Genomic DNA, 56385 nt, shown 5'->3' on the forward strand with positions numbered 1-56385 from the left:
CAGTCGCTATTGGCCTTCAGTTCCACTGGAGCCCTGGCACCCACCCCGCACTGATCACAACCCCAAACGGACCGGGCAACCAAACTCTAAGGAATACTTTTTTATTGTCCCCTAAATATAAAGCTAAGTTGAGATAGAAACCATTTAAAAGTATTTAAATGGGAATGGAGAGAGGACATTTCAGACTGAAGAAGGGTACCGACCTGAAACATCACCTATTCATTTCCTCCCCAGATGATGACTGACCCACTGAGATCCTTCAGAACTTTGTGTTTTGCTCTCCAGTCTCCAGCATCTCCAGTCTCTTGTGTTTTCAGGTTATACCAGGACATGATCTCACTGCCCAAACGAGCATATTATCTCAATTCAGTGCACTAACCCAAAGGCATCTGACACTACACCCTGCTACATGGTGAGTGTGGTATGGATATTTTATATCTTGCACTTGGGTAACTCACAACCTAATGGCATGAACATTGAATTCTCCAATTTTAGGTAATGATGTAACTCTCACCCTCTCCCTTCTTTCCACGATACGATATGATAGAACTTTATTTATCCCAGGAGGGAAATTGATCTGCCAAGCCATAAAAACACATGAAGCATATATCTCTCCCCCTTTTCCCCCACCCCTCCTCCCCTGTGCCCCACCTAGACTTGCACCTATTTCTCCCCATCTCCATCCCCTTCCCCATTTCTTCCTCTAGCTTCACAATGCGCAACTCTTCAACTTTTTTGTCTCATATGTTCGGTCTTTTCATGTCTACGTCCAACCATCTGCTTGTCAAAAAACCCTCCTCGCCTGTATCAACCTATTACCTGCCAGGTGTTTCCCTGAACCTCCACACTTCCTGCTTTCTTGTGCCACCCCCATCCCCCAACCACTCTGTAGAAGCCTCCTGACCCGATACACATCACCTATCCATGTTCTCCAGAGATGCTGCCTGACCCGCTGAGTTACTCCAGCACTTGGTGTTCTATGGTGCTCTTGCTGTATTTCTTTCAATACTGCATTTGTGACCAAATACTTCAAGGGTCAATGCATCAGGCTGGAAGTACTAGTGAGGTTGTGGAACTCGTTCCCAGGCGTGAGGTGAATCACATGTGGGAATCGTTTCAGCAGGCACCTTATGCTGTTTGCAAAGAAAGGAATGCCTGTCCGTCAGTGGGTTCACCACCCTATCTGTGGGACTTCTCTTACAAGACATACGAACAGAATGGGGCCATTCAGTCAATCGAGTCTACTCTGCCATTCGATCATGGATGATCTATTATATATCCCTCTCAACCCATTTTAGACTTGAGAGATACAGTGCGGAAACAGGCCTTTCGGCCCAGCAAATATCCATTGACCAGCGATCACCCTGTACACTAGCACCGTCCTACACACTAGGAACAATTTTACAATTCTTATAAAAGCAATTAACCAACACACATGTACATCTTTGGAGTGCGGGAGGAATCCAGAGCACCCGAAGAAATCCCACGCGGTCACAGGGAGAATGTGCAGACTCCGTACAGACTGCACCCGCAGTCAAGATCGAACCCGGCTATCTGGCACTGTAAGGCAGCAACTCTACCGCTATTCCATTGTGCTGCCCATTCTCCTGTCTTCTCCCCGTAACCTTTGACACCCTCACAAATCAAGAACCTATCAATCTCTACTTTTAAAATATCCAATGACTTGGCCTCCACCACCATCTGCGGTAATAAATTCCGCAGATTCACTGCCCTCTGGCTAATGGAATTCCTCCACACAATTCCTCCCCGGTTAGTGGTTTGCTGAGTGTCGAGCTGCCCTGATTTGGCTGGGGGATTAATGTCAGCGGTGAGCAGGTGTTACCAGTGAAAACAGGTGTTATCAACTCAATACCCACAAGGATTATTTTATAGTGATTGAATACTGTGCTTGATCTGCAGTGGCACTGGAATACCACACCAATATATTGTTCCCATTTGGAAGCTTTCAAGTGTCTAGGTTCTGATGCCTGTTTCATGCACACGTACTAAAAGCCTGGAGAAGGTCACAGCAATAAGGTCACAGCAAGAAGGAACTGCAGATGCTGGTTTAAACTGAAGATATACACAAGTGCTGGAGTAACTCAGTAGGTCAGACAGCATCTCTGGAGAAAACAAATAGTTGACGTTTCAGGGCAGTCTGAAGAAGGGTCTCGGCCCGAAAACGTCACCTATTTCTTTTTTCCAGAGATGCTGTCTGGCCCACTGAGTTACTCCAGCTTTATGTGTCTAATAAGGTGGGTTATGTGCCTTTGCAGGAATTGACTGTCAATTTCCTGCCCTGTATATTGCAAGCATAAGTACTTGCTTTGTGCTTGTCTTTATTCCTGCCAGATCAATGCAAGGAAGAATGGAAATACTTATGTTGAACAGTTGTACTTGAATAGTTAAGATTAATATTTTGAATAGTTAAGATTTTGCCGAAAGAAGCATTGTACTGTTCTTCCCATCAGTGTTATATATAAAATGTGTAAATATTCAAATCATCCACCAGTTATTTGTACTTCAGTTTTATGTCCCATTTCAGAGTGATTTTTATCGCCTTTAACATTCTCAGCTAATCTTTACCGTTCATTTGTATCTAAATTAAATAGTTGTCAATTTTCAACCATGGCATAGTTACGTTTTGGATAAATGTCCACTTTGAGCATTGAAACTTTCAACAATGAAGTTTCTGAACCTGTTGGATTTGAATAGAAAGTGGCATTCTAAACAGTGTTGGGCATTACTGGGGGTTTTAAATATTTTTTTTCTTCAAATCTGGCATCTTCAAGTTTGCAAATCTTTGCTTTGAATTCTGCCCAAGATGACAGGTGGATAGGCTTCTTTACTTGTGATAGCTGCGATCTCAGAAAATAACTTTACATTGATACGTCTCGAATACAACATTCATGGTTGGAGAGAACAGCGAATGCCCCGAGCAGTTGCTCTGCAATTAACTGATTAGTGATGCAGTTGGAAATGAAGAGCCTGCCATGATGAATACAGCAGATTTGAAGGTGTGCTGACCACATCTACTGCACCAGGTGCTCCTGACTGCTAGGGTCTTTTAGAATGTAACTCACACTGTAGGCCATGAAACCGTTACCTCGCAACCCGATGCATGACTTCAGAGCTGCGATCAGTTGTGCTCCAGTCCTCCCCAGGCATCCCTCAGTTCCTTCACTATGTTTATATTTGGTTTCCGTGAGGGAGGCGTCATTGCCGACAGCTGATTCTGGACAAGGTGTTTCTGCAGATTCCGCGGCCGTTGGCCCAGCCATGTCTTCTGGTTGAAGGCTTGGAGTCGGGTGTGAAGCAACTACATCTGGCAAAACAGCTGCTGGTTCTGCAGAGACAGCCACTTCGCAAAAAGCCTCCACTGAAGGTTTTGATAGGATGGTGGCTGGTGCTGAGGCTGATGATCGAACAGACGTATTTGGGAATCTACTAATTGGTTCAAAAATAACATTCTGTGCATTAAATGAAGACCATGCAGCGCCCATTGCAGTCTCTTTGGATGCAACATGTAAAGTGGATATTGTGTTGAGTACATCTTGTGCAGCAACTGATGATTGTTCTTCCATCTCAGTTTTCCCAGGTACTTTGGAAGGGACTAGATTTGACTGCATGGCTGATCTGTCTAATATGGGAGCTTTTTCAAATGCTGTTTCAGCAAACGCTGATGACAGAAACACAGCAGGTGCTGAAGGAGGCCTCTGAGCTTTGTTTTCTTTAGTTACCATGTGCAGTGCAAGTCTCGGGACAATTACATTTCTTCCGAGGTGGGTTTGGTTGGCTTGAATCCATCCACTGTTGGTTCTTGTAGATTGACTAATGTTGGCCTTACAAGGAACTGGAGCGTAATACTCAAGCATCTCATAGTTAAACCATTCATCACCCAAGGTAGCTTCAGAGCCTGAGCTGGGTGTATGTTGGCAGCTGGTGGAGACCGACTGATCATCAATGTCCTAACAGCAAAAAAATAAGTCAAGACACAAAATGTCAATTGAATATTTAGTTTGCGCAATTGACAAGTAACACAATTTAAAACCAAACACAGTGCTGGAGCAACACAACGGGTCAGGCAGCATCTCTGGAGAACATAGATAGGTGATGTTACAGGTTTAGTTTAGTTTAGAGATACAGCATGGACACAGGTATGTCGGTCCACTGAGTCTGCGGCAACCAGCGATCCGAGCACACTAACACTATCCTACTGTAAACTCCTATCTCACCAGGGACTAACTTTACTGTACCACTCTACTGCTTTTTTTTTTAATTGCTGTTTTTTTCCCTTTTTCCTTCTGCCCACAATATTTAATATGTAAAGGAATATGCGATTCTGTTCCATTCTGTTTGTATTTGTTTGGTTGTTTGTTTGTTTGTCTTTTCGCACTAAGTCCGCGAGCATTGCAACTTTTCATTTCACTGCACATCTCGTATGTGTATGTGACGAATAACCTTGACTTGACATGACTTGACGACACACTAGGGACAATTTACAATTTTACCAAGCCAAGTAGCCTACATCTTTGGAGTGTGGGAGGAAACTGGAGATCCTGGAGAACCCATGTAGGTCAGGGGGAGAATGTACAAACTCCATGCAGACAGGACCCTGAGTCAGGATCGAACTCATGTCTCTGGCGCTATAAGGCAGCAACGCTACCGCTGCGCCACCAGAAAAGAGTCACCGGAGAGCATGGATAAGTGATGTTTGAAGAAGGGTCCCAACACAAAACATCACCTTTCCATGTTCTCCAGAGATGCTACCTGACCCGTTGATTTGCTCCATTACTTTGTGTCTTTTCCTGTAAACATCTGCAGTTATTTGGATCTACAATTTAAAAGCAATTTGATGGGATAATAGCTTAAACACAAAAAAAAATACGTGGACTCAGTCTGTACCGAACCTTGTCCTGTGAAATGAGTCTCATCACTGTAAAATACAAATGCATTAAATTGGTTCAATTCTCAGAGGGTCGCCACTTTGTCGTGGTCAAGAGCCATGCGTGGGCCTGAGATCCTATGAGTTAAATTGTGTGCAGCTATGTTGTAACACATTCCAAGGAGCTCCATAAAGACGAGCGCTTTCAAATAAAATCTGACACCAAGCCAATTATGGAGATCAAAGGACATGTGAAAAGCATTAAGTCTTTAGGACTATTTTAAAAGGGGGGTGGGGGTGGCAAGGTTAAGAGGGGCAGGGAGGAAATTCAGAATTAGGCCATGTGTAGCTTAAAGCATAGTCATTAATGGTGGAATGATTAAAGTTAGGGAATCTGGAAATGGCAGGGGGGGGGGGGGGGGGGGGGGGGGGAAAGCAGAAATGTTGGAGAGTTTTGCGGCTGTAAGAAGTTACAGACATAGGATGGGGTGAGAAACTTGTAAAGGAGAAGAATTTTAAATTAAGGCTAAGTTTTACTGGAATCCAATAACATGGATGATGTTATTGGATCCTGGTAATTTGTAACACCTGGTGTGATTACGTTACCAGCTTCGGAGTCTTTGGATTCTCTTGCATTGGCTGGCTGGGAGAACATTAAAACAGTAATGTCTGGAAATAACGAGGAATTCAGCACTGGATGAGTTGAAGGAGGGGATGCTAAGGAATTGGACAGACAAAATGCTGGAGTATCTCAGTGGGTCAGGCTGCATCTCTGGAGAAAAGGGAATAGGTGACGTTTCGTGTCAGAAGATGGTCGGAAGAAGGGCCTTGTCACCTATTCCTTTTCCCCAGAGATGTTGCCTGTCCCGCTGAATTACTCCAGCATTTTGTGTCTATCTTCGGTGTAAACCAGCATCTAAGTGGATGCTGGATTCCGTGTTGAGTTTGTGTGGAAAAACAAAGATGCTGCCAGAATGATCAAGGCTACACATATTTTAAGTTGCCTGATCTTTTTTGTGCAGTAGATGGCATTGTGGTTGAAAGAAAAACCGCATTGGGTAACACACTGGTGTAAACAAGAGTAAAAGGCCTGTTCCACTTGGAGATTTTTTCGGCGATTGTCGGCATCATTGACTGACGTGTCAGGTCACCAAAAAAGTCACGGCGTGATGCGGCGCGACGCGGCGTGATGACCTATTGACGCGCGGTGTCATCTCAAGTGTCGCAACAATTCTTTTGTCGCTGATGGATTTTGAAATGTTCAAAACCTTTTGGCGACTCTGATACGTCAGACAATGACGCCGGCAGTCGCCGAAAAAATCGCCAAGAGGGACAGGCCCTTAAGGTACACTCCACTTACTCTGCTAGAGTAGACACAACCTTTGTCTGCACGCAATCTCCTGGGCTCCAGAACTTTAAAAAGGTTTGTTGCATTGTTTCCCATCCCGCCTGATTGAAACAAACAGAGCGTTAGAAAGAGGGCAGCTTCAAACATTTCACCAGTCATTCCCATTTTGCCCCAACTCTCTTAGACGAGGAAGAGGCAAATCCCAGTGCGCTGAATGGCTACTCCCCACTCTGCGGGACTGCGCTCATTTTATTCTCACTGGTTTTTTGAAGGATAAAGATGGCCAAGACCAGAAGGTGGGCAGCTGCGTGGAATAGGAACTGTTCTCCTTCCCACTTCACCCCCAATTGCCATTGCTTCTGTCTGTGGGAGCTAAACTGACCACTCATGAATGACCTCTCCCACTCTTAGCCATGACCCTTTCTTTGCTCTTTATTCCACTATCCCTCACACATCCTGATCCAGCTCTCTAGACTCATGTTGGCCACCAGACTCTCCCCTTACACTCAATCTAATCTCCTCCTCTTAGTCTCTTTTTGTGGACAATCTTTTTGTAACCCACATCTGAAAACTACAGGCCCCACCCCTACACTGTGGATGGCTCGATTCTAATCATATTTTGCCTTTCTGCTGACTGGTTAGCACGCAACAAAACCTTCTCACTGTACCTCGGTACACGTGACAATAAACTAAACCCAATTGGCCTGTCTTTCTACACATGCAAACACAATTTATATCCACATCCTTCCAAAACACTCCCTTCTTCCACCACTAACCCCCTGGACTTGCACCTATTTCTCCCCTCCCCCTCCCCTTCCACCTTCATTCCTTCCTCTAGCTTCATAATTTGCAACTCTGCAATCCTTTCATCTCACACCTTCTGTCTTTTCATCTGTGACCTTTGTCCACCATCTGCCTATCAATCCCCCCTTCACCTGTATTGTATCTACCTATTACCAGCCATGCTTTGGCATGCCCCTCCTATCTTGCAGCTTTCTTCCCCCCCCCCCCCCCCCCCCCCCCCCCCCCCCCCCCCCCCATTACAATCAGTCTGAAGGAGGCTCCCAACCCGAAATGTCACTCTTCCATGTTCTCCAGAGACTCTGCCTGACTTGCTGAGTTACTCCAGTACTTTGTATCTTCTTAAAAAAACTCTACATCACCTGGACAATGGCCTGTAATACTACGCTCTTCCTCGCTGCCCAGTCCCAACACCTCATCAGCCACTTGTACCCTGCACCAGCACCACAAACTGCTCAATTCCTACTTCCAACTCTTAGCTAGCACCTCATCTGCTCCATTCACTAATTCCTCACTGTTTCTTCAACATCATTGTCCCCAAGTCTCCACCTCTCACCATTTTAATGAATGAATGAATGATTGAATGGATGAATGAATGAATGTCTATTATCACATGTGACATGTCTCAATGGAATTCTTTGTTTTGTACACCATACACAAAGCATGCAAAGAGTCACCACATAAAGGGTGCTGAAAACGCTCCATCGTGTCAATGTAGTCCCCAATGGACCCTCTTTGTTCTTGGTGCCTCACCCTCCCATCCCACGTGGAGGTCCCTCTTTGTTCTTGGCACCTCCCCCTCTCGGGACCCTCCCCCCCCACGCCATATCCCCCTTTGTTCTCTCAGCAGCGCGTCCTCATCCGATCTCCGACAGCCATGTTCGACCATTTCTGCTTTTGGTTTACTTCCGGCTATTATAAGTGGCTCGTTCTCCCACATCAACCGATCCCAGCCTCGGGATCTGACCTGACCAAGGCCGAGCTCTCAATCCCAGCCCAAATATCTGTCTCCGACCCTGCCCTCTCTTACCAAGTGTTGCAGAGCCCTTGGCCAGAGGACTGCATTGCCACTTCAGCTCCATTGGAATGGTGCAGCCTAATGTTGGGGGAAATCTCAGCGCACACTGTTTGAGTGAAAGGGAACACTCAAAAATAGGAACCCCCAGACTTCTGAGCCATAAAGCCATGGGCTGGATGTTGACGTAAAGAATGCTCTTAATGCTCTTAATGATATCACAAAGACGGATGTTCAGTACATGTTGGACAATTGATTGTTAGAAATTGTCTAAGATTCTCAACTGACTACCCAGGACCAGGCTACGAAAGTAGGGAAAGGACACAAAGTGCAGGAGTAACTCATCGGGTCAGGCAGCATTTCGGGAGAAGTTGGATAGGTGATGTTTTGGGTCGGGACCCTTCTTCCCTTCCTCAGACTGTTTGCAAGCAGGCACCTGGAAGAGAGGAGGGGCAGGACAAAGCGTGCAGGTAATAGGTGGACATCTCCATATGTAGATAGGATAGGCAGGGAATTTTAGCCATATAATTCAGTTTGCAAGCAGCATCAACTGGGAATTAACAGCAAAAGTATGAAACACACATCAGAGAAAACCTAGAGAGGCGAGATAAATAACCTTTCTCTAATTATTTCTCTCATTGATGGTATTTCTACACTATTCATTGCATTGAGGATTTCCTCTGTTTCTAACAGTATATTAATCCTGCTCTCTACTCTCAAATGATGTCAACCTTTATAAGATGTGAAAACATAATTAAGATTACTGCAGGAGATAATAAATTCGTTGGATTAACTTCTTCCTGGTTGTAGGATTCAGCAGGGCACAACATGTTCAGTTTAGTTTAGAGATACAGTGTGGGAACAGGCCCTTTGGCCCACCGAGTTCACGCCGACCACCAATCCCTATACACTAGCACTATCCTACACACTGGGGATAATTTACAATTTTTACCGAAGCCAATTAACCTACACACCTGCATGTCTTTGCAGTGTGGGAGGAAACCTGAGCACCCAGGTAAAACACATGCAGTCGCGGTGAGAACATACAGATAGCACCCACAGTCAGGATCGAACCCGGGACTCTCATGCTGTAAGGCAGCAACTCTACCACCCATGCCGCCATGTTGCAAGAATAATTTACGGAACTGGGTAACAATGCTAACGTTAAATATAAAGCAGCAACAGTAAATCTACGGAATTGAAGAATTAAATGTGCTATCAATTAACATAATATGATTGTGCAATATGGCACAGCATATAGAAGTGGAATTGACCCTTTAATGTTAATACTACAGTCAGAGCGCTCCGCCCTGGCTATGCAAATTCTAATGATATTGTTTGTGAAAAATCCCAGCACGGTTATCGCAGCTGGCTGATTTAGATGAATAGTTTAGCTGATATTATTAAAGGTCGGAACTAGGCAGGGAATAGCATCATATTGGTTCTGTACAACAGAAAATTGATCAGCTGCATACTCCAAGAGAGACAGTTTGCAAATTTCCACACATTGTCCAGGCTGACCTTACTGAGCATTTCAATTTAATTTTCGCTCATAGGAAGGAAAAGGCTGCACGAATTTTAAACTCCTGAATATAAATTTAATCTCATTATATGGTTTTATATCATGACTGTCATCCATCTCTAACAACTCTCAAAACATCAGCTTTGCTTCCAAATTAGAAGAGCTTTAATGACAGTAGCAATTCACTGAGCCACAGGGAAGGGGACCATGCTTCTGATGCGAAGGTATTAATGATATGGCCTGGGATTAATGGAATAAATTAGATTATTCTACGATATCTTTGGTATTTCAGTCAAGACCTTCCAGAGATTATTTTTGCTTGACCTATTCTGCAATTCATCAAACATTTGTTTTCAAAGGAACTGTTAATGCCAGGTGTGTAAGAAAGAACTGCAGACGCTGGTTAAAATCGAAGACACAAAATGCTGGAGTAACTCAGCGGGTGAGGCAGCAACTCAGGAGAGAAGGAATGGGCAACGTTTCTGGTCAGACTGAAGAAGGGTCTCGACCAGAAACATCGCTAATTCCTTCTCTCCCGAGTTCTCTTCCTTCTCTCACGCCTCACCTGCTGTGTTAATGTCAGGTAATGACTTATCTCCTATTAATGCCACTGAAACATTTGTGAAAGATATTCGTGAGGGGACTTTAATTAATTTAAGACTTCTAGTGACCTTTACATTAGCTCGTAGAGATGAACCTCAAACCTTATAATTCAGGTGAGGATTTATCACAAAGTTATTTGTACACTTGACTTTGGTATTTGTGCTTTGTGTTAAAATTACATGTTCGAAATAGATAAATGTAATACATTTAGAATGAACATTGTTTTCCTGATGAATTCCTAACATTTGTTCAGAATGATGTGATATGTTTGTTCATAACGAAATTGGAAGAAAATTGTCCTTTGAGAGGATTAGGGATTCACAAAGGATTTTATCTAAAATATTGATATATTAATATACAGGCACTCATAATATATTGTACTCTTTCGAGATATGGAAAGCCACATTGTGGTAGGGTTTCCATTTGGATTAAGATTTGAATTCCATTCAGATTGTCAAGTGTTTATTTGTCATATGTACAGAAAACGGAACAATGGAATTCTTACTTCCGGCAGCTTCACAGGTCCTTAAATGTAATAATACACAGATAATATAGAATAATAAAATAGGATAAATTAATAACCATAATACTAGGTGTAACCATAACAGGACAAAGCCCATTCTGCGACCAAAGACAGTCCATAGAAGATCATAGTTGCTAAGATTGGTATTGTACAATGTTCAACAGTCTGATGGTTCTTGGACGAAACTGTTCTTGAACCTGGCGGTCATGGTTTTCAGACTCCTGACCCCCTTCCAGAACAATGGGTCACAGTTTAAGGATAAGAGTGAAGTCTTTTAGGACCGAGATGAGAAAATCATTTTTTAACACAGAGAGTGGTGAATCTGTGGAATTCTCTGCCACAGAAGGTAGCTGAGGCCAGTTCATTGGCTATATTTAAGAGGGAGTTAGATGTGGCCCTTGTGGCTAAAGGGATCAGGGGGTATGGAGAGAAGACAGGTATGGGATACTGAGTTGGATGATTAGCCATAATCGTATTGAATGGCCTAAGGGCCGAATGGCCTACTCCTGCACCTATGTTCCTATGTTTCTATGTTTCTTCCTGATAGTGGTAACAAAATGAAAGCAAGGCCACAGGGTAGTTTTGGTGTTTGATGATATTGGCTGCCTTTTTTAGACAGCGCCTCCTTTAGATCTCTTCAGTGATGGGGAGAGGTCAGTAGCTGGGATAGACCTGGCAGTGTTTACCACTCTATGCAGTCCCCTTTGTTCCTGGGCACTCGAGTTGTTGAACACGGCCATGATGAAAAAAAAGCATTTGATTTAAGGCAGAGAAGTTGGAACATTTTGATTAATATATCCGAAAATAGGTTTGTCACAAATAAAAACAGTTTTAATTAAAACATTCAACCCATTGTTAGTGAGTTATCCAACAGTGAATACTTTGAAACTGACACCCAAAAATATACATAGGCACAGTATCCCATACTATTGGGTCATTGGTAAATATTTAACAGCTTCCTTGAAGCTCCACAAACGAAAGCAAGCAGTGGAAAACATCAATAGATTTATCCAGCGTGAAAGATTTTGGATGCTGCGGCTGTATACTCAAGTGGGAAAGTCATTTATTTTTATTTTTTGCAAGTGGAAACGTCTATGCTATTCTGTATTTACTGTTTGACCTACAAGCTAGGACTTGTAACATCCATCAATCACCAGTTTCTGGCATGCGCTGGATATTGAAGGCAATAAAGATCTCCACAGACGGACAAGTCCAGGCACGGGAAAGTCTAGAAGATTTTTGTCACCAATGCTTTGTTCTTAACTTCTGGATTCATTGACATAAGGTCTTAGACATTTGAAGATAAGAGCCTGGATCGGATGTCTCATGGAGCTGTTCTACTCCTCTGTTAACTAGGTTCTCCCTTTGTCCACTCTCCTCCTCCTTCTCTTGGTCATGTGGAGAGCCCAGCGGATCATGACAAAAACATCCACATTTTGTGGCAGTGAAAGGCCACCAAGACCTCAGCACTCATTCAGACTCACTCCAACACTTTAAGCACCAACATTAAACCCTAGTGGATGGTGAATCAACCATGCACCACTCCTTGGTGTTAACGTATACATGGTTAGAAAAGAGTTTTACTTTCACTAGAGCAGTGCTAGTGAGGCAGCACACATTTTGCTTGGTTCATACTGAATGAAGTATGTCTCATACACAAAAAAACAAGTGACAGGAGGCTAGGCTACAAGGCCTAATGGACTACTACTGTGTCATAAACGTTCTCAACACGAGCACCAGTGGGTTAATTGGCATTGGTAAAACTGCAAATTGTCCCTAGTGTGTATAGGCCTTGTAGACTACAGTCGTCTGTCTTTTTTTATTTTTGTCTTGTTACATGTATGTCTTGAGTTAGTTTTTATTCTTTTTTTATAGTTGTGTATAGGTGGGGAGGCTGTGGGGGAAACCGTTTTAAATCTCTTCCCTGTGCGGGGACCCGACTATTCCCTGTCGGGTCTCGGATGTCATTGGGCCTAACATCATGGAGCCGGCGGCGACCTCCGGCCGGGACTAGCCTGAGGGCTCCAGTTGCAGAGCCTGCGGAACTGAGATCGCGGAGCTGGCCAACTTCGGAGCGCGAAGAGGTGTGGTGGCGTGCGGCTGCGACCCGACTTTGGAGTTCGGAGGCACCGACCGCAGACCCGGTGGACAGGAACATCGGGAGCTCGCAGGTCCCTGGTGGGAGACCGCTTTTCCGAGCTCCGCAACGGCGACTTCTCCCGCTGGAACCGCGGGTTTAAAGGACATGGAGCCGGGGCCTAACGGCCTCAGGACTTACCATCGCCCGCCGGGGGCTTTAACATCGGAGCCCCAGTTCGCCTCGACACTGCAGTTGGACTGCTGGACCATGGGAGAAGGAACAAAGGGAAGAGATAAAGACTTTGCCTTCCATCACAGTGAGGAGATGTTGGAGACTCACTGTGATGGATGTTTATGTAAACTGTGTTAAGTGGGTCTTGGATTGTTTTGTAATGTAAAAAACTGTAGAAATGATATTTCGTTCAAACCTAGGTTTGAATGACAATAAATGCATTCTATTCTATTCTATAGGATAATGTTAATGTGTGTGGATCGCTGGTCGGCGCGGACTCGGTGGGCTGTAGGACCTGTTTCTGCACTTTATATGATTTCTGCAAAATATATGATTTGTGATTGAATTTCTATTTTTTTTTTAAATGTCGGACTGTTATAATGTTCTCTTGTCTTTCAAAATAAGCCAGGTAACAAACGGGTCAGTGAGTAACAGCTAAAATTACTTTGTCAGATGTAATCAGAGGGTAAATTAATATACTGATTCAAGGCAAATACATTAGAATCAGCCTGCAAGGACCAAAAAACTCTTGGGATGTATTTTTCATGTTCATTTTAAATGATAAAGCTTTGGAGGTAACAATTAGCCTTGACTTCGACTTGACTTCCAAGATGCAACGTTAAGTTGTGCATCTCAGTTCACAGCATTGAGATTTTCTGACGGAACTAAATAGTAATTTTTCACGGTTCATTCAGTCTCGAGGCTTTTCAAATCAAAGCTTCCTCTCATCCGTGTTCGATGATACAGTAATAGAAATGACAGGATAGGATACTAATGAGTAGATCTGAGGGAGCTGATCTTGGTTGTGGGCAATTCAGACCAAAACCCCTGTAATCTGCAGATTAATGATCCTGTCTGCTTCTTGTTGACAACACTCCCTTGTTCATTATTGTGAGGACAGAAACAGTTTCAATCTTCACGCAGCCTATTTTAAACACAGCGTGGCAAAAAAATGTTTTTTCCTTTCAATTGCTTTATTTAACTATACCTCTTCTCTGCCAATTTTCCTGCTGTTTCTCTGGAATTCTCTCCCACCATAGTGATACTCTTAACTTTACAATAATTATTTAAAAAATACAGCCCTTTGACCTCCTTCCTTATCCTCATCCACACGACCTTTTGTTGTTGCTTAAATATCGGCAATGTTGTAAATAGCAAGGAAGGTTATTTAAACCTACAGCATGATATAGATGTGCTGGGACGTTAAACAGATTAAATGGAATTTAATCCCGATAAATGCAAGGTGATGTAGTTTGAAAAGACTGACAAGTGTAGGATGTACATAGTAAATGATAGACGCTTGATAGACCAAGAGACCTTGGGGTGCAAGTCCACACATCCCTGAATATGTGTAGGAAGGAACTGCACATGCTGGTTCTAACTGAAGATAGACACAAAATTCTGGAGTAACTCAGCGGGACAGGCAGCATCTCTGGAGAGGAATGGGTGACGTTTCAGGTCGAGACCCTTCATTAGACGGATGAGTCTCGACCCAAAACGTCACCCATTCCTTCTCTCCTGAGATGCTGACTGTCCCGCTATGTTACTCCAGCATTTTGTGTCTGTCCCTGAAGATGGCAGCGCAGGTGGATAAGGTGGTGAAGAAGATGACTCTATGACTATGCACTCTAGTTCATTGTGAACGGAATCATTTTGATAATTGAAATAGCTGATGTGTTGATAACTGTTAAATCAACTGGTTTCAGGAATTATTCCCTGGAGCGCAGAAGGCTGAGTGATGATCGTATTGAATGGCGGTGCAGGCTCGAAGGGCCGAATGGCCTACTCCTGCACCTATTTTCTATGTTTCTATGATTCTTTAGAAGTCACCAAAAATCACGAGGGGAATCGATAGGGTGATTGTACAGAGTCTTATACCCAGACTAAGGACCAGAGGTCATGGGTTTAAGGTCAGAGGAACCCGAGGGGCAACATTTTCACACAGTGCGTGCAGGCTTTCGGGAACGAGCTGCCAGAGGAAGTGGTTGAGACAAGTACTATAACAACATTTAAAAGACATTTGGGCAGGTATATGGGTAGGAAAGATTTAGTGAGATATAGGCCAAATGTGGGCTAATGGAACTAGCATAGATGGGGCATCTTGGTTGGCTTGGACAGGTTGGGCTGAAGAGCCTATTTCCATACTGTATAATTCTACGATTATTTTATGGTTAATATGGTCGATAGATGGCAAGATATTAATGATAAAATTATCTTGTTAATTCAGTCAGAATTTGATGAAAGTTAACAGTGCCCTGAGGTATTGCTCCTGCTTATGACCAAGTGCCAATTATCCGTGGTACTTGTTAATGTCTATATAACTAAAAGTCTCATCTTGACCACTTCCTGTCTGCGCTGTATATTGATTTTAGAAAAAACGCTACCATATATCGCTATGATATTTGATAATTTTACTCACAGTCCTCCTCCGCTGAAACAGCCCCAAGGAATTTTCCGATTGATGAAAATAAAAAAGTTATGACTGTTTAAAATTTAGTGAGATTAGCTGATTGGTCCTCTCGCCTGCCAATCACCACTCTGCTTGAAATGCTGTGAAATTGAGTTTGGTGGCCTGCACTCTGCTTGAAATGCTGTGAAATTGAGTCTTGTGTCCTGCACTCTGCTTGAAATGGAATTTCAAGGAATAGCCTTGAGTGAACTACCAGCCCACCAGCCCTGAGTGTCTGAGCGGCCAGCCCACCAACCCTGAGTGACTGATGTGCCAGCCCACCAGCCCTTAGTGACTGAGCTGCCAGCCCACCAGCCTTGAGTGACTGAGCTGCAAGCCCAACATCCCTGAGTGACTGAGCTACCAGCCCACCAGGCCTGAGTGATTGAGCTGCCTGCCCACCAGGCTTGAGTGACTGAGCTGCCAGCCGAAGAATCCATTTGGCTCACAATGTCCATACTAGCCCTCTGAGAACCAGTCCCTTCAGCCCACAACACCCATGCTAGCGCTCCAGAAAGCCCCCCCCCCCCACTGGCCACCAATATTGGAATTGGGGTAGAGGTGGAATATTGCGTTGGGGGACCTGCCCTCCCGTGTGAATATGGAACCTAACGGGTCCCACTTAGTCTAGTTATCTTTATATTTTACAAACTGGATATATTGATTGCAGACTGTTACTGTATTCCTGCCAGTTCTTTCTTTAGTTTATTTTAGTTTAGTGATAAAACATGGAAACAGGCCCTTCGGCCCACCGATTCTGTGCCGACCAGCGATACCCACACATTAGCACTATCCTACACACACTGGGGACAATTTACAATTTTACCGAAGCCAATTAATCTACAATCCTGTACATCTTTGGAGTGTGGGAAGAAACCGGAGCACCTGGAGAAAGCCCACCCACGCACAAGAAAAGCCACCTGCAAGAACGCACAAACTCCGTACAGACAGCACCCGTAATCAGGATTGAATCCGGGACTCTGGCGCTGTAAGGCAGCAACTCTACTGCTGCACCAGCTTCAATTTTTTTCAATTCCTGGCATAAAACTAAACATAACCCTACTATCCTTAGTATCTGCTACCATAGAGCTGGAACACTTCCATCAGTTCACTACCCGCTTCATTCTGATAGGGTGTAGAACCCCAGGAGAATGAGGGTAGAGAGATGATTGAGGTCTCGCTATCTACTGTTCTGGCTGAAGGCGAATGGTGACTGAAACAACCTACAATGAATAAAACATCAGACAATCTAGACTGGATTGTTATACAGCAGTCCCTGCTTGATTCACAATATCAGAAAGAAATTTGACAGATTTCTCTTCCTGAAATCTTGGCTTGGATCCGTTAAAATCTCAAGAGATTAAATAAACCAGGGCAAATACATCTACATTGCACTAGATTCGTTTTAGTTTAGTTTAGAGATACAATGCGGAAACAGGCCCTTCGCCCACCGAATCCCTTTGGCCAGCGATCCCCGCATATTAACACTGTCCTACACTAGGGACATTTTTTTTACATTTATACCACCCAACTAACCTACAAACCTGTACGTCTTTGGAGCATTGAAGAAACTAAAGTTCTCAGAAAAAACCCACGCAGGTGATGTGGAGCACGCACAAAATCTGTAGTCGGGATCGAACCAGTGTTTCTGGTGCTGTACATGCTAAAATGCAGCAACTCTACCGCTGCATCACCGTGCTGCCCAAAAATAGTGGCGGAGTCCGTGTTGAGATGGGCGAGGAGCCATCTCACTACCTTCCCCCTGCTGAAGCGCAGCCACTAGGGGGACGCCACAGGGTTGCGTCCTCAGCCCCCTATTGTACTCCCTGTACACACATGACTGTGTGGCTAGGTTCAGCTCCAATTCAATAATTAAGTTTGCTGATGACACTGTGGTGATGGGCCTGATCTCAGACAATGATGAGAAGGCCTACCGGGAGGAGGTGGCTGATCTAGCACTCTGGTGCCAGGAGAACAGCCTCCTCTTGAACATTAAAAAAACGAAGGAGCTGATCATGGACTTTAGGAGGGCACATCATCCGAGGACGTACACTCCATTGAGTATAAATGGGGATCCTGTGGATAGGGTGAACTGTTTTAAATATCTGGGAGTCCACATCTCTGAGGATATGGCATGGTCATCACACGCCTCAGCACTGGTGAGGAAGGCAAGGCAGCGCCTTTACCACCTCAGGCAATTGAGGAAATTCAGAGTGTCTCCGAGGATCCTCCAGTGCTTCTACGCAGCGGCGGTGGAAAGCATCTTGTCCGGGAACATTACCATCTGGTTCGGGGATTGCTCTGCCAAGGACAAGAAGGCTCTGCAGAGAGTAGTGCGTTCGGCCGAACGCACTATGGGAACTTCACTCACCCCCCTGCAGGAACTATACAACAGGAGGTGCAACTCCAGAGCAAACAAAATCATGAGAGACCTCTTCCACCCCTGCAACGGACTGTTCCAGCCGCTACGGTCAGGCAAACGCCTCCGTTGCCATGCAGTGAGAACGGAGAGGTTGAGAAGGAGTTTCTTCCCAGAGGCAATTCGGACTGTAAACGCCTTTGTCACCAGGGACTAACTCTACAGAAAGTTTTTCCTTCTATTATTTATTATGTAAAAGAATATGTGTGTTATGATTGTGTTCATAATTTGTTTGGTTGTTTTGTTGTTTGTCTTTTGCACAAAAGTCCGCGAGCATTGCCACTTTCATTTCACTGCACATCTCGTATGTGTATGTGACAAATAAACTTGACTTGACTTGACTTGACTACAGTAGTCCACTGTGAAAAGGGTGAGAAAATGGACCTCTCCACTGGTTGAATGGAATCATAAGCCCGCATCTCACTGATAGCTTCATATTATTTTTGCACAGCACGCAGGAGATTTTTTTCCCCCACAAATGATCGGCACATAGTGGGTAGACAGGCAGAAACTTTTTTCCCCAGGGCGGATATGTCAAAGACTTGAGGGCATGCCTTTAAGATGAGAAGGGCAAAATTTAGAGGAGATGTGTGGGGATATGTGTTTTACACAGAGGGTGTTGGGAGGTTGGAATGTACTGCCAGGAATAGTGTTGGAGGCAGAAACAAAAGTGCCAATTAAGAACCTTTTAAATAAGCACATGATTATGCTGGGAATGGAGGGGTGTGGATCATGTATAGGCAGATGAGATTCAGTTATCTTGGCATTATGTTCAGCACAGACATTGTGGGCCAAAAGGCATGTCCCTGCTCCGAACTTAGCTACTCTCTACAATTGTATTCTGCAGATTAGGTGGACCTTCTTACCCCGTGTCAGTCTCCTTCAGTTCATACTGTTGTGAAACTGTGGAGTCTATCATTGTTCCAGGACCACTCTCTTCATCAGACCTGAAAACAAAGTTCCTAAATTATTATTGATTCACAAAGGCTTACAAATTTTCAAGATAAACTGCGTTATATTAGGATTGACGCGAGTCATCATTATCTGTCTCTCAAAAATCCGCAGCCAGCTATGGCTCATTAGTTGTGGAATACATCATCACACGGAGCAAATTATCATGGGCAATTCATTCACTTGCTAGCTTTTAGATATTGAGGAATACTCCAATCTCATTGTGTTCATTTGGTTAGTAGCTTCTATTATTGTGCTGGCAACGATGAATTTGTGATTGAAATTATGAGCGGAATAGATTGGGTAGATGCACAGAGTCTCTTGGCCAGAGTAGATGAATCGAGGACCAGAGGACATAGGTTTAAGGTGAAGGGGAAAATGTTTAATAGGAATCTGAGGGGTAACCTTTACACACAAATGGTGATGGGTGTATGGAACAAGCTGCCAGAGGAGATCGTTATAGACAATAGACAATAGGTCCAAGAGTAGGCCTACGAGCCAGCACCGCCGTTCAATGTGATCATGGCTGATCATCCCCAATCAGTACCCTGTTCCTGCCTTCTCCCCATATCCCTTGACTCCACTATCTTTAAGAGCCCTATCCAGCTCTCTCTTGAAAGTATCCAGAGAACTGGCCTCCACCGCCCGCTGAGGCAGAAAATTCCACAGTCACAACCTCTGTGAGAAAAATTGTTTCCTCGTCTCCGTTCTAGTTGAGGCACATTTAAGAATCAGCCAGACAGGTGCATGGATATGACAGGTTTGGAGGGATATGGATCAAATGCAGGCAAGTTGGACTAGTGTAGCCAGTTCATGTTGGCTGGTGTGGGCAGGTTGGGCTGAAGGGCCTATTTCCATACTGTATCACTCTATGACTCTACTGTTGTTCCGTGAGAATATGAATGGACTCTCAGGCATGTTTTACAATTCAGTGATCTCATTATGACAAATAATTATTTCAATTGTACGTGATCAACAACTGAATTAAACAAATTGATTAATTTATTGATGGGATCCTTTATTAGTATTGACATGGTGAGGTTCCAGCAATCTCTTGATGAATCTGATCCAAGGAAAGAGGGGAGGAGAATCTACAGGCACAGGTTAACAACTTTGAATGCACTTTTTATATTTCTCTTATGGTAATAACAATTCCAATTCCTTAAGATTGAGTTGTGGTCATTATCAATTGTTGCCTCAATTGTTTTGACTTGTGGGAGAGTCTCAAATGAGTGAACATCATTACAAGATAAGGGGCAGGATATTTAAAAGAGAGAGATTTATTTTAGTTCAGTTTAGGAAAGAACTACAGATCCTGGTTTATACCAAAGTTAGATACGAAATGCTGGAGCAACTTTAAGTTTTAGTTTAGTTTAGTTTATTGTCACGTGTACCGAGGTACAGTGAAAAGTCTTTTGTTGCATGCTATCTAGTCAGCAACGAGACTATACAAGATTACAATCAGGCCGACCACAGTGTACAGATACAGGATAAAGGGAATAACGTTCAGTGCAAGATAAAGTCCAGTGAAGTCCGATTAAAGGTAGTCCACAGAGGGTGCGGAATTCTCTGCCCCTGGAAGGTTGGGGAGGTCAGATCATGAGAAGTATTTAAGATGGAGGGAGATAACTTTTTGAGAGATTGGGAAATTGAGGCATAAGAGGAACTGGTACACACGAGGTGTTGAAGCTAATATAGACCAGCCACTGAATGGTAGGGCAGGCTTGTGGGACCCACCCTACTGTTTTCTTGTGTCGCTTCACCACTGATTTTTCAAGCACCTTTGGTTCATAAGTTCATACGTGATAGGAACAGAATTAGACCATTTGGCCCATCATGTCTACTCTGCCCTTCAATCATGGCTGATCTATCTCTCCCTTTTAACCCCATTCTTCAGCCTTCTCCCCATAATTACTGACACCCATACTAATCAAGCATCTATCTATCTATGCCTTAAAAATATCTATTGACGGCCTCCACAGCCTTCACCACCCTCTGACCAAAGAAATTCCTCCTCACCTCCTTCCTAAAGGAACGTCCTTCAGAAGGTTCCAGAGCCTTGAAGTATTATCCATGTTGCCAGACTAACAGAGGTCACGTAATAATAATTCATACACCTGTGACCCACTAATTAAACCCCTCCCATGTCTCTAAAATGTTAGAGATTTACTGGAATTGTGGAGCTAATCAGATAAGTCTGGAAGTTGAGGGCTGTCAGGTTTACTGTCTGTTTCATCGTTGACTGTTTCAAAAATTTGTCTCTTTGCTTCTCAATTTCGTAAACAGTTGGTGAACCAATACCATGCACATCACACCGTTTCTGTAGGTAAACACTGCGATCAAGCGGTTTTAACTGTTCAACCTTGTCTTGTGTCACTATGGACGTGCCCACGCTTGACACTACAACTGTCGCTTGGACATTGCTTCTCGTCATGTTGTCTGGATTGGAGTCATAGACTTACAGCGTGGAAAAAGGCCCTTCGGCCCAAATTGCCCACCCACACTAGTCCCGCCTGCCTGAGTCTGGCACATATCCCTCTAAACCTATCCTATACATGTACCTGTCTAAATGTTTCTTAAAAGTTGCGATACTCCCTGCCTCAACTACATCCCCCAGCAGCTTGTTCCATACACCCACCCACTCTTTGTGTGGAAAAGTTACCCCTCAGGTTCCTATTAAATCTTCCCCCCCCCCCCTCCTCACCTTAAACCTACTGTGTGTCTGCTGGTTCTCAATCCCTCAAATTCATTAAAGGAGGTGACGGACAATTATTGGGGCTATTGCAAATCCTCTCTTCCAAAGGGAAATATATATTAGTGACAAGTGCCAGAAATATTGACAGGACCAGAAAATATTGTCAAGGAATCAAATGCGGGAAAATGCACCTGTATGACCAATATTAACCCATACCCAAACAATACCTCTTCCTCAATGGCAGACACAAAATGCTGGAGTAACTCAGCAGGACATGCAGCATCTCTGGAGAGAAGGAATGGGGTGACGTTTTAGGTCGAGACCCTTCTTCAGACTTTGATTCGGGTCGAGACCCTACCTTCGATTTAAACCAGCATCTGCAGTTCTTTCCTACCCCTTCCTCAAAGCCCTTATGCAATAGCTTCTGAAAACAAAGGTGAAAGACAAGCAAGTTTCCAAGGCTCTTGAATAAAGTAAACTAAAAAGTTTTCATTACATTTTTTTAAAATATTGATTCGGTCGACCAAAGTGAAAAATATTTTGTAGAAATTCCGTGCAAAAATATTTATTCGTGATTTTCGAAAGAAGGCAATGACTTTCGCAAGGAAATTTTGCACTGGCCTGTCATGTGTTCCCAAGGCTACTGAGATCTGAAAAGAAGCAGGCTTATACACACAGCTGCCTGTGGAAATGTCCAATATAGACACAAAATGCTGGAGTAACTCGGTGGGACAGGCAGCATCTTTGGAGAGAAGGAATGGGTGACGTTTCGCGTCAAGACCCTTCTTCCAATTCCCTATCATAACTCTTTCCTGCATTTATACATACTTGCCTCCGTTTATTGAATCTCCTCATGTTTTCAATACAAGCAAGGTTTCAGGAAGATCAAACACACAGTTGATGGTCACAACTGCCTCCAACCACAATTAGGTTTCACTAGAATTTACAAGTCCCTCTTGATAACTTGCTTTTGAATAAAAGCTGAATCCTATGTGGGGAAAGCTGGCTTTAGCTCACTGTTTTATCTGCTTGCAGATGGCTAACTGGCTGGATGATGTAAGGTATAAAGCTGAAACAATTGAGAGGCATGACTGACAGTATTGAATCCCTGACAATATTTTCTCGGACTTGTCGATAATATATATTTCCCTTCTGAAGAGAGGACCTGCAATGCCTCCTATAAACTACAGAGGGCATGACAAATAACGTTTTTGTTAAGGAAAGAACTGCAGATGCGGTTTTAAATTGAAGGTAGACACAAAATGATTTAAATCGAAGGTAGGCACAACGGGACAGGCAGCATCTCTGGAGAGAAGGAATGGGTGAAGTTTCGGGTCGAGACCCTTCTCCAACCTCTGAAGAAGGGTCTCAACCCGAACAGTCACCCATTCCTTCTCTCCAGAGATGCTGCCTGCCCTGCTGAGTTACTCCAGCATTTTGTGTCCACCAACATTTTTGTTAATATTCACCAAGACAAAGATACTATCTGGTATTAATAGAAATTCATTGTTGAATTGGATTACACAATTCTACCTTTTTAGTTTTTGACTTCTCTGCACTATTAAAAAGTGTGTTTGCAAATAAACACGCACGCACACACACGCACGCACACACACACACACGCACACACACAAACGCACACAAACGCACACAAACGCACACACAAACGCATACACACGCACACACATACACACGCACACACACAAACGCACACACGCACACACACACACGCATGCACGCACACACACACACACAGACATGCACACACACAAACGCATACACACACACACACACACAAACGCACACACACGCACACACACACACGCGCACACACACACGCACGCACACACACATACACACACGCACACACGCACACACACGCACGCATACACACGCACACACACAACGCACACACACACATATACACACATAAACAAAGCCCTTATGCAATAGCTTCTGAAAATAAGCAAGTTTCTAAGGCTCTTGAATAAAGTAAACTGAAAAGTTTTCATTACATTTAAAAAAAATATTGATTCGGTCCACCAAAGTGAAAGACATTTTGTAGAAATTCTGTAAAAATAGTTATTCGTGATTGTCGAAAGAAGGTAACGACTTTCCCAAGGAAATTTTGCACTGGCCTGTCATGAGTTCCCAAGGCTACTGAGATCTGAAAAGAAGCAGGTTTATACTTACAGCTGCCTGTGGAAATGTCCCAATATAGACCACACACACACACACACACACACACACACACACCACACACACACACACACACACACACACACACACACACACACACACACACACACACACACACACACACACACACACACACACACACACACACACACACACACACACACACACACACACACACACACACACACAAGCACACAATGGGTCCACCCATTTGGGTGATTTTTCTGGCTAACAAGATCATAGCCAAAGCACGGAATGGTACAGTGAGATCAGGAATCGGCTTTGCCGGGTCTTAATTCAACATGTCAGGTGCATGATCTTCCAGCTGCCCTTTTTCACCTGAAAAGAAATATAGGTCAGAAATTCTTTACTCCTAGAACAGAGAACAGTACAGTACAGGCCCTTTGGCCCATAATGTCTGTGCTGAACATGATGCCAAGATGACTTACAGAACCAGAGACGTGGGTTCTGTCTATATGGAGTTTGTACGTTCTCTCTGGTTTCCTCCCGCACTCCAAAGACATGCATGTTTGGAGGTTAATTGGCTTCCGTAAATTGTCCCTTATGAGTAGGATGGAACTAGTGCATGGATGATCGTTGGTCGATGCGGACTTGGTGGGCCGAAGGGCCTCCTTCCATAATGTATCTCTAACCCAAACTAAATTAAACCAATAACTAATCTCTATTCTCTGCATTTCCATGTGCTTATCAATTTCTACTATTTAATTGGCATGATTTATGTACTCAGCAGGCTCATGTAATATATGTTCAGTCATGTTTTGGTATTTTCAGACCAATTAGTTTAAAGCCGATCCACCCTGTAGAACTGGGAAGGTTCTATAATAGTTATGTGATACTCTCCTTGATATTCCTTGAGGCAATCCACGCATGATGAATAGTTATCTCTGTCCCATGGGTGCTGTTGAGATGATTTCCAAGTTGGTTGATAGAGGTTGTGGTGCTCCAGATTTATTTATTGTTGCCTTTCATCATTCCCATTCATCTACTTTTAGTTTAGTTTAGTTTCCAGATACAGCGGAAACAGGCACCTTGACCCACTGAGCCCGCGCCGACTAATGATCCCCGCACATTAACACTTGTCCCACACACGAGGGACAATTTTTACATTGACACATTTATACCAATCCAATTAACCTACAAACCTGTATGTCTTTGGAGAGTGGGAGGAAGCCGAAGATCTCGGTGAAAACCCACGTGGTCACGGGGAGAACGTACAAACTCCATACATGCAGCACCCGTAGTCAGGATTGAACCTGGGTCTCTGGCGCTATAAGGCAGTCGCTCCACTGCTACGACACTGTGCCGCCCAGTAAAGTAAGACTTTTGTTTTACTTAATAATGGACAGAAATTCCCTCCTGAACTTCTCAGAGAAAAGGAAGATCAGAGACCCCTGTAGCATGTTGGACACTTGAAAACAAATGCTCCCTTATGAGATGGTCTCATAGAATGGCTGCTTGGAATTACTCCATTCTCTCATAATGACATTAGGAGTAATTTTATACCAGCCATTTTATAATTAGTATAAAGGCACGTAATTGTGTAGTACTGATGTTCGGAAGCCCAAAACTAGAAGAAAATACATTCTCTATTGAATGTATAACCATTACCTTCATTCTATCAATTATTTCATCTTGAACCTTGTCGACACAGGAAATTGCAAATGTTGGTTTAGAAAAACACCCATAATGTCAGGCAGCATCCCTGGGGATCACGGGTTGGTGATGTTCCAGGTTGGGACGCTTCTTCTTCAGACTGATTGTAGAAGGGGCGGGGGGGGGGGAAGGGGGGAAGAAAGCTGGAATAAAGAGGGGGTTGTGGCAACGCCTGAGAAGCGATAGGTGGATACAGGTGAGGGGGGATTTTGTTTGGCAGATGGGTGGACAAAGATAAAAAAGTAGATGTAATTGACAGAGATAAGGGGCGTGAAATATGAAGCCAGAGGAAAGGATACAGTTGGGGGGGACGGGGGATGGGGAAGGGGATGGGGCGGGGGGGGGAGTGGGGGGGGGGGGGGGTGGAGAAAGGGGGACCGGAATAATTGCCCCACCCGGGTGTGCTCCTATTTCTCCCAGTACGCTGCACCCACCTTTCCCCTTCCCCCCATCTCCTTCCACATACATCCCTTCCTCTGGCTTCACATTTCACGCCTCTTCTCTCCTTTTGTCTACTTTTCATTTCTAGCCTTTGTCCACCCACCTGACAAAATAACCCTCACCATATCCATCTACCACTTGCGAAACCTTGTCCCACCCCAACTCTTTTCCAGTTTTCTCCCTCCCCCCTATCTCCCATCACAATCAGTCTGAAGAAGGATCCCAACTTGAAACGTCACCTATCCATGTCCTCCAGAGATAATGTGTTGGAAGGAACTTCAGATTCTGGTTTACACCAAAGATAGACACAAAATACTGGGGTAACTCAGCAGGACAGGCAGCATCTCTGGAGAGAAGGTCTCTTGTGACCAGGTCTGAAAGAAGGGTCACCCATTCCTTCTCTGCAGAGATGCTGCCTGTCTCACCTAAGAACACAGAGCATTGGGAGTAAGTTGTTCATCATCCTGTGATAGTGGCCCCACACCAAATAGCCCCCCCCCCCAAAAAAAAGAATGATGCCTCCTGTAAACCTTTGTTGCAAACTAATACTCTGTGCGGCTGTTCATTTATCCCAATGTTTGAAGACCTTGTATCATTTCAATGTGCGTAAGACATTATCATGAGAGACAGCAACAATAACAAAGGAATAATCACACGTATCATGCAATCAGCTGGACCCCTACTTCAATTCTCTTGAACTCATTCTTCCCTTGTGCTGATATTTAGTCGCAGGTGAGCAAGAGGTTTCCTCCAACTGAATATCAATGAAATCAAGACAATTGATCCTGACGCCTGTTGAAAGTTAGGGATCTTTGTTGTAAACTGCATTCCTTGTTACCCACTTGGATTGAACCAGACTGCATGCAAATTTAATGTTCTATTTGACTCAAAGTTCGGCTTGAAATCTCACATCTTCTTAATACCACGGTTTGTAATTTGTATTTTCAAAAAACGATTTAACTTTCTCCCTTCCTTGTTCCACGCTCAACAATCCTAGCTACCTAACATCAAACTTCAGTAAATTCTGCCCAATCCAACACTCTGCTGCCAACATTCTTTAGATCTTTTTAATCTTCACCCTTGCGCTCAGTCCACCAAGACCTGCCGGATGTCCCGGTTGCTAACTTTTTCCACTCATCTTCCCATTCTGACCTTTCTGGCCTAGGCCTCCTCCATTGCCAGAATAAAGCCACATGAAAACTAGAGGAACAGCACCTCACAGCTTACAACACAATGGTATGAAGATTGAATTTTAGGTAACTGCAATTTTAGGTTACTACATAACCATCCTCCCTTCCTTCTTCTTACCCCCCCCCCACCCCCCTCCTCTCCCCCCCCCCCCCCCCCCCCCCCCCCCCCCCCCCCACCTGGACTTGCACATATTTCTCCCCTCCTCTCACCTTCCACCTACATTCCTTCCTCTAGCTTCACAATTGGCAACTCTACAATTCTTATGTCTCACACCTCCTGTATTTTAATCTCGGGCCTTTGTCCAACCACTAGCCCATCAAACATCCTCCTCAAGTGTATCAACCTATTAACTACCAGGCCTGCCCCTCCTCCCTTCCAGTTCTCACCCCCACGCCACAATCAATCTGAAGAAGGGTCCCAATCTGAAACGTCACCTATCCATGTTCTCCAGAGATGCTGCTTGACCCGCTGAGTTACTCCAGCACTTTGGGCATATTTTTAGTAAACCTTGTTTCCCGATATCTTTCTTCAACAGCCCCCTCTGAATGGACTCAATGTTAAATCATTAGCTTTATTCTACAAAGCCTTCTATAGTGGGCGAGTCCAGGACAAGAGGCCATGGCCTTAGAATAAAAGGACGTACCTTTAGAAAGGAGAGGAGGAGGAAAGGAGAGGAGGAGGAAGGGTGTTGAGGCTGTCAATTGATACTTTTAAGGCAGAGATTGACAGATTCTTGATTAGTACAGGTGTCAAAGGTTATGGGGAGAAGGCAAGAGAATGGGGTTGAGAGGGAAAGATGGATCAGCCACGATTGAATGGCGGAGTAGACTTGATGGGATTAATGGCCTAATTATGTTCCTATAACATGAACATGATCTTATTATGTGGATCACATATAACTATGTATGGTATCCTGCAGAACTGCTTTGTATCACATGGTATGATTCGTGATGCATTGTCCAACCCAGTCACTGCTCTTTCCTTCAGTGATCCTGCCTTCAACAAAGAGCGGCCTGTTTATAGCCCCAGCTCCTCTATTTGCGTCCAGTGCGGCAACGCCACATAAATACAGTCAGAAGAGAAAGCAGGTGCCGGAACTTTCAGCAAAAAATAAACTGCTGGAGGAACTCAGCGGGCCAGGCAAATGTACAAACTGAAGAAGGGACTCGCCCTGAAACATCGTCTGTCCATTTCCCTCTGCAGCCACTGCCTGACCCGCTGAGTTACTCCAGCAGTTTGTTTATTGTACCAAAACTACAGCTGAGATCTGAATTAATTCTGCAGCAATCTCCAACCTGATGTACCCTTTCAAATCTAGTAATTCTGCTCTTTCCTTCCATTCCATTCTTAGTGCCAGAACCTTCAAATAAATGAAGATTACTCTTTGGAATCTTCTCCTGGAATAAGTGCATCTATTTTCCCCATTCAAAAGCTTCTGTTTTTCTAAACTTCCAAGCGCGGGTGTGTGATATTTTAAATCCTGGAAAGGAGGCATATTTACAATGTCATGGAACATCTATGCATGCTGTTTATGATCTGGCTCTTCCATTGGTGCTTTGCTTTATAGTGAAGTCAGAATAAGATCATTGCTATCTTCTTCAAACATGGGGCAGCACAGTGGCGCAGCAGTAGAGTTGCTGCCTTACAGCGCCAGAGACCGGGGTTCGGTCCTGACAATGGGTGCTGTCTGTACACAGTTTGTATGTTCTCCCCGTGACCTGCATGGGTTTTCTCCGAGATCTTCGGTTTCCCCCCACACTCCAAAGGCAGACAGGTTTGTAGGTTAATTGGTTTGGTATAAATGTAAAATTTTCCCTAATGTGTGTAAGATAGGGTTAGTGTGCGGGGTTCGCTGGTCGGTGCGGACTCGGTGGGCCGAAGGGCCTGTTTCTCTAAACAAAACATACTGTAACAACTTGTCCATATCATAAACATGAGCAATGGATTAATGGGCCTAATGTTTTTCAACACCATAAGCAAGATGCATCAGGAAAGAGACATTGAAGATAGAATTAGATTACATTCCATACCTGAACCATCTGCATATAACACCATCACTCACTCCAGTGTTTGTGGAAATACGTTGGAGATTATTACAACTTTTGCACACACGTGATATTATGGACACTCTGGTCAAAGACACACATGGTATTTCAATGGGTGCAGCAAGCCAGCTTGACTCTGCCATTGTGACTATTAGTGACATGGTGACACCCTTTCAAGTTGTACCACCAGATATGAAAGTGATATTTTATCTGCGTAATATCTGATCCAACCTATCAATGTATTATGTCCATTGACTTCCTTTAGGGTAGAAAAAAGCTCATCTCTTTTTGTGTGTCATGCTTTAGGTTTATTTGCTTGAGCTTCTCAGTTAGACAGTCAGAACCTTCCTCCCAGGGGTGGAATTGTAAAAAAGGCTTTGAGGGTGTAACTTTAAGGTGAGAGGGACAAAGTTTAAAGGAGATGTGCGGGGCATGTTTTACTACACAAAGGATTATGGGTGTCTGGAATGTGCTGCCAGTGATGGTGGTGGAGAGAGTACGGAAGTGGCATTTAAGATGTGCAGACGAGATTTGTGTATGTTGGCATAATGTTTGGCACAGAGATTGTGGGCCAAAGGGCCTTTTCCTATGCTGTACTGTTCTGCGTTTCATGGATTGGGTCTGGGAGAGGCCGATACGGTACCAGCTTACTTCAGGTGGATCTCCTGCCCAGCACTAACGCAGGGATGAGTGACTGGGACATCTTAAAACATATATCGTGACCAGTGGCGGACTGGCCAGGGTGTCAGCTTGCCCGATGGCAAGTGGGCCCCTATATCAAGTGGGCCCCTATATCAAGTGGGCCCCTTATATCAAGTGGGCCCCTGATGAAGTGAGCCCCCTTTGTCTCCTGGCAACCAATCTTAGATTTAAACCAAATTTAGACCCAGTCCGCCACTGATCGTGACACATGGTCACTGACCCGTCCAATAGACTGCGTGCGAGTCACATGATTATTAATTTCACTTGAATTTCTATAATTTTCCAAGGGAAATAAATTACCAAACCATCTGAGAAACAAAGCATTGTTTAGTTTAGTTTACTTTAGTCAGTCCATTGTCGACCAACAAACACCCATACCCTAGATCCATGCTACGCATGAGGGACAATTTACAGAGCCAATGAACCTACAAACATGCACGTGTTTGGAGAGTGGGAGGGAACTGGAGTACCCGGAGAAAACCCACAGCCTCAGGGAGAAAGTGCAAATTCCATAGTGGTCCGGAATAAACCCGGGTCTGGTGCTAAAAGGCAACAACTGTACCACTGAGCCTCTGTGCCACCTATCTACTTCTCCTAGAATACTGCAACACAAGAAGAAGCAAATCAATTCATCAATTAATCCAGTTTCCATTTGGATGTATCCACCAGCCCATCTAGCAGAACATTCCAGATCTCAAACACATTTGCATTGAAATAAATATTTCTTCATGTCAAATCCTACTGATTACAACCACAACAACATGTCAAACCCTAGGTTACACAGAAAAGCTGGAGAAACTCAGCGGGTGCAGCAGCATCTATGGAGCGAAGGAAATAGGCAACGTTTCAGGCCGAAACCCTTCTTCAGACTGATCGGGGGTGGGGGTAGGTGGGGACAAGAAAGGGAAAAGAGGAGTAGCCAGAAGGCTGGAGGGTGCAGACAGCAGCTGAGAGGGGAGGAGACAGCAAGGACTAATCAATTGGGAGAATCGATGTTCATGCCCCCGAGTTTCACACCTCCTCTCTGTTATCTCTTCAAGTATGCCACCTTGAAGAAGCCCATCTAGCAGAAACAGTTTCCAGATCCTCTCTAAACCCGGGGGCATGAACATCGAATTCTCCCAATTCTGTTAGTCCTTGCTGTCTCCTCCCCTTCCTCAGCTCCCCATGCTGTCTCCTCCAATTCTACTCCTCCTTTTCCCTTTCTTGTCCCCACCCCCCCCCACCCCCGATCAGTCTGAAGAAGGGTTTCGGCCCGAAACGTTGCCTATTTCCTTCGCTCCATAGATGCTGCTGCACCCGCTGAGTTTCTCCAGCTTTTCTGTGTAACCTTCGATTCTCCAGCATCTGCAGTTCCCTCTTAAACATGTCAAACCCTACTGATCACAAACCTATAGCCATTTCTAAAAGTCAGCTAATGGAGGTACAAGTAACGACAGATGCTGGAATCTTGATCAAAGCACAAGGTGTTGGAGGAACTTAGGTCTGCTAGTAACTGTGGAAGGAATGGACAGGTTTTGTTTCAGGTTGAGACCCTTCTATAAAAAATCAGCCACTTCGGTACAGGATGTAACCATTATTTCTGAAGAGAATTCAGTGGAAATACTGCCCAAGCTTACAAAACTACTCCAGAATTTCAAGTGGGTTCAATTGTGAATTTAAGGCTCTCTTGGAAAGCAGCATCTCATGCAGTGAAAAGCAGCACCACTATTCTTGCTTATGGTGAAATTCAGGGTCCCGTTCAGTTGATTCGATGTCTGAAGAAAGGTCCTGATCCAAAACATTGTCAGTCCATTCCCCCCATTGATGCTGCCCGATCCCGCTGAGTTCCTCCAGCACTTTGTGTTCTTGCACAAGATTCCAGCATCTGCAGGTTAGGTGTCTCTGAGTTAATAATTTAGTGTGTTGGTTCTAACAAGCATGCTGTAACCACCAACAATTTAGTTGATGTTACTTGATAATTAAAAGTAGTGCATGAATTCAGTCAGATGGTAATGGGACTTATGATGACATAATAATTGCCCCCATAATAATGATGTCATTTGGTTCTTAAATGTGAAATCGCAAAATCGGTCTCTGAAAGAACTCAGGGAATAATTAACACCAGAACCCAAATCATTGTCAGGGTGTATCTGACAGTCCAATCTAAGACATAAACATATTTTAATCACACCTGTGGTTATATGAATTCTTGTTTCTTTGTCCCACCAACAGTTTCATTGTCTACCATTTGATGTAGGTTTTAATGTTTCATTACCACTCAAATCATTTTTTAGTTTAGTTTAGAGATACAGCGTGGAAACAAGCACTTCGCTCCACTGAGTGCACTGTGACCAGCAATCACCCCATATATTAACACTATCTTATATATTATATATATAACCCCATATATTAACACTAGGGACAATTTACAATTTTTGAATCAAAGTTAATTAACCTACAAACCTGTACATCTTTGGAATATGGGAGGAAACTGCTGCTGGAGAAAACCCGCCAGCGGTCACAGGGAGAACGTGCAAACTCCGTACAGACAGTACCCGTAGTCAGGATCAAATATGGGTCTCTGGCGTTGTAAGACAGTAACTCTACCGCTGCACCACCGTTATGCCCATTTTCGAAAGTCATCTCGAAAATTATCTGCACTGATTGTGTTCTGCAGAAGTGAGGGGAAGAACTTTAATTATTAAAGATATCGCAGTGCCTCAAAGCAACTGCTCTCCCACATATGGCTTCTCTTTTGTTGAATTAGATACCAGTTTTAGGAATTAATAATAATTATTAATAATTAATTCAACTCTTTGATCCTTTAAAAAGATGGGATTGAAGTTATAGTGGCCGTCAATCCTCAGCAAGCTAAATGGCTGGGATCCGCTCACAGTTTCCAGCCAGATGCAATGAACGCATTTATTACTGGGGGGAGCCAAACACCGCAAGTTTGGCATGGGAAATGTGTATCTCAAAGTGAGCGAGAGTGCTTTTTGTTTGAATTTTGCTCAGCCCTGAAGAGATAGCAATTATGAAGGCTGTCAGCTGCTCCTGATGTGAGCTGTTTGACCAGCCTGTTCCAGCTTCTGAAGGCTGTCAGGCCAAGATATGGATGCACAAGTTATCTGAACAGCTTCTTCCCAACAACCATCAGGCTATTGAACGCTACCAACTCCTACTAAATGCCAAATTACGATCTGCCTTGATTGAACTAGGGACTTTTGCAGTATATTTGTTTTTTTTTTAAACTTCTCTTGGTTGTTTATCATGCTGTCTGCTGAATACCTTATTTATAGAAACAGTAACTCAGTGGATCAGACAACATTTCTAAAGAAAAGGAATAGGAGATGTTTCAGGTCAAGACCCTTCTTCAGACTCGACTCGAATCGTTATCTATTCCTTTTCTGCAAAGATGCTGTCTGAACCGCTGAGTTATTCCAGCTTTTTGTGTCTATCTTTGGTTTAAACCAACATCTGCAGTAAGGATTTATTATACCATTTTGAGATATATTTAAAAAAATTGTAGACTCTTGACCCTGTAGACTTTAGACTTACAGTGTGGAAGCAGGCCTTTTGGCCCACCGAGCCTGCACCGACCAGCAATCACCCTGTACGCTAGCACTATCCTACACACGAGGAACAATTTACAATTTACAGACGCCAATTAACTTAAAAAAACTGCACGTCTTTGGAGTGTGGGAGGAAACTGGAGCACCCGGAGAAAACCCATGCAGTCACAGGGAGAATGTACAAACTACAAACTCCGTACAGACAGCACCCGTAGTCAGGATCAAACCCGGGTTTCTGCCACTGTATGACTGCAGCTCTACCGCTGCACCACTGTGCCACCCTTTGTAAAAACAAATTGTTTTTAAGTGTTTTTTTGAGGAATAAAAGCACTTTACTGACTTTACTGAGGGCATTTTGCTCCCATTACAATTAAATTAAATCAATCTCACTATCTTGGATCATTGTGGACTTCTACTGCTGCGCCACTGTGCCAACTCTCTTGTAATAAGAAAACCCATCACACAAATAGCTCCAAGGCATGACTTCTATTCATTCTTTTTTTACTCGCCAAATTGACTTTCTTTGGACTTATTTTAGGAGAGGGCTCCAAAGAGGAATCTTCGGACATTTAAAGGTTCTGGCATTAAGAATAGAGTGTAGAGGGAAGGCCAGAATTACTAAACATTGAAGGGGAAGACAGATTGAAGATGGCAGTAGTATTTAAGTCACTGCCAATTTTTGCCTCTTAGCATTAGAGGATGGAAAACCACAGATAAATGCCATTGCCCCTGACAGCACCAGACTGCAGGATCATTCTTCATCTTTCGCCAGACTACTGTGGCAGTTGCAGCATTGACATTTCTGCTTCCATCTATCCCATGCTGACATTATGCAAGTCAGCATGCTCGGTGTTGAGAGCCTCCTACAGTTCCCCCTTCCTGCTCCGTCAGACTTGGAGCATGACTTGAGGATATACGTAGAGGCAGGAGCAGGCCATTCAGCCCCTCGTGCCTACCCCACCCCTCAGTGAAATTGTGGCTGACTTTTACTTCTGTGTCACTTCCTTGATTCCTTCACTCTGATAATCCATTCATTTCTGTCATGAATATATTAGGACATGTTGCGCAGTGAATCCCAAAGATTCATAGGAGAAGAAATCCCTGCCCTGAATAGCCAACCCCTTTGACCCTGTTTCCAGATGCCACAGCAAGAGATAACAACAACCTTTTTTATGTCAAACCCAAAAGAGTTTTAAACATTTCAATGAGATTGTATTTTATTTTCTAAATGCTTGAGAGTGCTCAAATACTCCTCAGGCTTGCGATCACAAGACTCAATCTTGTGCACTCCCTCAATGATGAATCGATCCTTTCTTAGATAGAGAGACTAGACACACACACACTATTCTAGATGTAGTCTTACCAAAGCTCAATTTAACCAAAAAATGCAATAAAGACCAACACAGTGGAGATATATAACAGCATTTAGAAGACATTTGGACTAGTGCATGGATAGGAAAGTTTAGGAGGGATATGGACCAAATGCGGTCAAACAGGACGAGCTGTATGGCCCGGTATATGACACTGTGATTCTATAAACGGTATTGTTAGCGATGCGATTTACTCGCAATTGGAATAGAGGCTAATTATTTACGGTCAGCATGGCTTTATCCCGGAAGGTCATATCTTACAAACTTGACTGACTATTTCGGAGAGGCTGGCACGGGTGATTGTTGAAGGTAGGGCTGTGGGTGCTGTCCAGATGTACGTTAGTAAGGCATTTGACAAGAGCCCTTTGGTAGGCTGATCCAGGCCATTAAAATGGTGACTTGGACATTTGGATTCAGAACTGGTTTATTCATAGGAGGCCAGAATAATACCACAGAGGGTGAAGGGGAGTAATACTGGCTGGAGGTCCAGAACCACTGGTGTTCTGCAGAGATCAGTGCTGGGACCACTGTTGTTTGTAATACAAACATGGGTGGAGTTGCAGACAGTGAAGAAAGTTGTCAAAGGATACAGTGGGATATAGATAAATTACAGATGCAAAAGATGGAGCTTAATCCAGTCAAATGTAAAGGGAATGTATAAAGTTACTGGCAAGACCCTTGGGAGCATTGACCCTGATGGTGTTTTAGGGTCCAAGTCCAGAACTCCCTAAAAGTTGCAGCACAGGTACAAACAGGTACACAGCAGGAAAGGTTTAGAGGGATATCTTTCTTTCTTATTTCTCTCTTTAAAAAAAAAAAAATGAAGTTGTACAGAGAATGTATTATGTTAATATATATTTGGCACCTGAAAAAAGGTACCACTGTATTGTACTTACTTCTAATAAATTAAAAAAAAAAAAGGTTTAGAGGGATATGAGCCAAACACAGGCAGTTCGCAGTTGGGACTAGTGTAAATGGGGCATTTTGGCTGGTGTGGGGAAGTTGGTGCGAAGAGCCTGTTCCCACGCTGTATGACTATGATTCTATGATCAGTAGATTGAATGGTGAAGATGGGACATGGTTTGCTTGCCTTCATTAGTCAATTTGCTTGCCTTCACTGGCCAAATTGTGTGCCTTCCACCACAGTGCTGAATGCTGTGGTGGATGTTTGTGTTAAATTTTTAGTGTGTTTTGTGTGTTCTTTATTATTGTACCGCTGCTGGCAAATTCATTTCACTTGCACTTTATGTGCAACGTGACGAATAAAACCGTATTGTATTGTATTATTGTTAGGGCATTAAGTATGGGCCAGTGGGCGGCGCGACTCTTGTCAGCGGCGGCCTCTGCAGCCCGTCCGCGTTTTATTATTTTCTGTCTATGTTTTTATGTAGTTTTTGTTATTTTTTGTTGGGGTGTGTGTGTGGGGGGGTGGGGCTGGGGGGGTGGAGGGGGGAACTTTTTAAATCTCTCCCTGCACGGGAGACCCGACCTTTTCTCGTCGGGTTGAACGTTATCGTCTGGGGCTGCAATGAGGAGCTGCCTCCTAACAGGATTTCCCACCAGGTGAAATCTGGTGCCGACGCCTCACCTCACAGCGCCTCGCGGAGCTCACCCGAGTCCGGAGCGGGTGGAGCGGTGGAAGGAGCGCTGCTGCTGCTGCTGCTGGCAAAGAGTCGGAGGCTTCAACTGCAGGTCTGCGGACGGCGGCACCGGGAGCCCACATTCACATTCAAATTAGAGACCGCTTTTCAGGGCTCTCGCAACGGCGACTTCTCCCGCACGAGTTGCGGGTCGAAGAGCTCCTGGAGCGGGGCCTAAACATCACCGCCCCGGCGCGGCTTGGAATGGCCGCGGGACTCTGCGAGCGCACGCCGGGGGCTCTAACACCAGGACCCGGTGTGCGACCTCGCACCACCCAGCGTGGCTTTAATGGCCGCGGGACAATTGCCATCGCCAGCTGGGGGCTTTGACTTTGACTCTGACATCGGGGGGGGGGAGAGTGCAGTGGAGAGATAAGTTTATTTGGCCTTCCATCACAGCGATGTGATGGATGTTTATGTAAATTATGTTGTGTCTTGGGTCTATTTGTTTGTAATGTATGGCTGCAGAAACGGCATTTCGTTTGGACCTCAAGGGGTCCAAATGACAATTAAATGTATCTTGTATCTTGTATGTGCCAGGATGTCATATTGCAGGGTTGTAAAACATTGGTGAGAAAACACCAGGAGTATCGCATGCAATCTGATCGTCTCATTACCGGAAGAATGTGGAGGCTTTGGAGAGGGTGCAGAAGAGTTGAAGACGTTTAATATGCTTATTAAAAAACTGAGCTTTTTTGAGAACTGTAAGGCATACTTGCATCATCCAATCTGCAAAGTGCCTGAACAGTTACAGTTTAGATTTGGGAACTAAAAGTTGTCCCACATTTGCATCTACTTTCTACAAACTGTGGGCATTTACAGAGGCCAACTAACCTACAAACCTGCATGTCTTTGGGATGTGGGAGGAAACCAGAGCACCCGGAGGAAGCTCACACGGTCACAGAGGCACCATGCAGACTTCACGCAGGCAACACTCGAGCTCAGGATTGAACGCGGGTCTCTGATGCTGTGAGGCAGTAACTCTACCAGCAGCACACATGTGCCGCCCTCTGACCTCACTGTGCCTGACCTGCTGAATCTTTCAAGAATTCCCTGTTTCCCACTTTGCTCTGAATTCTCCTCCAGTGCCACACAATCACCTTTGCTGCTTCCTGCCTCCATCCCATTGTGTTAACTGACATTCAATCCATCACAGACTTGCTGGATGTGTTGGCATGCCAAGGTGTCACACACACCTTTCTGTGCCTCATGGAATTCTCCATTCTACTTGAGACCCCTTTCTTCATAGCAAGTATTTGCCTTCATGGTTCTCCTGGGTGCATTCATCTCCGAGCCCACAGGCCCATTCATGAAAGCCTCAAGCTGGCCCCACCTCACCCACACATCAACTTCATCCCACCACTGTTGTTCATTTTACACTCTTAAAGTTTCCAATGTTGTGGGCAGGTTGGGCCAATGGGCCTTTTTTCCATGTTTATGTCTATGCCTGTGTGACTCTATCCCAAAGACATGTAGGTTTGTACATTAATTGGCTTCTGTCTGCTGCCCCTTGGTGTATAGGGAGTGGATGTGACATCATGGAGCAGGTGATCAATGGTCGGCGTGGACTCTATGGGCTAAAGGGCCTGTTTTCATGCAGTATCTTTAAACTTGAACTAAACCAAAAACTAAACTTTAACGGTGACATGCATTATTAATACACCACTGTTTTCAAGCGAATGTGCTGTGGAAGCTAATGAGTGCTGGGGATGCTTCCTCCATCCTGTAGATTGTTACTATGGCAACCTGAAATTACACGTCTCAGGGCTACTCACACCACGTTGTGCTTTTGAAGCTAAAAAATTGTCTGAAATGAAATTACTTGCGCTGCTGATGTTACTCAGAACAACACTGGACGAGCATCAGATTAGGCTGTAACAAATTTAAGGAGGTGCACTCAGTGTGAATTGAGTTTCATGGTCAACATTTATTTTTAATGCTCAATGTCACCGAATGTTATGGTTAACCAAAGAAAACAATTTTACCTTTTCTATTGATTCCTTAAAAAGCAGAGAGACATCCACCACCTCACTAGGGTAGGGCAATCAAGAACCAGAGGACATGGGTTTAAGGTGAGGGAGGAAAGATTTAATAGAAACCTGAGGTTTTTTTTAGACAAAGGGTGGTGGGCACAGGGAACGAGCTACCGGAGGAGGTAGTTGAGGCAGGTATTATCGCAATGTTTAAGAAACATTTTGGACAGGTAGATAGATAAAATAGGTTAGATTTAGAGGGATACTAGACTAAGTGGGACCCGTTGGGTCCCATGTTCACACGGGAGGGCTGGTCCCCCGACGCAATATTCCACCTCTCCACCAATTCCAATATTGGTGGGCTTTCTGGAGTGCTGGTATGGGTTCTTGGGGTGGCAGCTCAGTCCCTCAAGCCTGATCTGCTGGCAGCTCACTCACGGCTGGTGGGCTGGCAGTTGACTCATGACTATTCTTTGCAATTCCATTTCAAGCAGGGTGCAAGTCCACCAAATTCGAATCCATGTTCCTACCATTTCAAGCAGGGTGCAAGTCCACCAAATTCAAATCCATGTTCCTAACATTTCAAGCAGGGTTCAAGGCCACCAAATTCAAGTGCAGTTTCTTACCACTATGTGCAGGGTGCAAGGCCACCGAATTCGTGCAGTTTCCAAACACTTCAAGCAGGGTGCAAGGCCACCGAATTCATGTGCAGTTTTATTCAACTTCAAGCAGGGTCCAAGTCCACCAAATTCAAATGTAGCTTCATACCATTTCATGCAGGGTGAAATCACCATAAAACCACACAAAACACCAAACTCACAGTTCAGTAGACATTCAGTGTGTTCAGTTGATTCACAGCTCAGACAGAGTCATGACCTCTCCCTCCCCCATCATGCAGAGTCTGAGCCACACCCACACTTCTGGGTTTTATAACCCCTCCCCCTCCCACCGGAAAAGGTGTGGCTTTCACGGCGTGATTGACAGGAGAGAGATTCTCAACATTTTTTAAACACTAATAACACTTTTATTTTTCATTGATGGGAAGAATTCTCTGCACCTGCTCAGCGGAGGGGGGACCGAGTAAGATGGCCAAAAATCACAGCCGTAAGTGTAGCGTTTTATCTAAAATCAATATACAGTGCAAACAGGAAGTAAGTGCATTTGCAGTAGTGCCTTTTAACTTCAAGCCAAAGCACCCAAGCCACCATTTGCAGTAAGAAGTGCCTTTCAACTTCAAGCCAAATCACCCAAGCCATCATTTGCAGTAAGTAGTGCCTTTCAACTTCAAGCCAAAGCACCCAAGCCACCATTTGTAGTAAGTAGTGACATTCAACTTCAAGCCAAAGCACCCAATCCACCATTTGCAGTAAGTAGTGCCTTTCAACTTGAAGCCAAAGCACCCAAGCCACCATTTTCAGTAAGTAGTGCCTTTCAACTTCATGCCACCATTTGCAGCAAGTAGTGCCTTTCAACTTCAAGCCAAAGCACCCAAACAACTATTTGCATGCAGTGTTCAGTGTTATTCAGAGCTCAGAGAGGCGTGACCCTTGGCTTCATCCATCTTGCAGAGAGTGAGTGAGGCATACCACTTCCTGATTTTATAGTCCCTCCCCCTCCCTCCAGCAGGGGCAGCAGAGAAAATGGTGAATTTTTTTAAAACATTAATATCTCTCTGATTTGTCATCGATGGGAAAAATCCTCCGCATCCGTAAGGCGGAGGGGGGCTCTGGGTGAGGTGGCCAAAAATGACGGCCGTAGGTGGCTGCGTTCTGTCGGAAATCGCAGCGCAGTAGGCCAAAAGCGGTCAAGATCGGAGATTTAGTAATATAAGATGGACCACATGCAGGCAGGTGGGACCAGTCTAGATGGGGAATGTTGGTTTTGTGGGCAAGCTGAAAGGTCTATTTCCATGCTGTATGACTCTATAACTACATCAGGAATTTATCCTTAGCGTTATGAGGTCCGTTCAAGTACCACGATTCATTTTACTTTACTACGGGGGGAAAACTCGAGCAGGGAATGCAAAGAGGCAAAACAAGTCATGGACTGTCATGGGTAAGTCGGATTAAAGAAAACCATCAAGTTTTTTATGTGTACATTAAAATCAAGAGGGTAACTTGGGAGAATATAGGACCACTAAAGATAAAGAAGGAAAGTTATGCTTTGAGTCAGAGGATTTAGACGAGGTGCTGTACAATGATTTTGCATCTGCATTCACCAAGGGCGAGGAGATGGAGGAGAATGAGATCAGTGCGGGGTATACTAATATGCTAGAGCGGCTTGAGATCAAGAAGGTGGTGTTGAGTATCTTGGCTGAATCTCCAGGGCCTGATGGGATCTATCCCAGATTATTGGAGAGTGTGCAGAAGGGGTTTACCAGATTGCTGCCTGGATTAGAAGGGTATGAGCTGTAAGGAGAGGGTCAACAAAATTGGATCTTTTTTTTCTGAAGAGTTGAAGCTGAGGGGAGATCTGATAGAAGTATATAAAATTACAAGAGTCGTAGGTAGGTAGCAGGCAGTCAGAACGGTTTTCCCAAGGTGGAAATGCCAAAGTCTAGAAGCCATAGCTTTTTTGTCAGAGGTGGAAAGCTTAAAGGAGATTTGCAGGGCAAGGTTTTTACACAGAGAGGGATAAATGCCAAGGGTGGTGGTGGAAGCAGACATGGCAGTGGCAGTTAAGGGGCTTTTAGATAGGCACATGGCAAGGAATTGAGGGATAGGGATCACGTGCAGGCAGAGGTGATTAGTTCAACTTGGTATTATGTTCAGCGATGGACATTGAGGGCCAAAGGTCCTGTTCCCATGTTGCACTGTTCTATGTTCTGTGCTCTAAGTACTAAAGTTTGAAAAATGCCTTAAAATGCATGGAAGAATTTGCATGAACTTATTTCCATAGATTAGGTCATGCAGAGCGCGGCGCGGCTCTGGCCAGCAGCGGCCTCTGCAGTCTGCCCGCGTTTTTATTATTTTCTGTCTGTGTTTTAATGTAGTTTTTGTTATTTTTGTTGGTGTGTGGGGGGGTGGGGGTGGGGTGGGAGGGGGGGGGGAAACTTTTTAAATCTCTCCCTGCACTGGAGACCCGACCTTTTTCTCGTCGGGTTTCCGTTGTCGTTGAGGCCGCAACGAGGAGCGGCCTCCAACAGCAGGAAGCCGGGGACTCTGGTGCTACTCACCGTCGCCGTCGCGGGGCTGGCCGAGTGAGCGGTTGAGAGCGGTGGAGGAGCGCTGCTGCTTGCTGCTGAGTGAATGAGTCGGAGGCTGCTGCATTCTGCGGACAGCGGCGCCGGGAGCCCGCGGATCCCTGGAGAGAGACCGCTTTTGCTCCTGCAACGGCGAATTCTCCCCGCCTTGCGGGGTCGAAGAGCTCCTGGATAACACCATTGCCCCGCGCGGCTGGAACGGCCGCGGGACTTTACGAGCGCACACCGGGGGCTCCAACACCAAGACCCGGTGTGCGACCTCGCACCACCCGGCGTGGCTTCAATGGCCGCGGGACAATCGCCATCGCCAGCCGGGGGCTTTGACTTTGACTCTGACATCGGGGGGGGGAGAGTGCAGTGGAGAGATAAGTTTTTTTTGGCCTTCCATCACAGCTATGTGATGGATGTTTATGTAAAATGTAAGTATGTTATGTCTGGGTCTATTTGTGTGTAATGTATGGCTGCAGAAACGGCATTTCGTTTGGACCTCTAGGGGTCCAAATGACAATTAAATTGACTCTTGACTCTTGACTCTTGACTTGACTCTCTTGCATAATCCAGAGAGACCCTCCATATTGTTTTATACCTGGGACTTACACCAGTATGAGGAGCAATTTCCTGAATGCTCATTTACTGATTTGGCACAAAGACTGCTTAGTCATAGAGTCATACAGCACAGAAACAGGCCCTTCAGCCCGACAAGTCAATGCTGTCCATTAAGCACCTCGTTATACTAATTGTATGCTCGTTCTAGTTTCATTTTCACCTCATTCTCATCAGTTCGTCCCAGATTCTACAAAGAAACTAATATTTTCTTTTGCAGTTTAGCTTCACTGAAACTTTACCAGAAGATTTCACATTGGCTGAGATTGGCCTTTTTCCAAATGCATCAGGCCTCCCAGATATTTGCTCAAAGATCCAATTTAATTGTGAAATTACTTTCAGAGTTTAATTCGCATATTGAATTTGACATGCTTTTCCCTACTACATTTACTTCTTTAACTACCTCTCTGTTCCTTTGCTCTGTGAAAGGATCTTTGAGGAACAATATTTTCCTGGAGTTATTGGAATTCCAGGTCGCAATGAGCAAAAGTATTTCAATTGATGAAGAGTGCAGATCCACAGGGTACATCAGCTTATTTTTTTTCTTTCCAGTTAAATTAATATTGCAGAAATCCAGCCAGCCATGGTTATCAAGCACTTTCTTTGTTGCTGGATGTTTTAGGAAGGCCACCAATGACTACACTGGCACAGTCTGACGAAGGGTCCCGACCCAAAACGTTACCCATCTTTTTTCTCCAGAGATGCTGCCTGACCAGCTGGGTTACTCCAGCACTTTGTGTCTATCTTTGGTATAAGCCAGCATCAGCAGTTCTTTGTTTCTATTCACACCTCTTATATTTTTACAAAAATAACTTTTTCCATTGTTCCTTGAATGTCTTCTGATTCTCTTTCACATTGAGACATACATCACAGAAACAGGCCCATCGGCCCACTGAGTCCACTGACCATCAGACCTCCATTTATACTAATCCTAAATTCATCCCTTTTTTATTCTTCCCAATATTCTTTCCCTACATCTTAATATTCCATAAAATATTTTTCTATGTCATGCAACATCTCTTCTTTAAACTTAATTTGGTATAACATTTCTCTAAGTTCCTAGATCCAGTCTTTAATACCTGATATTTATTCTCAATATGGAATCAATGTAATGGTGTCTTGTACAACTAGCAATTAAATATCTATTGATGTTATTTTATCCAGATACTCTACTGATTTCTTCACACAATATTTGCAACAGCTTACCATAACTGAAATAGTTGCCAGAATAATATTCAAAGTCAATATAATGAGAATTACCATAAGATGATGTGTTGTGCCTCAGGGGTCAGCTGGACCTTTGCTGTTTGTCACCTTTATCAATGATTTGGATGATAAAATACAAGGCATGGTAAGTGTAGATCGGTTATTTCATTATAGTGTTTGTTAGTAGTGACTCCACCTATTATGTGCTTCATTTTATCAAGAGCCTGCTTACGCTAGTTAGAATGAGTAGCAGCTTGGAGATGTGATGACTGCAGATCATTGCTGTATGTAGATTTAATAAACATGTGTTTTATCTTGATGTGTGTTCGAGTCGACTCATTACAGTTAGTAAGTTTGCAGATTACACTAAAATAGGTGGTATGTAGACAGTGAACAAGGTAATGAGGAATTAAGTTTCATTTAGTTTAGTTTAAAGTTACAGTGCGGAAACAGGCCCTTTGGCCCACCGAGTCCGCACCAACCAGCGATCTCCGCACATTAGTACTACCCTACACACACTAGGGACAATTTTACATTTATACATTAATACCAAGCTAATTAACCTATAATCTGTACGTCTGGAGCGTGGGAGAAAACTGCAGAAACCCATGCATTTCACGGGGAGAACGTACAAACTGCGTACAGACAAGCACCTGTAGTTAGGATTGTACCAGGGTCTCTGGCGCTGTAAGTAGTTCTATCTTTACACCACCGGGTTATCCTAAACATCAAGATCTTGATCAGCTAGGTAAGTAGGCCGAGGAATGCCCAATAGAGTGTAATTCAGACAAGTGCATGGTGTTGCAAAAAGGGAAGACAAACCAGGGCAGGACTTTTCACAGTGAATGGTAGGGTTCTGGGGAGTGTAATCAAACGGGAGAACATGTGGTATCTCCGAATGTGGTATTGCAAGTGGCCGTAGTGAAGAAGGCTTTTGTTTCATTGCTGTATGATTCTGTGGATCTATAAATGCACGTCTTTCATAAAATAGTTTTAAAATGACAGTGCATAATTGATTTGCAAAGACAAAGTCTCTAAAAGTCTTTCTGCGTGTGCATTTCATCACGTTGGACTGTGCAACAGAAACCTGTTGAATGTGTGTCCAGAGATGGGCCTAGAACGGAAATGGTCTGTGTGGGTGGGTAGAATAATGACACTGTGGCTGACAGGGAGAAGGATTTGTGCTGGAATCTGCAGGTAGAGGAATCTGCTTGGCATTGGTACAAAATGCTTGTTAGGCAGCGACCCTGGACAAAATGGGTAGGTGATGTTTCGAATCGGGACCTTCTTCAGACAGATGGGAGGTTGGCAGTGAAGTGTCACTTACCAGAGGCAAGGTTGCAAAGGGGCTGTCAGGGTGGGAGCCGGTTGCTAGGCGGAAGGAGTGGGTTTAGGTCACTCTCGTTAGCCAGGTGATGAATCTGTGGAATTAATTGCCACAAATGGCTGTGGATTTCAAGACATTAGGTATTTTTAAAGCGGAGGTTGATAGGTTAAGGGGAGATGGTAGGAGAATAGGGTTGAGAGGGAAAGATAGATCAGCCATGATCGATTGAAGGAGTAGACTCGAATGCTGAATGGCCTAATCGGCTCCTATGTCTTATGGTCTCATGATTTAAGTTAACCAGTCAGATGTTTAGCAGTTGATGTGGGGTTGTGATGTAGGGGGGGTTGATGCTCACTGGTGTTGGGATGGTGGTGAAAAGCGATCAAGGAAGAGAAAGAAAGGTAAGAACATTAATTAACGTGGTCCCACCTCAATTAGGTTCCTGGCATAGGATTCCACATCCGGCTGGTGAGACGGTGATGTAGAGGTAGAGTTGCAGTGCCAGAGACCCAAGTTCAATCCCGTCTACGGGTGCTGTCTGTACAGAGTTTGTACGTTCTCCCCATCACCTGCACAGGTTTTCTCCGGGATCTCTGTTTTCCTCCCACACTCCAAAGCCGTGCAGGTTTGTAGTTTTAATTGGCTTGGTATAATTGTAAATTGTCCCTAGCGTATAGGATACTTTTAATGTATGGTGATCGCTGGTCCAAACAGACTAGGTGGCCCGAAGGGCCTGTTTCCGCATTGTATCTCCAAACTAAACTAAAATAAGAGCTGATCACAGTGAGGCAATATCCATTTCATTTTATATTTCATCAAAATTGAATTGTACAACATGCCAAAACATCGGTTCAATGGTTTAATGTCTAGGTACTTATTTCTACATAAAGTCTTTCACAGTATATATATACCTCATCAAGACAGAAAAATCAGATTCATGCTTCAGGTGCTTGTGAAATAGAACAATACACAAGATTGGCTGAAATATCAACCTGCAACCAAGAGAGTGAACAAGCCATTTATTTCCTGCCTGAAAAATGGACTTAGTCACAACAACTGGCAGCAATCATAATTCTGTTAAAATGCTGCCAAAAAATCCAACCCTTCTGCTTTGCAATAATGCTACAGTTTGAAAAGTGCAGGCACCAGGCACCCAATTTAAAGTAGGTTTCAATTACCATGTTGTATCCTCAGCCAGATACATAATTCTCCTACGAGTAACATTTCTATTGCAGAGCACTAAAGGGCCTGTCCCACTTGGGCGTCATTTGCGCGTCACGCAGATGGCGTGCAAAGACTTTGTACATCGCAGAATCCTGGAGCGCCGCGCGTGACCGCAAGTCACTGCTTCCGTCACCACACACCATGCGCGCATAATGTGCACCGTCATGCGTCGTGACGCGTAAATGATGTTGCGTAAATTACGATGAAATGACGCCCACGTCACTGCTTCCGTCACCACGCACCATGCCTTAAGTCTCTTATACCAAATAATTCAACTTCTTCACAAGTTGTCTTCATGATGCTTTAAATGATGCTTCGTGATGCTGCGGCACGGTGGTGCAACGGTAGAATTACTGCCTTACAGCGCTAGAGGACTGGGTTCGATCCTGACCATGAGTGCTGTCTGCACGGAGTTTGTACGCTCTCCTCATGATCTGCGTAGTTTTTCTCCAAGATCTTCAGTTTCCTCCCACTGTCCAAAGACGTACAGGTTTGTGGGTTAATTGGCTTAGCATAAATGTAAGTTGTCCCTGTTGTGTGTAAGACAGTGTTAATGTGCAGGGATCGCTGGTCGGTGCACTGAAGGGCCTGTTTCCGCCCTGAATCTCTAAACTAAACTAAAGTAATTTAAACTAGGGAAGTACACATCCCTCCATACACTCACTCATCCTCAGCATCCTCACATACCATTTTCAGCATCTTTGAATGAGTAATCTTAGTTTCCATCCTTTCTTATTAAACTGGGGATGTTTTTGTGTATATGGTGGCGAGCAGGAAAATAATCTTTTTTTTAAGATGTACAGTCTCAACACATCTGGGAACACAAGGAACTGCATGTGCTGGAATCTTGATCAAAATTCAAAGTGCTGGAGGAACTCAGCGGGCCAGTCAGCATCCACGGAGGGAAGTGGACAACTAATGTAAAGGGCCTTAGGGATACCAGAGGAACAGAGCAAATTGAATTTAATTTGCTGGATAAGAATGAATCCTAGCAAATGTCTCTTAACCCAACAGGATGAAGAAAGGTTTCGACCCGAAATGTTGCCTATTTCCTTCGCTCCATAGATACTGCCTCACCCGCTGAGTTTCTCCAGCATTTTTGTCTACCTTCGATTTTCCAGCATCCGCAGTTCCTTCTGAAACAGGCTGACTAAGAGGTGAGATAAAATTAGAGTGCGGTCGAATGTGTCAAAGGCTTCAGATAGATCAACAATTATGATTTTGTTATGATCACTAAGGATATAATTATGATAAGACATGTTTTAATACAGGGCCGGATGTCTAATTGGAGTCATAGAGTCACACAGAATAGGAAACATGCTCTTTGCCCCAGCTTGCCTGTGTTGACCAGGATGCCCCATCTACACTAGTCGCACATGCCACGTTTGTCCCTCTAAACTTCCCGATCCATGTACCATGAGTTTTAAATGTTGCTATGGTACCATCAAATGATGTTATAGTATCTTTAAATGTTGTTATACCACCAACTATTGGGAAGATTTAAAAAAAGGCACTTTGGGAATAATTGACATGAAATCAGAGACTAGGAAAATAGGAGCAGGATATTTGGTTTGTCAATCTTCCCCTGCTATACAATAGAATTGTGGTTGATCTGCCCCAGGCATCATCCATCGCCTCTTGTATAACTTATCTACTGCCTCCTTAAGTGCTTTAATAGTCTCAACTCCCAAACAAAAGAATTTCAGCAATGGTTCCAATAGCTCTCAGATGACTGTCCCATAATATTGTAACAATATCCCACACTACAGATTCTTCCACTCATGAAAACATCTAATTTTCCCCTCAGTTCTGCTTAGTTTATTGTCACGTGTACTGACGTACAGTGAAAAGCTTTTGTTGCGTGCTATCCAGTCAGCATAAAGACTATACATGATTACAATCAAGCCATTTACAGTGTACAGTTACATGATAAGAGAATAAGGCTTAGAGCCAGGTAAAGCCTGTAAAGTACAATCAAAGATAGTCTGAAGGTCACCAATGAGGTAGATAGTAGTTCAGGACTGCTCTCTAGTTATGTCACATGTGCCCACAATGCTAAGAACTGTATTCTGCACTCTGTATCTTCCCCCATGCACTATCTATTGCACTAGAGTTTGCCCTGATGGTATTTAAGTATGGTAGCATCTGATCTGACTGGATAGCATGCAAAGCAAAACTTTTCACTGTACCTCAGTACACATAACATTAATAAAACAAAACCAAAGAATACAGGCCTCATTTCTTTAGCTGCTTGTGATCAGACAATCCTGTCATTACTCTAAGAATTTATTTTGGACTACATCTAATGTTAGTAAATCCTTTCTTAAATAAGGGGGTCAAACCTGTGCATAGAACGCCAACCGTGGCACTACACAGTGGTAACAATACTCCCCTATATCTAAACTTGCAATAGAGGCCAATTAACCTACAAACCCGCACGTCTTTAGAGTGTGTAAGGAAACCGGAGCCTCCGGAGGAAATCTATGTGGTTACAGAGAGAATGTGGGAGCTCCACACAGGCAGCACCCGAGGTCAGGATTAAAGCTGGGTCTCTGGCGCTGTGTGGCAGCAAAAGGCCATCTTGCAAGAGAGGCCAATGTGCCATTCGTATGAAATACATGGGAAAGGAAGAGGAGAATGGTTATGGAAACATGTTTTGCAAGGATCCAGAGGTCAGAAGATTTGTCACCAAGCATAAATAATTTCCGTGTTAATTGAAAGAAGCAATGTCAAAACAACACTGATGGAACAGTGAGATGTTAGCATTCATGTTAATCATTGCAAAGGGCCGCACTTTGTTAATAAGTGGTGTTTTATTAATTTCACCAGGACAATCATTCATTCTCATAATAAACGGGCAATAACAACCTGACATTCTCCATGTGTTCTTTACATTTCCTTCACTTAGAGCAGACATTGGATGTTATTGACCGAACGTTTTCACTGACATTGAGAAATAAATCTGTCAGGATCAGATTTGATTGTTTTAGGCCAATTTTATGTCATGAAATCAATGAATCATTGCTGTACACAAGAAGGTTATTCAACCCATCAAGGCCTAACCAGCTTTCCCCAGGAGAAACCAATCAATCTCATTTACCTCTCTTTCCGTATTGTTCCACAGCTATTCCACTCCAAAGTATTTATATATTTTCTTATTGAAAGCGACTTCTGACTCTAGTTCCATCACCATTCCAAGGCACGATGACTTGTTGCATGAATATGTTTTTCCTCACGTCAACCCTTTCTTTTGCCAATCAATTGGCGGCCCAGTGGCGCAACGGTGGAGCTGCTGCCGCACAGCACCAGAGACCCAGCTTTAAACCTGACCTCGGGTGCTCTCTGTGTGGAGTTTGCACACTCTCCCTCTAACCGCATAGATTTCCTCTGGGTGCTCCGGTTTCCTTACAGACTCCAAAGACGTGCGGGTTTGTAGGTTAATTGGCTTCTGCAAATTGTAAATTGTCCCTAGTGTGTAGGATATTGCTCGTGTACGAGCGAGAAAGTGGTGTAACATGGAACTAATGTGCCTAGAATTGGTGATCGATGACCAGAGTGGTCTCAGTGGGCCAGAGGGGATGTTCCACGCTATGTCTCTAAACTATACTTACACTCAATTTTAAATCATCGGTTCTCAATTTTACTGTTAATGGAACAGTTTTAGTTTAGAGCTAGTGTGAACATATGATCGATTGTTGGAATGAACTTGGTGGGCTGAAGGGCCTGTTTCCACACCATATGCCATGCCCTTTGCACTAGTTCTATGTCATCCCACTTTCTCATCCACTCCCCACACAACTAGGGGGCAATTTATAGAGGCCATTTAACCTATAAACCCACACGTCTATGGGATGTGGGAGGAAACCAGATCACCCAGAGGAAAACCCTTGCGGACACAGGGAGAGGGTACAAACTCCACACAGACAGCACCCGAGGTCAGGATCGAACCCAGGTCTCTGATGCTGCAGCTCTGTGAGGCAGTGGCTCTACCAGCTATGTCACCATGCTGCCAATAAAAATACTTGTGCTTTTATTCACTTTCTTTAGATTCAACTGTTTTAAAATGGGCTATGTAGCAATGCTCTTTTCATTTCTCTCTTAAGGAAAATCAATTTATTTGTAGTTATCACAAAAAATACATTTGTTCCACAAGAATTGTTAGTTCAACAAATTCAGCAAGACCTTTTCAATCACTATGCATGCTTTAATTTGGCAAATGTTTGTTGGTTGAATCCATAAGAGATCTAACATTATTTTATTTATGTTCTTTTTTAGACCATATTTATTCAATTATTTGCAGCTAGCTGTAAAGGACTTTGGTTAGGCCGCATTTGGAGTATTGTGTGCAGTTTTGGTCACCCATGACAGGAAAGATGAGGACGCTTTAGAGAGGGTGCAGTAGAGGTTGTGTAGGAAGGAACTGCAGATGCTGGTTTACACCGAAGATAGATACAAAATGCTAGAATACCCTGAGATATGCCCCTGTCCCACTTAGGAAACCTGAACGGAAACCTCTGGAGACTTTGCGCCCCACCCAAGGTTTCTGTGCGGTTCCCGGAGGTTTTTGTCAGTCTCCCTACCTGCTTCCACTACCTGCAACCTCCGGCAACCACCTGCAACCTCCGGGAACCGCACGGAAACTTGGGTGAGGCGCAAAGTCTCCAGAGGTTTCCCTTCCGGTTTCCTAAGTGGGGCAGGGGCATTACTCCAGCATTTTGTGCAGCAGAGGTTTACGAGAATGCTCTCTGGATTAGAGGATATTTGTCAGAAGGAGAGGCTGGACAAATGTGGATAGTTTTGTCTGGAATGTTGGCGGTTGAGGGGACACCTGATAGAAGTAGATAAAATGTGAAGGAAGGAACTGCAGATGGTTTAAACCAAAGATAGACACAAAAAGATGGAGTAACTCAGCGGGACAGGCAGCATCTCTGGAGAGAAGGAATGGGTGACGTTTCGGGTTTGAAGAAGGGTCTCAACCCGAAACGCCACCCATTTCTTCTCTACAGAGATGCTGCCTGTCCCGCTGAGTTACTCCAGCTTTTTGTGCCTATCTTCAAAGTAAAATAAAATAATTGGGTGTGATACATAATGTGGGTGGTCAGAACCTTTCTCCCAGGAAATGTCAGAAGGTGTAGCTTTAAGGAGAGAGGAGTAAAGTTTAAAGGAATTGTGTGGGGTAAGTTATTTATACAGAGAGTGGTGTGTGCCAGAAACGTTCTGCCTTTGGTGGTGTTGGAGGTGAAATTATAGCAATATTTAAGAGGCTTTGAGACTGGCACATGGGTATACAGGGAAAGGAAGGATATGGATCATATGTAGACAGAGGAGATTATTTCACCAGTAAATGTTAGGCATGGACATTGTGGGCCGAATTGCCTGTTCTTGTGCCGAGCTGTTCTGTGTTCTACGCTCTCCAAAGCAGGCCAATTTAAGAATGGCAAACATGCTCACTTCTGCCCTCTGCTCTTCAGACTCTGGAGTCTGGCTACTTATTCAGAAGGCTGATCCTGTGGACCACCTCGACATTTAATGGTGGTGCACTGCCACTTGTACAATTAACCCGGGACCCGGGTTTGACCTTGACTGTGGGCGCTTGTCTGTACAGATTTTGTACGTTCTCCCTGTGACCTGCATAGGTTTTCCCCGGGAGCTTTGGTTTCCTCCCACACGGCTAATTTGCTTGTTATAAATTGTAAATTGTCCCTAGTATTTGTAGGATTGTGTTAGTGTCCTGGGACCGCCGGCTGGCATTGACGCGGTGGGCTGAAGGGCCTGTTTTGGTGTTGCATCTCTAAACTAAATTAAGCACCTCCCTCCCAGGGTTGATACATTAGGTTGGCCCCATGAATTGGCACTGCTTGGCACCTTCAGAGGCAAGGTAGACAGGCACAGACACCCGAGAGTAGGAGGGGGAGATGGGCTCACATCTGCATCCACTAAACCCCTAGAGAATTCAGAGCCAGACTCCCTGTCCCAGGTCAGAGAGGAACAATATAGTCAGAGAGAGACAGAACGTGTTGCAGTAACTCAACGAGTTAGGCAGCATCTCTGGAAGATATGAACTGATGACATTGGGTTAGGACCTCTTTCAGACTGATTGTAATAAGGGGAAGGGAAGAGAGGAGAGGGCAGGACAAAGCCAGGCAAGTGATAGGTGGATACAGGTGAGAATGGAGAGGTTGATTGGCAGATGTTTGGACAAGGGACAGAGATGAAAAGACTAAAGGCTGTGAGATATGGTAATAAGGAGACAGAATGCCTGAAATATAAAGCATTTCTTCCACTATCTTATCCCCTCCCCCCAATTCCCCTTCCACCTACATCCCTTCACCTGGCTTCACATTTCACACAACTGATCAGCCATGATCATATTGAATGGCGGTGCAGGCTCGGAGGGCCAAATGGCCTACTCCTGCACCTATTTTCTATGTTTCTCTGCTTATCTTCTTATCCCACACTCTTTTATCTTTCCATCTCTGGCCTTTGTCCAATTAACTCCCCAACCTGTATCCACCCATCGCTTGTCTGCCCACTCCTTTCGTTCAACTTTTTTCTCCTCAATAGTCTATACAATGAGTCTGAAGAAGTGTCCCAATCTGAAACGTTGCCCATCCATGTCTTCCAGTGATGATGCCTGACCCGCTGAGTTTCTCCAGCGCATTGTGTCCATTATTGTAAACCAATGTCAGCAGGTCCCTTGTGTCTCCTATATATCCAGAGAGATGGAGACACAAAGAAATGCAGATGCTGGTTTACAAAACAAACACGAAGTGCTGGAGTAACTCAGTGGGTCGAGCAGCGTCTCTAGAGGACATGGATAGGTGACATTTCACTTCGGGACCATTCTCCATTCTGAAGAAATGTCCCAACCCGAAACTTCACCTGTCCAATGTATGCAGATATTGACACAGATATTGCTTCAGCATTAGCAATATGTGGTTATGTTGATTCTCAGAATATGAGAATATGAGAAGCTATTACCCATTCAATCAAAAGGAACAGCTAAGAATCCTTGCTGACAAATGCCCTGTTTAAAGTTTGAACCCTGCGAATCCCTTGATTAGTACAGGTGTCAGGGGTTATGGGGCGAAGGCAGGAGAATGGGGTTGAGAGGGAAAGATAGATCAGCCATGATTGAATGGTGGGGTAGACTTGATGGTCTAATTCTGCTCCAAAACTTACGAACTTACGGAATTGTATCCGTAACTTAATAGCCAATCACCCTGTTTATGAATGTTGGATTTATGTAATTGCTTAAGTGCCTTATCTATGCAATGGGAGAACTGCGCTGTTCAGTCACCTCTTACAGAAGAATTTGTGAACTGGTGGATCTGTCGAGTTGGGAGATTTCATGCTGAAGAGAGACCTTGGGAAATGTGTTGACACGTATAATAACACCAAGGCAACATCAGCAAAGCTCACAAAGTGCGCAGGAAAGCGAGTTAACACTTTCATCCATCTTAGCGAATGACTCTCCCTCTCAGTCATTTTCTGAAAGGCAGCAAATCCACACAACTTGCAGCAATGTTTGGCTTGGCATAAAGTGTCTTTAAGAGTTGGAGCCCTGACTCCTCGCTTAAGCTCTCCCGATTTGGCGTATATCAGTCAAACCAATAATCAACTCAATGCTCTTTAGACAATTCCAGTTTTTCCATCTATCCGTTATCACTTAATTCCATAATTCCCAGACTATTTTGTTATTTTCTCAGCACCTTTCCTTGGACTTTCATATTAAGTGTTTGGCTCTAGAATTGGATGCAGTACCTAAGTAATAGCCAAACAAAGAGAGGTTCAATAGACCACTTTTAGAGACGTTGATCTGGGACAGGATTAATCGTCTTATGGTCAAAGTGGATGATAGACAGTAAATAAAGTCAGCATGGATTTGTTAAGGGCAAGTTCTATGTAATCAATTCAAATAATATTTTGATGAGGTTAAAGTCAGTGATAATAATACAGATGATTTGGACTTCCAAAAAGCTTTTGATAAGGTGCTATAAAGGAATTTTATTAGCAAGGTTGAAGTATATTGTTCCAAAGCGACATTGGTAACATGGATACAAAGTTGGCAAGGTAATAGACATCAGACGGTCATGGTGGATGGTTGTTTTAAATTAAATTTAAATTAAACTGGGTTTTCCACAGGGATTGGCCATTACCATTTTAATCTGAAGTGTGCATGTTCTCCCTGTGAGGGGTTTGCACATTTTCCCTGGGACCATGTGGGTTTCCTCCAGGTGCTCCGGTTTCCACCCACACTCCAAAAACGTGCAGGTTTGTAGGTTAGTTGGCTTTGATAAAATTGCAAATTGTCGCTAGTGTGTGGGATAGTGCGTGTGTATGGGGTGGCTGCTGGTTGGTGCGGACTCAGTGGGCCGAAGGGCCTGTTTCGATGCTGTATCTCTAAACTAAACTACACTAATGACTAGGACTTGGAGATACAAACAACCATTTGTAAATCTGCAGATAAGCCATATCTTGGCAGTATTGTGTGGTAAAGATTGCAGCAGGGTTCAGACATTTCTGGGTACAGGTGTGGCAGATGATGGTTAATTGGCAGAAAAAATCAACGATTCGGAGACACCCAAATAGGGGACTGATGATGATTATGAAGAAATAAATCCAAGCTCACTTTTTTTTAGAGCAGTAGAAGAAAACAAAATCATGAATATCTATATAACTAAAAGTCTCATCTTGACCACATCCTGTCTATGCTGTATATTGGTGTTAGAAAAAATGCTACCATATATCGCTAAGAATTTTGACCATCTTACTCACAGTCCTCCTCTGCTGAGGCAGCCCTGAGGGTTTTTCCGATCGATGAAAAAAAAAAGTTTAAAAAATTCTTGAGATCAGCTGATTGGTCCTCTCGCCTGTCAATCACTATATAAAGGTAATGCCCCATCTGGGGGTGGGGGGCAGGACTATAAATCCCCGGATGCCTGGACATGAGTCAGTCACACAGGAAGATCGTGAGGGAGAGTCCACAACTGTGATTCTAAGCTGTGAATCAACTGAACTGTGAGTCTGCAATGTACTTGCAATAAATAATTTGTTAGGCTTTAATGACAATGCAATGAGTTGTTTGGCAAATTGGTGGCCTACACTCTGCTTGAAATGCTATGAAATTGAGTTTGGTGGCCTGCCCTCCGCATGAAGTTGACTTTGGTGGCCTGCACTCTGCCTGAAATGCTATGAAATTGAGTTTGGTGGCCTGCACTCTGCCTGAAATGGAATTTTAAGGAATAGCTGTGAGTGAATTTACAGTCCACCAGCACTGAGTGACGGATCTGCCAGCCCACCAACCCTGAGTAACTGAACTGCCGCCTGCCAGCCCACCAACCCTGAGTGACTGAGCTGCCAGCCCACCAGGCCTGAGTGGCTGAGTTGCCAGCCCAATAATCCATTTGGCCCACAATGTCTGTACTAGCCCTCTGGAAACCAGTCCCTTCAGCCCACAACACCCACACTTGCACTCCAGAAAGCCCCCCACTGGATGCCAATATTGGAATTGGTGGAGAGGTGGAATATTGCTTTGGGAGACCAGCCCTCCCTTGTGAACATGGAACCCAACGGGTCCCACTTAGTCTAGTTGTAAAAAATGTATGAACAAATCTTCTACTGACTGGAATGAAATTGACATGACAATAGTCAAGAAAGTCATCGATGGCATTGCAAAATCAATAACACACATCTGTAACTTGCCGTTTTCTAACTGGTAAATTCCCAAGCAAAATGAAAATTGCAAAAGTTATACCTTTATATAAAACTGGGGATAGACTCCGCTTCACAAATTATTGGCCGGTTTCCTTACTTTCCCAATTCCCCAAGATACTGGAAAAACTCTTTACTGAAAGACTAGACAAATTCATTGAGAAGCACAAATTGCTGACTGACATTCAGTATGGATTTAGGTCAAACAGATCAACATATATGGCACTAATCGCAATAAAAGAAGAAATTACTAATTGTATAGACAAAAAAAAGTATGCTGTGGGAGTATTTATAGATCTAAAAAAAGATACCATTTGATACCATTGATCACAATATATTACTTAATATGGTGTGGTAAATTGGATTAGTAAGTATGCAGATGATACTAAGATAGGTGGGGTTGTGGATAATTAAGTAGATTTACAAAGTCTACAGAGAGATTTATGCCAGTTGGAAGAGTGGGCTGAAAGATGGCAGATGAAGTTTAATGCTGATAAGTGTGAGGTGCTACATCTTGGCAGGACAAATCAAAATAGGACGTACATGGTAAATGGTAGGGAATTGAAGAATGCAGGTGAACAGAGGGATCTGGGAATAACTGTGCACAGTTCCCTGAAAGTGGAATCTCATGTAGATAGGGTGGTAAAGAAAGCTTTTGGTGTGCTGGCCTTTATAAATCAGAGCATTGAGTATAGAAGTTGGGATGTAATGTTAAAATTATACAAGGCATTGGTGAGGCCAATTCTGGAGTATGATGTACAATTTCACCCAATTATAGGAAGGATGTCAACAAAATAG

The 56385-nt window shown here is 44.0% G+C and overlaps 1 protein-coding gene across 1 annotated transcript; it reads right to left on the reverse strand.

The window, feature by feature from the left end:
* Window positions 1-2480: 2480 nt before the first annotated feature.
* On the reverse strand, window positions 2481-29485 carry LOC129710356 (uncharacterized). Its single transcript, XM_055657296.1, has 4 exons — window positions 29058-29485; window positions 18743-18823; window positions 6246-6334; window positions 2481-3968 (listed from the first exon to the last, which is right to left on the reverse strand). The coding sequence occupies exons 3-4, from the start codon at window positions 6327-6329 to the stop codon at window positions 3033-3035; spliced, it is 1020 nt and encodes a 339-aa protein (XP_055513271.1). The 5' UTR covers window positions 6330-6334; window positions 18743-18823; window positions 29058-29485; the 3' UTR covers window positions 2481-3032.
* Between the last annotated feature and the right edge of the window lie 26900 nt (window positions 29486-56385).

This window comes from Leucoraja erinacea, chromosome 27 (genome assembly GCF_028641065.1).
Source record: "Leucoraja erinacea ecotype New England chromosome 27, Leri_hhj_1, whole genome shotgun sequence".
Lineage (NCBI taxonomy): Eukaryota > Metazoa > Chordata > Chondrichthyes > Rajiformes > Rajidae > Leucoraja > Leucoraja erinaceus.

Excerpts from the sequence above, each read along its gene's own strand:
- LOC129710356 (XM_055657296.1), bottom strand. The coding sequence starts at position 6,329 with ATGGGAAACAATGCAACAAACCTTTTTAAAGTTCTGGAGCCCAGGAGA. Across the intron at positions 3,969-6,245 it reads GTTGTGTCTACTCTAGCAGA|GACATTGATGATCAGTCGGT; the intron begins GTAAGTGGAGTG and ends TTTTGCTGTTAG.